Here is a 68,339-nt window from a genome sequence, read left to right on the forward strand (position 1 = left end):
CTGAGAGGCTCTACGCCCAGTGAGGCGCCCAGAAGCCAAGGTCCCCTGCAGCCTCGCTACCTGCGGCAGCTCTCAGAGGGGCTTCCCCTGCTGCCCTCCCTTGCACCCACCAGAGGTAGCCTGGGGCACTGGGGGTGGCTCTGCACTCAGGGCCCCGAGCGCCGCAGACAGCAACGCTAGCCCCTCCAAGACTGAAAGCCAGCCCCGTTGGTCTCCTTGCCTCGGACTCACTGCGGGCTGCGCCGTCCAGGCCCAGGCCCACCTCCTTCTCCCAGCATTTCCTAACGGGTCGGGCTCCCTGCGCAGCTGAGAGCTGGGCCGAACGCCTCGGGCTCGCAATGGCTTTGCGCTGGCAGCAGCCCTACAAGGCAAGTCCGCCCTCACATCGCCTGCATTTTCAGGGGAGGAGGCAGAACCCATGGAATGAGTGTCCAGGCCACTCTGGGTGACCCAGCCAGTCTCTGGGTGCCACGGTCTGATCCCAGAGCCCTGCTCTCAGCCTCGTTCCTACTGCTGTCCCAGGAGGGTTGGTTTCTTCCATCCTTGTGTCTTCCGGACCCTCTGCAAGCTTGGGGCAAATCCCCGGGTGTGGGGAGCTGCAGGCTCGCCTCCCTGCCAGGCCTCATCCTCGAGCTGAGCTTTTCCGTTCCCCTGTCTACGTCCTGCGGACGCTGTCCGCAGCTTGCTGGCCGGGCCCTGCCTGCTCCAGCCTCACGTCTTCCCTCCTCCACCCCACTGGCCTTTGTTTATGTGGCCTGTTCTCCCCTCCCCGACCGCCCTCCCCCACCGGCCTGCACCCTGATTGTGGGCCAGCCCCTGCGCTTCGGGGGCCTCTGGTCAAACACCATGTGGGAAGGCCTCCTAGACTTTCCACCAACGCGCTAGAAGCCTATTCTAGAACCTGGCACCACGTTCTGGGACCACTGGCTTGTGGGTCTGGCTCCCTTTAGAGAGAGAGCTCCCCTGGGCAGGGGCCCTGTGGGGCCAGCTTCACATCCACGGCCCCTGGCAGCACGGGGTATGCGGGCCCATTCTGGGGGTGCTGGTGGGTGGGTGAGAGGGGGCCGGAGAATGGGCTGGATGGAGGGAGAAATGTTTGCAATGGCCTACCTAAATCATATGTCATTCTCCTACTGTGGAAATGAAGGAAAACCGAGACCCATTATTATTCCCTTTAATCACAACGAACATCCGATTGGAAGAATCTCGGGGGGGGGCATAAAAGGAAAACTGAAGGGTGCCCCCTCCCATCCTTCCTAGTCCCCTCCCCTGGGCACCTGTGATAGGGATGAATCCTCCAGAGACTGTGCCCGCAGATTCTCACTTTCTCCCTACACACAGCTTTATTTTACAACAATTGTATTGTTCTCTTTCTCCATGTGCCATGGCGGCCGTCCCTCCACTCACGACGCCCCCAGCTACCTCATTCTTCTGGAGGCTGCAGAATGTTCCAGTATCCAGTGTACCATGATGGATTCTCCTCTTCCCCTCGGGATGGACATTTACGTTGTCTCCAATTATTTCATCCTTATAAATAATGCTGCTGTGGGACCTCCCTGGTGGTCCAGTGGTTAGGACTCCGTGCTTGCACTGCCGGGGCCCGGGTTTGCTCCCTGGTCGGGGAACTAAGATCCCACAGGCCTTGTGGAGCGCCAAAAAAAAAAAAAAAAAAAGTCGCTGTGAACTTCCTTGGGCAGCCTGCAGCCTTCTGCAGCTGTGTCCGAGGGAAAGATTCCCCGAAGGGAACGGCGGCAGGGTCTGTGAGTTCTAAATGGCACTGAGGTCCATCTTTCATTTGGGTTTTAGGGACTACTGTTTCTATTATTTAAATGGCATTCCTACCTTTGTAGTCCCTCCTCTTTGGTCCCCGGACAGCGTTAACATGAATTGATGTCTGGGATTAGAGCTATAGCCAGAAAACCCACGCCCCACTTCCTCTGCCCCAGACTGCGCCAGTCGGCCCCAATATCGAGTTTGCTCCAACTTCCCAAAGCGGGCCCACAGTGGGGAACGCCTGTCCCATTTGCTGGGAGCTGGAAGCTGGGTGCAGTGGGGTGCCCCTCCCTGCCGCCAGTTCCATGCCCCAAGGTCAGGCTCACACAGGAAGACAGCTGCGAGGAAGCCCTGGCTGCTGGCCAGCCTTGGAGAAGCCTTGTCCACGGTGCCTGCAAATGCGAGGCCCTGAGCTGTTTGCAGGGGGATTTAAAGGCCCCGAGGATGGAGGCAAGTGGGGACGCAGATGCAGGGGGCACCGAGGCTCCTCGGGGGGAGCCAGGGCTGGAGGGAGCGTGCCGGCAGCTGCAGCCGGAGCGCCTGGGCACAGACTTCGGCCCCTGGCGTTTCCCCTGTGTCAGCTTTTCTATTTTAGGCTGGTTGCTCCTCGTCAGGGAATTCTCAGCGAGCCGTGGGAAACCCAGAAAGGCGGGCGCTGGGTCTGCGCGGCTCCCGCGCGCCCTTCCGCGGCCCTGGGGTGCCCTCCAGCACGCAGGCGAGGGGCGCACCCGGGTTGGCAGGCTCGCTCGCCCACACGAAGGTCACCCTTTCCCTGGCCTCACCCTTTCCCTGGGTTACGTGTCCCGTCGAGAATGTTCCCAACTTGCGACCCAGTCGGGCTCCTGGATCTTATCCCACAGAAACAATTTGCAGACGTGAAACCCTGGCAACGGCCCAAGCGTGCAGCCCTGGGCTCACCGCGGCCGTGGGAAGGGGATGGAGAGCGCTGCGCGGGGTCACGTGGGAAAAGCCCGCGACAGGCGCTGAGCAGGAAGGGTGACTGCAGGACGGCTGTGATTACAGTTACGTGGAAACCGTATCTGCGCACGGAAAACGGCGGGCGTCTGGTGGCACGCGCGGGAGACTCAAGGCCGAGGGTGGGGTCAAGCCCCAGCTCTGCCATTCGCTTTGGCCTTGGGACCCTCTGCGCCTCCATTTTCCTGATCTGTGAACCTCAGAATAGCTTACCACCACGTTTGGGGTTTAAGGGGACCGTGTTTATAATCCTCAGGCCAGGAGGACTCAGAAAGGCACACATTAGGGGCTCAGGAAGGGCAGCTGCAGTGGGTTTTATAACAGGGACAAATGGAAATAGTTTGACAGGACCGGGGAAACACCTGTGGGAGACCAGCAGCCAACTTCACATCGCTTAAAAAGGGCCCCCATAAGCCGCTGCTGCACAGTCCCCACCGGCTCCCCCTCCCCCCACCCCCGCCAACCCGGAAAACACCTCTAAAGCCTTTGAAAAGTATCCCTTGGCTTTTTGGGGCCTCTGATTTCCACCTTGCCTGTCACAGGAGCTGTTTCTTTTCTCGCTACTGGGACCCTCTCTAACCAGGGGGAGTTCACCCAGGCCGAGGCGGGGAGGGGCATTTGCAGACCACTTGCAGACCGGAACAGGTGGGGCCTGGCTTTGGAAGTGGGAGCCGCGTTCCGCGGATTCCTGCCGGGCGCTCCGCCCAGCCTGGCTCCGGGCCAGACCGGTGCCCGCAGCGCCCAGCTCCACCTGGAGAGGGCCCACCCGGAGGCACCCAGGCCTGGAGCCAGCAGGAGGCTCGAGGCTGAGGGGTTTCGTGGTGGGGACTTTCCAACAAGTGAGGGTAGGTTTAAATCCAACTGCAAGTGAAATCGAACATTCCAGGATTCATTCATCTGGAGGGTCTGTCCCCTACTGTGTCCCCTCCCAGCAGGCATCTCAGCCCAGACGGGCCACCCCTGCTCCTACGAGCCCACAGGAGTGATGGAAGTGGAGGTGGCTTCAGGTGACTGTCCCCGCTTCCTTAAGACGGAGGGGCTGCCGGGGATGAGAGCTTTCAGTTCTGAAACAGGACAGTGCCAGGCAAACTGGATGGTCAGTCTCCCTGGGGAGAGCAACCTACAGGGCTGACCTCAGGGAGGGTGGCACCAGGAGGGGAGGCCATGCAGGGGTGCTTCCTAGCCAGTGGGAGGGGGAAGGGAGACAAGGAAGGATACATGGGGCTGGGGGCTACACTGGGCAAAGGCCATGGAAGGAGGGAAGCTGACACCAGGAGAAATCTTGTCCATGTCAAAAGCTGGTATTCTTGCTGTCTAATCTGCTCTTTCTGTACCCAGGAAAGTGAGGCCAGGGGAGGAAGAGAAGGAGGGTGGCACAGTTCGGACTAGAAGTGGCTTTCTGGGCACCAGCGTTGAGAGCTGCGGGCCGCTGGGCCCCAGGGGTCGAGGGGCAACTGCCTGTCCTGATGGACTGGTGGGAGGTGTGGGGAAAGGTAGAGCAGAGATCAGGGAGGGAAAAGGGGGACAGAGTCTCCCAAACCAGCCGCCCTGGCGTAGTTACCAGGGGAAAAGGAGTTTTAACACAAAACCCCACTGACCTTGGCTGGCAGGAGCCTTGGGGTCTCCGGGCAGCGTCAGCAGCTCCCTGGAATGTGGCCCAGCAGAGGTGGCCCGTCCAGTCAGGAAATCTGGTGGGCAGTGCCCGCAAGCCCTGGGTCCTGGGCGTCTTCCACGACCCTCCCTTATCAACTGCCATGGAATGCAGAGCTCTGGGCCTGGCCAGTAAAGGGCCAGTTTGCCCACCCAGCGTCCTGCCCACTGTGGGGAGCATCACAGCCTTCCTGCCACGTCTGCCGCGTCATCTGTTCCTCTGTCACCTCCTGGCAAGCCCTGATCGAGTGCTGTCCCTGATGAAATATTTATCACCAGGTGACAAAATACGGCTTTTCAAAAGCTTCAAGTCCTATAAGAAGGTGATGTTCTCCATTTCAGCCCCGCCACTTCCGCAGACCCTTACTGACGGCTCCCGTTGACATAGGTTGCTCCTTTGCTATTCATCCATCCATCCATCCACCCAACCATCCACCATGCAGGCATCTATCCATCCATCTGTCCATGTATCCATCCACCCACCATCCATCCATCCACCCGTCCATCCACCATGCAGGCATCTATCCATCCATCTGTCCATGTATCCATCCACCCACCATCCCTCCATCCACCCGTCCATCCGATAAGCACCACTGGGTGTGTATTGTGTAGTATGGTGGTTGCAAGTGCAGCCTCTGCCTTGCCAGCCCTGAATCCCATGGTTGCGCCTACTGCCTATGGGTCCTTGGGAAGCTTCTCAACCTCTCTTATTCTCAACCTCAGTTTCCTCACTGTGAGAAGGAATAAAGGCACTTACTTCACAGGCTTGCTGTGAAGGTGCAGGTGCAGGCACGTAACATGTAACAAACTTACTAAAGAATAAAGCACGCAGGTGCTTTCTCTCATCCTGGGCCACCTGCGGAGTGCTGTGACGAGGACCCCGACGCAGCTCAGCCAGGAGACGCTGAACAAGGAATTACGATGAAAGAAGAGTGTTTCTGCTGAGGAGGAGCTGGGAGCCGTGAAAATGTAGCCAGGAAGACTCACCAGGTTTGGGGCTCGGGGGAGGAAGCCCAAGTGGATGGACGTTAGCTGTCGGTGGGAAGGGTGCCCTGAGAGCAGGAGAGCCTGGTGGAGGGAGCTGGGGGAGTCGGGAGGTGCCCAGACATGCTCCGGTTGTCTGGTTGATGGGACAGCCTGGATGTGTTGTATTTATAGAAATCGTTCACGGAAACAGGTTCCTTTGCCAATTAGCTGCCGCTGGCCAAAGCACAGTGATAAATGTTCTAAAAAACAAATCTCCAAAATGTTTTCTCCTTCTCTAGTTTTTATTCTCCCTTCCATTTCCACTTGTGATTTTTCTGAGCCTGACCGCATTTGGGGAGGGTTGTAAAAGGATTTAAAACTTAAGACAATAAACAAATCACCTGCTTTTGTTAAATTGCTTTACTGGCTATGTTATTTGCTTTCAGGATTTTAGCTGTGACCGCAAAAACACTCAACAGATTTAGAAGATTTTCTCATTTTAACTGGAAGGCTCTATCTCCTGGGGGCGGGGGGGAAGGCAAGACCGATTTACCTGGGAGCCTGGTTTGAGTTGAGTTCCAGGGTCAGGAAGTACTTCCGATTTGGGGCTGGGATCCGGGGTGCACAGTCTGGGGGTGGCATTAGGCTACAGGGGGAGGCCAGTCTGGTAAACCCCGCCAGCAGAGACTGGGTTTGGACCCGAGGGCAATGGGAAGCCGGCTCTGAGTCGTAAACTGGGGAGTGACGGATCAGACCTGGGGTTTTATAAGTTCTTCTGACAGTGCTTCGGAGAGGTTTGGAAGAGGCCAGCTGGGAGGTGGGACTGGGGTAGGGATGGAGGGAGGGAAGAGGATGGCTCTAAGAGCTGTCTGAGAGGTGAGGGAGGGGTCTACGTAATGGGCTCTGTTTCCGGCCCAGGCAGCCTGGTGGATGCAGACACCCTTTTTCATCCGGAGCTGATTTTGTTACCTTTTGTAGTCAAGGCCTCATGCTCCAGGGCACCTGGCCTAAGATGACGAGGGCTGCAGGGCACAGAGCTCCACATCCGGCCAGGCGGGGCCAAACTGGGACTTTGCTTCCCCCCGCCCCCCCGCCCCCCCCCGCATCCTTCTTGGGAGGGGCACTCCAGCCGGCTTGTCAATCGTGGCTCCTGTATCTATGACAACTACACAACTCATTTTCCCTGGTCATTTCCATTTAAAATGCGCTGTCCTTTTGTTTGCACGGGTTCCTGTGTCATATTTGGTGTTCCCATTTTTAGTTGGGAAATAAGACACTGCATGTCATTCTACCCACGGGCCTGAATGGGGCTGCGGAGAACATCCACGACTCTAAGACCTATGTGGGTAGCAGAAGTAGGGCAGTGGGGTGAGAATGCGCAGGCTTTGGGGTCAGAACGCCGGCTCCGGGTTCTCCTTGTGTCCCTGAGCCCTCCTCTCCAGGCCTCCCCTTCCCCACTTGCAACTGGAGGTGGTAATACCTGTCTGGGCCATCACCCTGCAGACAGCAGAGCAGCCCGCACGCAGTGACTGTTCGCATCTCCGCGCTGGGGGCTCAGGAGGGAGCAGGTGCGCCCCGCGGGCTCTCCGCACGGAGGGATCGGGAAGACCCGGATAACCCGGCCGCCGGCCTTGCGGGAGAGCTGGTGGGCGCAGTGCGGGGGACGCAGCTCCCAGAGCCCGGGTTCTGAACCTTCTGGAGCTCAGGTTCTTCGTTTCAAACTTGGAAGGTAAGGGCCCCTGTACGGGGGTGTCCCGAGATTAATGGAGACGCCACGCGGAGACACCGCCGGGGCCGGTCGGACGCTCTGGACGCCGTAGCCGCCGCTCCCCAGCGTGCGCGACGACGGAGGGACGCGACCGCACAGGTGCCCCAGCCCAGGAGAAACGTTAGGGCCCCGCCGCCCCGCGAATCTCGGGGGCGGGGTGCTCTCTCCTCCCTGGGCGCTGCTGCAGGGCGAGCTCAGGATGTGGACAATCGAGGGGCACATGAGCATTTCCTCTATGTATCTTCTTCCTACTTCAGTTTCCAGAAAGTGCAGGAGAAGGGCTGGAACCGGCCACCTTTGGGGTTAACGCCTGTAAGCAGGAGGCACGGGCAGCACACTGTCCCTTTAAGGCGTTGAGCCATGCCGAGGCGTTCTGCTCCTCTCCGCTCGCCGTAGCTGCCCTCCGAGAGGCCGGCTTTGTGCGTTTGCCCCGCCCCAGCAGTCCCCGCCCCGCGCGCGCGCGCACGCGCACTGTTGCTCCCCGCACCGCCTAGTTGAGCTCCCGCCCAGGCGGCGGCCGACGCGAAGCCTTGAGCGCCCGCCCCCGTCCCCCAGCCGCCCGGCAGGTAAGTGGTGACTGCCCGGCCGGCAGGCACGCCACGGGGGTGCGGGACCGGGACAGACGCTAGCTCCCCCCGCGCCGCCCGCCGCCGCACGTGTTCCGGCGGGCCCGGCCCGGCGCCGGTTCAGCCCCGCCGGGCCTCCCGGCGCAGAAGCCCCGCGCCCGCCGCCTCGCCTCCGAGTGCCCGCTCTGCGCCCCTCCTCCCCGCCGAGCGACCGGGCCCCGGCGGCCCCCTCCCCTGACCTGAACCAGCCCCAAACGGACCCGCACGGACCGCCGAGCCCCGGGGACCCCCGGCTTCTCCCGCCCCCAGCGGTCAGGTGACAAGCCCCCGGACCCGGGACTGCGACTTCCTCCTGCAGCCGGCGTGCGTCCCCCGTTTGCCTCCAGAGAAAGAGCTCTGGGCCACCGAGCCATCCAGTGTCTGGATGTGGCGCGCTGTCCGCTCTTCTCTGCTGCAGAGGCGCCCTCACCCTAACCAGCTGCTCACCCCCAGCCGGGGGCAGCCAGGCCCCATCTCCCCCCGCGCGAGCCCGGGGCCCCAGGGGTGCGGGGCTGCCGGCATGAAGGGAGAGACCACCACGCTCTTGCTGTGGAGTCTCAGACCCCTTCTAGTCTGGCCTGCGAGAGCCATTTTGGGGGATGTGGAAGATGCTCCCTGGTAGCCCTCTCACCCCGTTTCTACCCGCCCAGGTCCGCTGTCGACATTGCCTCTGAGGTTGGCCCGGCCCCGTAGGAGGCGGAGAGGTAAGCCAGAACGCCCGCGTGTCTGAGAATCCAGGTGGGATGCGGAGAGCCGGGTTCCCTCGCTCTCAGTGGGCCTCGTTACCGCCAGTCTTCCCACACCCAGCGGCCCAGTCTCTGGGGTGGAGCCTAGTAATTTGCATTTTACTCCGAAGCTCTCCGGAGAAGTTCGGACGCTCAGCCTTGGGTGGTGTGGCTCACCTAGGTCCCAAGAGGGAGCAGGTAGCAAGTGATCTGGAGGCCGGCTGCAAACGTTGAGTCGAGAAGTTGTGTTTCTAAAAGTTTGCTGAATTTTTGTGTTGGTTTTTTGTGTGTTAATGTTTTGCTGGCAGGGGTTGAGCTGGGAGGGGCTGGGCACCTTTCTGTAAGACCACCTATTGTATGTATCCCCAGCTCCTCACCTGAGGGCAGCAAGTTTGCGGGAGTCACACCACACCTCCTGGCGGGTCTTGATTTTTACTGTAGAAGGAGCTGCTCAGGCCTCTGGGCTGCCCTTTCCACCCCACGTGGAGCCTCTTCAGTTCCCACTGGTGTTTAGGTTGGACGCGCCCCGGGCTTCCCTCCTCTCAGCCCTAGTTGTGGTCTGCCTTTCTCAGATGCTAGGTTCTGTGAAACAGACCATCCAGCTCTCGTCCTTGGCTCCTTTCCCCCCACTTGTCCGGCCCACCCAGGGGAAGGCAGCACCTGGGTTAATTGGCACGGCCTGCTTGCGCTAAAGCTAATCACCAGGTAGGCAGCGTTTCCGGAGCGCCAGCTTCGTGTCAGCACTTTGCCCCCCCCCCCCCCGCAGCTTTATTGACCTGCCCCTCCCCTACCTCACCCTACTGCTTGGGCTTCGAGTGCTGCAGGATCCGTTCCTGGGCCGGGATCCTTGCTGCAGGTAACCCGCTGTGGCCTCACGGGGTGCTCTGCACAGCTGTATTGCATTGTGATTTCGCTCCCCTCCTCTTGGATGAAGACTTGGGGATGTGTTCTTTTTGATGGCTTCTGTCCCGCCTTGGTGCGACAAGGAGCCCGTGCAAGCTTCCAGTTTTAAGCGCCGAGCTAGAATTTACAAGGTGTGCACGCATTGGATTAACGGTGGTGTCAGCTTCCGGGAGTCGGCTGGCCAGTGATGCTTGCAGGATGTCTTGGTGGCTCTCCTCTGGAAAGGCGCCTTCCCTCGTTTCAGAGTCACCTGGTGTGCTTCTGTGCCACGTGTCCAAGTCGCGGAGTCTAGTCCTGTGATAGAGGAAGCCAGTCTCTTACCATGCAGCATTTGAGGGGTTCCCGTCTTCATGCCGAAACCTAATTGAGCTGCAGTCTCTTTCCCTCCTCTGCAGTGAGTTTGCTTGCAGAGTGTCCTTGCGTACTTCAGGTTGCTTTTAGGAAGCCTAGCGCTGGCGACTCCAGCAGGCGGGGCTGGCTCCGGTCTGTGCTTTTCCGACTGTGTCTTGTCGTTGCTTCACCAGGGATGGAGAACCTCTCGGCTGTTAGCGTTTTGGAAGCAGCCTTGTGTCTGCCGCCTACACGTGGTGACCTTGGAGTCCCCGGGAGGTGTGGACCACTGGGGCCTGCTCTTGTGTTTTCAAACGTGGCTGTTAGCACTTTTGCATCACTTGGGATGCATTTAAGGATTTGGATGAGTTCCCAAACTTCTGCACCCCGTAGCTCAGTCTCCTGTAATTTGGCGTGTTGGCTTCCTGACAAGAAGTCTTTGGTTGATTTTTTTTTTTTTTTAATGTATCAAGGACTCTTTGAAGAGAATTACGTTTTGTCTGCCTGGACTGTGCTGCATTTCAGACATGCGGTAACAAGATAGGAAGCACCCCTGAAGGTGGGTCTTGGACTCTGATCACAGAAGGGATGAGAGCAGCAGAGTACCTGCAAAGGACTAGCGAGGAGCTACGTGCAGAGGACCCTTAGTTTGGAACGGCACCTGCTACAGGGCTCAGTGAGGTGGTCAGATTTTTAAAATTCTTTTTCCTGGAAATTAATTTTTGAAGTGTGGTTTGTCTGTTGGCCTCGGTCCCCCACTGCAGGTTTGGATTAGCAGACAGCCCTTGCCACTGTGCGTCCTCCACTCGGAGCTGTGAACTCTCTACCCGCGTCGCCCTGCCTGGTGGGCTGCAGAGCCATGGCAACCGAGGAGAAGAAGCCCGAGGCTGAGGCCGCCCGAGCACAGCCCACCCCGTCGTCGTCGGCCACGCAGAGCAAGGCACGTCCCTGCGGGCTCCTGGGCACGAAGGCTGGGAGACCCTCGGGAATATTTCACGCCCGGAACTGTTTCCCCTCCCCTCCCCACCCCCCACTTAAATATTGCCAGTTTTTACTCCAAACTACATTCCCAGCCAGTCCAGTGCTGATGTGGGCCGTGTCGGGGATTCCCAACCTGTCACCTGGGGAGGGGGCTTCACCAGCAGTACGCATCCTTGGTCTTGATCGTAAGAGGCTGTGTGGGACCTGGGAAATGCCTCTTGTTCAGCACCTCGCCCCTGGCCCGCACAGTTCCCTGCGGAGGGCGGGTGTGCAAACCCCTCCTGTAGACCGCAGGCGGGCCTCTCACCAAGGGCGCAGGCCTTCAGGTGTGCGTCGGGGAGCCTGACCTCGGGTGGGTGGGCTGCCGAAGCAGGGCTGGGGCTGCCAGAGGTTCCAGCTGCACTGGCGGGACTGCCTGGAGGGCGGCCTGGGTGACGGGGGCTTCAGGAGAGGCAGGGCTTGTGAGGGGACGCGCGGAGCCCGGGGTTAGGCGGGTGCACCCCGGTGGACGAGGGCTCTGGGAAGCGCCGTCACAGGGTAGGTGTGAGCGTGAAATTCGGCCTGGGCGCCAGCTCCACACTGGCGATCAGTGGGTTTGGACAGTGGTGGTTACTTTTCGCTGACTAGTACTCTCTCTTGAACAGCCCACACCTGTCAAACCAAACTACGCTCTGAAGTTCACCCTGGCCGGCCACACGAAAGCTGTGTCCTCCGTGAAGTTCAGCCCGAATGGGGAGTGGCTGGCGAGTTCGTGTAGGTGCCCCTGGGGCTTCCCTGCGTGTCCCCTCGATGTGCCCGTGCCGGTTGTGATTCTGAAGGGACGGGCCTGGGCCAGGGGGGAGGCCTGGGGGTGGGTGCCGAGGACCGCGGCTCCCTAGGGGAGGCTGTGTTGTGGGCAGCCCAGATTTTGGCCCCTGGATGACTGGAGACAGTTGCTTTTCATTCCTTTTTTTCAGCTGCAGATAAACTCATTAAGATTTGGGGAGCATACGATGGGAAATTTGAGAAAACCATCTCTGGTCACAAGCTGGTAGGTCTCAACCTGGGCCGAAGTTGCTGCTGGACGTGGGTTGGGGCCCATCTCCGGGCTTGTCAGGTTAAGATTGAACCTCCCTGCCCCCAATTTTTGGGATAGTTACTTGTCTCTTGGGGTTTTTTTAATTAGTTAATTGATTTTTGGCTGCATTGGGTCTTCACTGCTGTGAAGGGGCTTTCTCTAGTTGCGGCGAGCAGGGGCTACTCTTCGTTGTGGTGCGCGGGCTCATTGCAGTGGCTTGTCTTGTTGGGGAGCACGGGCTCTAGGCACACGGGCTTCAGTAGTTGTGGCGCACAGGCTCTAGAGCGCAGGCTCAGTAGTTGTGGCTCACGGGCTCAGCTGCTCCGCGGCATGTGGGATCTTCCCCGGACCAGGGCTCGAACCCGTGTCGCCTGCATTGGCAGGCGGATTCTCAGCCAGTGCACCACCAGGGAAGTCCGCCTCTTGTTTTTCAAGCAAATAGTTTTGACCAGATGAGTTTCTGCCCAGCTGTGAGGCCTGGCAGAGCCACGGAGACCAGGCTTCTGGGCCCGGCCTGCGGGTTCAGGCTGTTTGGTCAGCACGAACCAGAGGGCGTGGCCTGCTCAGTTATGTCCAGTTGGACGTTGAGGATTTGACTTTTGCTGGCTAATCCCGTTTTGCCGAGGTAGTGACTGTGACCGTGTGTTTCCTCCCCCAGGGAATATCTGACGTGGCGTGGTCCTCAGATTCTAACCTCCTTGTTTCTGCCTCAGATGACAAAACCCTGAAGATATGGGACGTGAGCTCGGTGAGCTGCATGGGCCCCTCCTTGGGAAGCGCGTGCGTTTGGGGAAGGGGCTCGGGGTGGGACTGCGTTTGGGGAGCAGCTGTGCTTGTCGTCAGAGGGGCTTTACAGCTGTGGCGGGTCAGCTGCTGATGGGTTTAGCCTGACGGCTGACATTTGAAGAAACAACCACTGGGAATGACTTAGTCTCACAACACTTCCTCTCAGGGAAAGTGTCTGAAAACCTTGAAGGGACACAGCAATTACGTCTTTTGCTGTAACTTCAACCCCCAGTCCAACCTCATCGTCTCGGGCTCTGTGAGTTTGGGGCCTCCCCAGGGGCGGGGGTGAACCGGGGGCCGTCCTGGGCTGCTCTGGGGGCTCGGGGGCCAGCGAGTCTGTCCCGTCCGAGCCCCCGGAGAACCACTGCCACCTGCCCCTCTGTCTCCAGTTTGACGAAAGTGTGAGGATATGGGACGTGAAGACGGGGAAGTGCCTCAAGACCCTGCCCGCGCACTCGGACCCCGTCTCAGCCGTGAGTGCCCCCCGCCCAGCCAGGTCGCGGCGCTCGCCCGACAGCAGGGCCACGAGTGGAGACTGGGCTCAGGGTTCCGTGCCCGTGGGAGGCGGGGCGGGGAGGCGGCCCTGCCCGGAGGCTTGCAGAGCAGGCGGGAGCGCGGGCAGCGTGGGTGTTGCGTGGAGCCACCTTTGGGTGGGTGGGCAGAGGGCCCTGGGGGCCGGGTGGCCCAGTCGTGGGTGAGGCGGTGGGAAGGTGGGGCCCCGCGAGCGTGCTGCACGCGCGGTCCAGGGCTGCTGCCAGCGCACAGGATGAACAGGCAGGGGTTAAACTACATGCGTGTCATAAACGGCTCCATTTACAAACGGCCAAAGTATTTCTTTGCCAGCGAAGGGCCCGAAGTGGTTTCTTAGCCAGGTTTGCCTTTTGGAAAGTGGAAGGGGTCACGTATAGATAGTTTGTTCTCTGTTAACGAGGACATGGTCTTCCTCAGGTTCTAGGCTTGTGGAGGTGAGTGACTTTAAGTGGCTTCAGCCTTGGAAGCCCTTTGTCCAGCGGGGCCGTGGGCAGATCCCTGACCCCCTGGGGGACGTGTAACGTGTGCTGGTCGAGGCTGCCTGGCGCGGTGCTGGCCCTGTGTCACGGCCGGTGCCTGCGGCTGCGGGGAAGGCGCCCCTGCCGTCTGGGCCCCGGGCCCTCCTGAGTCTGTGCCGTCGCTCCTCTGTCCTCTGTGCTGGGGGCCCCGTCTGAGCCGAGCTGGCTTCCAGACAGGCCGCAAATGGGCATGTGTGAAGTAACCAGGAGATAGTCGGAGTGAAGGCCATGAGTTGAAAGAGTTCTGTCTGTGTTGCAGTGGTCAGGGATGGGGCTCTGATCGCAAACGATGGTAGGATTTTTAAAGTCTTTGCTTCTTACAAAAGTAATGTGTGCTTATTTTTAAAAAAGGCAAGAGGCAACGTAGCGCGTAGCAAATCAGAGTCTTCTGAGCTCCCATCCTCAGAGGCAACTGCGCGCAGCTGGCAGCTACCGTCTGGGGGTTTCGGTTTTTTAAGTGCGTGTTTTCCAGCCCACCCCCCCTTGTCGGATGGCGGTGGTGCTACGGGACAGCGGCATCCTGCTCCAGCTTGCGCACCGCAGAAAGGTCTCGGACACCTTCCGGCTCTGTGCCTGCAGGTGCTCGATGCTCTCGTCGTCCCCCCGGGGACGCTGGCTTGTGACTTGCACTTTATGGAGAGAAGTGCAGCGCACGTCTGTTGAACAGCCTTGCACGCTTGTGCCACAGCATCTGCGGGCAGGTGTCGGGGGAGCACCGGGTCTGCGAGCGGTCAGCCTTTGCAAGGCCAGTTGGGGATCAGAGCCCTCAGGGTGCGTGGGCTTCCTGCAGTCTTCCGCCCCCTTGAGTCCAGCTGCTGTCCCCCTGCCTGGACTCCCCCATGTCAGTGCTTTCCTGAGGTCCCTGCTGTCCCCTTCGTCCATCCCGCCCCCTCTCCGCAGCTGCTGGCCTGTGCGTCTGCCTCACTTGCCCACTCTCTCCCTCCACGGCGCGCCTGCAGGTGTCACCTCCAGGGAGCTCAGCGGCTGTCCGTCTGAGTCGGGACTTGGCGTCCCCACTGGGGTCTGTCTGGCCCCCCCCTTCCTTCTGGGTAGCACTGACTTTCTGGCCGTCTTGCCCCTCACACCCGCGCGCTGGTCTGCCAGCGTGTGCCGGCGGTGCTGTCTGGACGTGGCTGGAATAGAGCGGAGCGCGGCCCTGGTGGGGCAGGCTTTGGGGCCCCGTGTCAGCTCGTCATCACCCAGCGAAGGGGCTTGGATCAGATCGTAATTTGCAGGTTCAGAGGGACGAGTGTGATGAGATCCGCTGCTGTGAGTTGTAGGGAAAGCGGCTTCGGGAGGCTGACGAGCACGTGGCTCAGGAGTGGGGGGAGTGGGCGCCGTCAGCACCGCCGGGGGAGCAGGACGAGGACGGTGACGGCGGCCCTTCACGGGCCACGCCATCCACGTGGAGGCCGCCAGCCACACACGGCAGCACCGCAGGCTGAGACATGCAGGAGTGGGCAATACGTAGGCTTCCAGCTTCTGAAGATCCAGTGCAAGGGAAAGAACGTAAAGTGTCTTGTTTATAACTTTTAGTGTCGGTTACGTGTTGAAGTAGTATTTCAGGTATATTGGGTTAAGTAAAAACCTGTCAGGTTTGTTTCACCTGTTAACTCCCCTGCTGCAGTGGCTAAGAAGTTTAAGTGGCACACGTGGCTCCGTCACGGGCCCCTCGACAGTCTGGACGGTGGTTCTCCAAGCGTGGTCCCAGGACCACCTCTGCTGGGAGTGTGCAAGATGTGCAGATTCTCGGGGCCGGCGCTGGGCTTTGACAAGCCCTCCAGGTGCTTCTGCTACACGTGGGCTTGTCCCCTGGGGACGCCTGGCACCGTCTGGAGATGTTGAGGTTTTCAACAACCAGGTGCTACTGGCATCTCGTGAGTCAAGGGCGGGGGAGCTGCTACACGGGACAGCGCATAGCAAAGGAGTGTGTGAACCGTGTGTCAGTGGTGTGAGGACCAGACGCTGGTCTGAACCGTGGCGGCAGGCGGGCAGCCCCAGCCCTGTCCCCGAGAAGTTGGCCCGGGGCGCGACCCCCCATGGGACAGGCATCACACGTAGCAGGAAAGAGGGCGTTCCAGCGGGGGGTGTGTGTTGTAAAAAGGCTTTTCCTGCCCAGGACTCAAATGAAAACGATGGGAATTGATGAAGAACTCTACTTCTGACGTTGTGATTCCTTCTGTATACACTGAGGTTCAGTTGGAAAAAAGAAAGAGGACAAAGGCAAAGGCAAACCACTTCTGAGGAAGGGACTGCTCACGTTGCCATTTCTTGATCAGACGGTGTACCTCGCCTGTCTCTGTAGTGGGCAGTTAGGCATCAGATACAATAACTGGTGTGGAAGTGTCACAGGTCGGCTTCTGGGCCCGGCACCCGATCTGGACATTGCACCTCTTCCCGGGCACAGAGTTTGGAGCAGCCTGGATCTTGTTCCTGCCCCGTCTGCAAAGCTCGAGTGTCGCAGGGGTTGGTGTCCGGGCCCTCGGAGCAGGAACCGGGCCGTCTTGTGATTCTGGGGGTGCTCAGCGTTACGCGGCTGGGAAAGCTCCGGAGTGTCTGAATAAGCGGGCATCCTTCTCCTGACTTCTCTGCCTTGTTCGATGGAAGTCGGGGAAGCCCTGGTCCCACTGCCCCCATGGCCATGCGGGTCCACAGACACGCTCTGGGCAGTGGGGCCTCCACGGAGCCAGCAGGTCTGGGTTGGTCGAGTTGGTGATTTAAATACTCAAGACGTGTTTCGGGGTTGGTTTTCTTTCTGTGGTTCAGTCTTCCGTCGTGAAACAAACTGACGGTTGCTTGAGACACCAGGTAAAAATGACCGTTTTATCCACGCTGCTTGTGGTCTGCGTTAGCATCCTTGGGAAATCAGAACTTAAAGCTCGCTCAGAATGCAGCAGGGTGCGTGTCCCTTTGTCGGGGGCCGGTGAACGGAAGGCCATCCAGGTGAGGCGCAGTCTGTGTTGATGCTCTGAAAGTAAGTTTCTTTTCCCCCCTCCCGCTCCTTCATCCTCAGGTTCATTTTAATCGTGATGGATCCTTGATAGTTTCAAGTAGCTACGATGGTCTCTGGTAAGTGAAAGAGCTTTACTTCGTTGAGTCAGCAAGCGTTTAACGGCTTCCCCTTGCACCGTTGTGCCTCCGGGCGTCCAGCGGAAGCGTCTGCCTCGAGGGGCTTGGGCAGGCGGGGTGGCGGTGAGCGTGGCCGGGAGAGGGGGCTCCTGTCAGCAGCGAGGCCCCAGCCGGAGACGCGGGGAGGCGCTGCTGTCCTGGACGTGGCTCCCCGTGGACCCTGAAGGGGGCGCGTCCCAAGCTCGTGGCGCTGGTGGGGAGGTGGAAGGAAGGTGTGCTGACGTGAACGTCCGAGAGTGTCCATCGGGGCTGTCAGGGTCCTGAACAGGTGGATGAAAACAGGTCCCGTCACGGAGGGTGAGGAGGAAGGGTGGCGGGGGCGAGACATCCAGTCTAAGCGGATCGCGCTCGTGGCCTTGGCGCTGGTAGTGTAAGTGCCCTGTGGATGCTTTAAGAGATGCGAGGGAAGACGCGGAGATAAGCGTTTGAAATTTAACGCGGCCCACGTGGGTATAAAGCGTCAGGAGGTATCTGGACTTGGAGGGTTGCGCGTCACAGCTCACCTGGTTACCGGGGAGGGGAACCTGGGGAGGGGGTGGGGCGGCAGCAGCCACCAGCCGGACCGATGGCCTGAGAAGGACTTCCCAGCTACGCGGGAGAAAGACAGGGTGGCTAGAAATTTGTCTACATTTAGTGAAAATAAAGTAGAGAAACTCGAGTAACATAAGTGATAACGTGTAAGAGTGCCGTGGAAGAAACGGAGCTCAGGGTGCTTGCTGGGCGCTTACCGTGGGGGGGCGGGCTGAGCACCCCCAGGAAAGGCTGTCAGGTTTGGGTTAAAAGCCTTTCTGACTCTTGTTGTTTTCAAGAAACACACCTAAGACAAAGTGATGAGTCAAGGCTCGGAAAAGAAGGGTGGGCACGTGGGGTAGGGCAGGTGGGAAGCAGAGACCGAGTGTCAGCCGGGGAGACGCTGACGGAAATGCAGCAGGTGGGGCTGACAGGAAGGCTGAGAAAGCTCCGGCACCAGGCCCCACGGCCGCCCGAGGCTGCCGTGGGGAAGCTAGGGGTACAGGGAGCCGAAGTGTTTGTGAGGGAGTCCAGCCTGCTGCTTCGACTGCGACAGCAGGGGGCTTGGGGTTAGCGGGGCCGAGCGATGCCACAGGCTGTGTATCTGCTACAGAAGTGCTGGTTTTCTTAAGCGTGTGGCACGTTCTCAGAATTGCTTGTGGACTGCCTCTGAAAGCTTTCTAAAGAAGTTAGGGGAAAGCAAAGCAGGCCAGAAAAGTAAGGGGAGGAAAGTTGTAAAGTTAGAAGGCGGAGAAAGGGGAAAGTGACGGAAATTTAAATAAGCTGTATCCTTCATAAGGCCCACAAAGTGGTCAGCCTTCATAAGCCTAAGTAAGGAAAAAGAGCAGAAACGTGCAAGACTAAACTAGAGAGGGGACGGGAATTCCCGGCGGTCCAGCGGTGAGGACTCCGCGCTTCCACTGCCGTGGCCCGGGCTCAGTCCCTGGTTGGGAAGCTGATATCCAAGGTGCGACCCATGACCAGAAAATAAAAAATATAAAGGGGGTGGAAAAGAGCAGTTTCGGGGGGATGAGGGACGAGCAGGAGGATGCCTGGCCCACCTCTGAGCAGGCTGTGTAGACGGGGATTAATTCCGACTCCCTAAATTGAGCAAGGGGGTCACCATGGCGGAGATTGGAAAAAGCGATTCAAGGGCTGAAAACTATATGGGCCCTATGATTCTACACTGGAATTGGGTTAAGTGACAGAAACTGCTAAGGCTGCTGGAACTGGACCGCAGGACAAGTTGGGGAGCCCCCGGTTCATTTCTGGGTCCAGCATGACCTAACTCCCCAGCTTGACTGCTAGTCCAAAAAAGACAACCACGGAGGACACTTCACTAGTGAATCTTGAGGTCACAATCCCAGGAAAATGTTACAAACTGAGTCCACAGTGTGTGGAAGAGTAGTATTTCCTGACCAAGTGGGTTTGTGAGTCATGAGACAATTGTAGTAATGTGCCAACCAATAGGAAATTGAAAATCTAATAATTATACCAAGAAATTGGAGGCAGAGATCCGTATAATTTTCTTACCTGATAAAATCCAGCAGCCATTCCTAATGAAAACTCCAGCAACATAGGCCAGTGTCACAGACTGTTTAACAGAAACTTAATAATCACGTTTATAGCAAGTGGTTAACGTGCCACATCCATTTCTGCTAGAATCGGGCAAAAGTCATGCCCATCTCCTTCAGCATTTGGTGCTATTTGGAATTTCTAGCTAACGCGGTAAGAAGATAAAGTCATCGTGTGAAAACTGGATAGAGACTTATCTCTCTGTAGGTGGAACATTTATATGGTTTTTTTTTTTTTTTGCGGTACCCGGGCCTCTCACTGTTGTGGCCTCTCCCGTTGCGGAGCACAGGCTCCGGCTGCGCAGGCTCAGCGGCCATGGCTCACGGGCCCAGCCGCTCCGCGGCATGTGGGATCTTCCCGGACCGGGGCACGAACCCACGTCCCCTGCATCGGCAGACGGACTCTCAACCACTGCGCCACCAGGGAAGCCCTGTATGTTTTTTAAAACTTAAAAATCACGTATTTGTACTTTACAAATAGGGACTCATTTAAGCCTCACAACAGTCCTGTGACTCGGGTACTGGATGGTCGCCATCCCCGATCCTCAGTTGGGAAGCTGAGGCAGGGATAAGCCCCTGCCCGCCATCCCCGAGCTGGTCAGCGAGAGAGCCAGGGTCCGGAGCACAGCTCGGGCTCTGGAACCCAGGCTCTGAGCCACCGAGCCTGCCGGTTACAGAACGTGGACGGGCACTTGGTGAGGTCACTGTTTGCAGATTGACAGTGTTTCGCTATCCTGGGAGCTACCAGTTAGTGGATGAGAGCAAGTTCCCCCGTAAGAGTCACAGAAGCATCGGGGTGCTTAGAATGCGATTAACAAGAGAGCGAGGCCTGTATTCAGGAAATGGTAAAATGTAACCAGAGGGACACAAAGCAAAGAGGGAGGGACGGGGGACCAGGCACGTCCTCATCCTGGCGGTGGGGAACGCCCGTCTCCTGGGCTGGTATGCTGTAAGCGGTTCGATTTAGAACCCCTCCAACTAGATAAAGTGAATTTAAAATTCTTAGAGAAGCGTAAACTGAGTTCTCTGCCAATAGAATTAAAACAAACAGCGAGTGGGGGAGTGATGTTTCTAGGTGTTAAAACCCGAGACACAGTTACTGCGGCCCCCAGGGCGGGATTGGCTCTGAAGGGCTGCAGGTGGGACAGTGAACGCTTGGGCGATAACCCCTGCGTTCCCGTTACCTGTAAAACCCGCGTGCCCTCGACCCAACGCCCGCCCCCATCGCTGGGCATCTGTGCTCCAGAAGTGTCCGCGCAAATACACCGCCATGGTTCCCAAAACAGGGTGTTGTGTTGGCAGAAATCACAGAAACACTGAGGTTGCAGCGACGGGATACCTGGCGCGTCCCGTTGGGGAATAGCGGCCCTTTGAGTGGGTTCTCTTGCTCCTGAACTAGGGGACGTCCAGAAAAGTGCCTACGATATCCTGTTTTTATAAAAAGCACTCTGCCCCAGGGACCGTGTGCTTGGCGGGTTTTCGCGTGGAGAGCCCTGCAGGGACGCAGGTCGGGCTGTTGGCCTCGCGGCCGTGGGTGTGCGGAGAGGGCCGGTCATCCCCCCCCTCCCCGGCTGTCCCAGCTGTCGCGATGAGCGCGCTGCTCCGTGGTGAAGGCAGCAAGAGCACACGCGTGCCGTCTGCACGTGCCGCGCCTGTTCTGGTCCCCAGGGCTCAAGGGAGTGGTTGTGAACGGTGACTGGAAAAGCGAGATAGGACTGGCTGTGGCTTGGTCCTGAAACATCCGCGTTGAGAGCCGTGGAAAGTAGGAAGCCGCTTCTAGTCACCTGCTGTGCTCGTTGCTTTGCAGTCGGATCTGGGACACCGCCTCGGGCCAGTGCCTGAAGACACTGATCGGTGAGTACCGCCGGCTCCTGCTTGCAGGGGGGCCGCGTCCCAGGGGACAGTCTGCCGGGTTGGCTGTGGCGGCTTCTCCCACGCTTCCTGCCCTCCATGTGTGGTTCTCTGGAAGCCTCCCTCTCTCCCCGCTGGACCTACTCCCTCTGGGAGGGCTCCCCCTCTCCTGAGCGGTTCCGGCTCCCATCGCTCCTTCCTGATTGGCTCTCCCTTCTGGCCTCGCGTGGCGCTGCCCGGTGGTGTCCTCTGAAGGACCCGCACGACCCTCGGACTCTGTCCGTGCTCAGCAGACCCTTGTCTTCCTCCCCGGCCTTGCGGACCCTCCGCTTGGGTCATTCCTTCAGCACATGGGGTTGAGCCCCTGCCCTCAGTGAGCCCTGTCTGCTGGGGGTGCGGAAATGGGGGGGAGGAAGTGGGCAAGGGGCCCCGAGGTCTCTGCACATGGGGCTGGGCTGTGCCTTGGGGAGGAGGGGAGGGCGGCACGGAGTGGAAGGACAGCGTGGTCTGGGCGGCAGCTGGTGCTGCTGGGCGTGGGGGGTGTGTGGCCAGAGGGTGGCCTCGGGCCTGGGAAGGCAACGCGAGAGATGGAGCCCTGGAGGGGTCCGGTCACGGACTCGGCGGGCAGGTCTTTGCAGTGTCGCGTTGAGCAGGCAGGGCCGCCAGGGCGGGGCGCCCACCTGAGCCTCCTGCGCCCGGCTGTCCTGGGAACAAGCGTGGCTGTGAGAGTGCGCTGGGACCACCGTGACAGGACACCGCGGGCTGCGCGGCTTCAATAGCAGAGACCCGTCCCCACTCCCTGGCGGCCAGATGTCCAGGGTCAGGGCTGGGCCGGGCCGCTTCTCCCGAGGCCGCTCCTTGGCCTTCTCAGCGTGCGCTCGCGTGGTCGTTCGCTGCGTGGGCTCCTGCTGTCCCCACCTCCTGCTCTGACAGGGACGCCGGTCAGACTGGCTTGGGCGCCCCCCCGCCCCCGCCTTATTTTAACTTAGCCCGCCTCCAGGATGCTGTCTCCCAGGTGCCGGGCTAGGGCTTCAGCAGGAGAACCGGGGAGGGACACAGCGGCCTCTGTGGTTTTCTTGCTCTGCGAGGGGGGCCACCCTTCTGACGCGCGACCTTCCCCCGACCGCGGCATCTCTCTGTGTCTGTCGCGCTGTCTTCCCCCCCGAGGCCTGGGTGGCCACCTCCGCCCGGCGGGAAGTGTCCTCGTGCCCAGACGGCCGAGCGCGGGCAGTCCCTGCAGCCGCCCCGCAGCTGGGTGGGAAGCCGAGGCCAGAGAGGTTGACGGCCGGCAGCAGCGAGCGGTCTGGGGCCGGGCCGGGAGGGGCGGTGGGGAGCCGAGTCCCGTCCCATTTCTAACCTCGGGTCTAGGGCGTTAGAACCTCGGGTGTTGATGGGCAGCCCCGCGGTGCTTCGCCGTCGGAGCCTGGTTAGACCTCTGGGCACTGCCTCCTGTCGTCTGAGCTGGGGCGGGGGGGGGGCCTTCCGTGTGGCCCGGCGACCGGGTGGCCCTCGCCTGCTTCTCGTGGCATTTTCGGTGTCGGGGACCAGCTGGAGGGAGCAGAGGCCCCCGGTGCGCGGGGGGCAGGCCTGGGCCTCCCGAGGTGGTGATGCGCGTGCTGCTCCGCGCCTGGTGCTCGGGACACGTGGCCGCGCTGGCCCCCCCCAGGGCGCACGCCCAGGGCTCTCCTCGCTCAGGCAGGGACACCCTCCCCCCAAGGAGGCGTGGGACCATCACAGAGCCCCAGCGCCTCCTGGGCGTGTGCTCCCGTGCCAGCGGCTGAGAGGGTGGCAGGGCCTCTGACCCGCCTTCCCAGGGCCACCCTGGGGCGTGCGCTCTGACCCCAAGTGTTGGGAGCAAGGGTGCGCTGTGACGTCGCCAGGGTTGTTTCCGGGGAGAAATTACACGCCTTCCGCTATAACCATGCAACCGGAGAGCGCCTGCCTGAGCCACTGTGTTCTCAGGGGGATAGTTTCTCGGTTTAGCTGGGTGTTTGCAAACTCCCTCCTGTGAGGCAGGCGATCCCGAGGCCGACTGGCCGCAGGGCCTTCGCTCCCGAAGCCCTAGTGTCATGGGGTCACTGGGAGAACCGGCTCTCACGCTGGCACGAGCAGTGGGTGAGGGAGGTGGCCGGCCCTGGGGGACGCCCGCGAGGGGCGGTGTCGGCGCAGGTGGCGGTGAGGGAGCCCCCCCTTCCCGGAGAGCCAGTGCCCCGCTGGCAGCCGTCTCTGTGCTCCATGCAGACGATGACAACCCTCCCGTGTCGTTTGTGAAGTTTTCTCCGAATGGCAAGTACATCCTGGCCGCGACCTTGGACAAGTAAGTGCTTCCATCCCCGGCGTGGCGTGCGGCCAGGCCCGTCGCCCCCCAGGGCCGGATTCCCAGCGTGAAAGACGATTCATCCCGCTGGGGCTGGGCTCCGGACGTGGGTGCCACGCTGGAAAGGCCTGTCTGTGTGGGGGCTGGATCTCAGGTTGTTGGCTCCGTGGTCACCGTGGCCCATCCTGTCTGAGGTGGTGGCGGGCATGGTGGCCTCGAGGTGCGGGGCCCCGTTCTGCCCGGGCACCCTGCTTCTCCCCCGACACGCTTCTGGGCAGATGTCACTGGCCACCGGCCGCCCTCCCGGGAGGTGGTTGGCGCTCGGCCTCCTGTGCACCGTGGGCTGCCCTCAAGTGGGCTTGCCGGGTCGGCCCCCATGGGAGGAGGAAGGACTGCCCTGGATGGGGCTTCTCCTGTCCCTTTCTGGCAGCAGCGAGGACCCCTTACTGGCTTAGGGACACTGAGTAGCTTCCTTTAGAAAAGCGTCCTTGACCCACAAATGCTGGAGGCCCCACACTCTGCTCGGGTGTCCTCACGGTCCCTGGACGCCGTGCGCGCGGGGCACCTGCACCCGGAGGGGGTGGGGCGGCCGTGGCGGAGCGCACTGACCCGCCCCCTCTGCCTTGCAGCACGCTGAAGCTCTGGGACTACAGCAAAGGCAAGGTGAGCGGCGGGCGGGGCTCGCAGAGGGCTCGTGTGGGGTCCTGGGCTGTGGCCGGAGGGGCCCAGGAAGCGGCTCTGCACGTTGCTTTGGTGCACGTTGCCTGAAGACTCGGGTTAAAGCTGGACCTGGGCGGGTTGTGCGGGGGTGGGGGGCCCCGGTGCTCTTCAGAGCCGTCCAGTCGCTGTAAGATGCCTGGACGGGGGCAGCACCTGGGCTGCAGGGCGGTCGTGACTGAGCTGACGTCCCCTGGCCGTTTCAGTGCCTGAAGACGTACACGGGCCACAAGAATGAGAAGTACTGCATATTTGCTAATTTCTCCGTCACTGGAGGGAAGGTAAGTCGTCTCCCGGCTCAGGAGCTGCTCCCGGCCCCTTCCTGAGACGGGCCTTGTACTCTCACCCACAAAACAAACAGGAATTTCCTGTTTTTTAACCAAAATGAAGTCACGCCACACAAAGTGCTGATGACTCTCACTTGTTTTGGGGTGTCCTGTCCTGGCTGCTTGGGGCCCGCAGGCTCCGTTGTCACGCCGAGGCCTCCTGGGAGTCGGTCCCTGGTGGGTTCTGGTCCCTTGCAGGCGGGCGGCCCTCGCCCAGCCCCCAGGCTCAGACTGAGGAGCTGATGGTGACGAGCAGCCCAGCCACGACTGATGGCAAATGTCAAACGTGGCGACGGAGTTGAGGAAACAGCTTCTGTCCCAGAGGCGCCTCGAGACGCGTGGCGGGCCATGCGTCAGCCTCTGCACGGGAGGAGGGCAGGGGCTCGGGGCCCACACGGGGGCGGGTGTGCCGTGGGGTGCAGGGTACTGTCCGTGCACATGTGCGCCCTGACCCTGCTCTCTCCCCCTTCGTCTGTGACCAGTGGATTGTGTCGGGCTCGGAGGACAACCTGGTCTACATCTGGAACCTGCAGACCAAGGAGATTGTACAGAAGCTTCAGGGCCACACAGGTGAGCTCGGCATCTGTGCCGCCGCCCTCCTGCGCCTGGTGCCCCGGGAAGCCCGACCCAGCGCACGTGGGCACCTTGGGCTGCCTCCGCTGCCTCCTCTCCTCGCCCGTGGGTGACTGGGGGACGCTGCCCGTTCGGGGGCTGCTTGCGGCGGGGGGTGTGGGGGTGGTCTGGTCCTGGCTCCCGCAGCCTGAGGCCACAGCCTTTAACCTCTTCTTCCTGTCGGCCGGGCTGCCCGGCCCCATAGCACATGCGGGCGCTGTGGCCTGTCCTGCGTGGAGGTGGCGTGGGGAGCGGGGATGCCTGCCGTCACCCCGGTTGCCCTCCGGGCCGCTGCTCTTCCCCCGTGCTCAGTGGAGAGTGGTGTTGAGCCCGTTGAGAATCAGATCAGAGTGACACCCTCCTCCCTAAGAAGGCAGCTCCGCCTGGGAGCAGGGCCTGACCCCGGAGGCCAGCACTGGCCTTCGGCCTCCATCGTTGGCCTGTTGCTTCTCCTCTGCTGTGCGGGCAGGACGCTCAGAGGCTTGTTTGAAGCCACTCAGGCCACAGGGAAAATTCTGGGGTTCATTTTATTTAAAAGCTACAAGCGCATTAACCTGACCAACCCCAAGTGGCAGCTCGCGGGATCTGCTGTCCCCGCCCTGGTGGACTCGCAGAGTTGGCCCCTCGGGGCGTCCTGGGGCCCAGCGCTGGTGGAGGGGGGCAGCCCCGGGCTCTGGTCCAGGTGCAGAGGGCGCAGTGTTGACACCGTGAGACCAACAGCGGCCCCCCAGCTGTGCCCCCGGCCCGTGCGGCGCCCCAGCCTCCGGGCTGGGTTCTGGGCTGGGAGCCCCTGCCGTCTTCCTGCTCGGGCCCTGGGCTCTGTTTGCCGAGTGCACCGCGCGCAGGGCCCTGTGGGGAGGGGCCCGGTCCAAGGAAGGAACTGTTGTCGGCTGTCGTTTCCAGACGTTGTCATCTCGACGGCCTGTCACCCGACCGAGAACATCATCGCTTCGGCCGCCCTGGAGAACGACAAGACGATCAAGCTCTGGAAGAGTGACTGCTAGGCCCGCCGCGCGGGGGCTGTCGGGAAGCCCACCCGGACTGGCGGGGGCGCGGCTCCCGGAGGGGCTCCTGGGGTCCGGGCCTGGGGGGCCGGAGGGGCTGGGCCTGAGCCGCCTCTGAAGACGACTTGCCTGGGGCGTGTCTCCCACTGGAGGGTTCTAGAAGTTGCTGGTGAAGTTTCTCGCCAATTCCTCTCACCGTTGGGGAAGAGTTCCTAGTCTGTGTTGTGTTCAAAGAGAGTCAACAGAAATTTTTAATTTTTTATTACAAAAAGGTGAAGTTCAATTTACCACGAGTTGTGTGTTTTTCCAGTAACTGTTCTGTACCGTTTATGCGATGTTATTACCCAGTGCCAGCGCTGTGACCACGGCTGTGTTGCTGCCACGGCTTCTGGCCGCCAGCCTGGCCCGCCCGAACTCGGGGGTTGCCCCTGTCAGTGCTCAGCAGATGCCCTGGAGACACTGTCCCGCCTGTAGCAGTAGCCACGTGTCTCGAGTCTTTCTGGGAAGCGCAGAGCGGCGTGCACTGACGTCCGGGTAAAAGCCTTCTGTGTTTTGGGGTGGTTGCCCCTGTGCTGTTGGCGTGGCGACCACACTCAGGGCTTCCGTTTGTCCCACGGGTGGTCACACTACAGGCAGCGCCTCGGGCTGTAATGAAGGTGGGGTCGTGTGCGCGTGTGGCAGCCGAGTTCTCAGCAAAGCTTTCCTCCATGCGGCTCTTTTAGGAAAAGTCTCAGTTGGCAGGAGGTTGAAAGGATTTTTCTCACGAGACAGGTCCCCCGAGTGATGTGCCCACTCCTTCCTTGTCCACGCGGGGTCCGGGGCCGCAGAGGGCGAGTCAGCAGTCCCCGCGGGCTAACGGCGCGTAGATGTGGGGCCGCGGGAAGGAGGCGGGGGGCCTAGTTGGGATGGTGCTGGGGACCCTGCGATGTTGTCCTGTGGAAACTGGCGGACGCTGGCGAGGGCGGGGGTGTGGGCGCCCCGGGTCTGGGGCGCACAGGCTGGTGCCCGCCCCCGCCGCCAACCGCGGGACCCACGGGCTTGGGAGCCGGCCCCTCGCAGGGAGCTGGGTGTCATCCGCCCTCCTCGCGCACCCAGCGGCTCTGCTTGCTGGGTCAGGGGCCTCTTTCCTGCCGGCGGGAGTGGGGTGTGGGGCGCACCGGACTGCAGGGCAGTGTCGTCGCAGAGCCGCTGCCGTCCACAGGGACCCCTCCCTGCAGCCAGGCCACCCTGGGGTTCCGATCCCGCCTGTGGCCCCGAGACCTTTGCTGGGGAGGTGCGTCCCCTGCCTGATGCCGGGCGGCGGGGCTAGTCCTTGGGCTCCAGGTGTCCCTGCAGATGGGGGAGCGGCAGCCCACCCCGCAGCGGCCGCTGTGGCCCAGAGAGGACAGTCGCACCGGCGTCTGGAAACGAGCATCCCGCCGTTCCCCCCCCACCACGTGGGAAGAAGCCGTGCGGACGCTGGCTGTCGTAGGAGCGAGTTGCTCCGGCGAAAGGACCCCCGTGTCGGCAGCGTCCGCACGGGGGACGCTGAGGCCCCGCGTCGGTGGCGGAGGCCTGGCCTCAGGATTTCCGAGACCTTGAGGTTCTTTGGGTTTTGTTGGTTCCGGTGTCGGACTCCCCCCGGGGGGAGGGGCATGCGTGCAGAGTGCCGTGTCCTTGAATATAGTTTATTTTTTCTACATTTGAATTCTCTGTTGTAGATTTATGTAAAAATACATTCTCTTTTTGAAAATAAAGAATTTCCTGTCTTGTAACTGTGTCCCCGCGAGAACTGTTTACCTTTCTTTCCGTGTAGCGGCCTGTGGAGTGGAGGCGGGCCCCAAGGCGGTGCTTCCTGCTGCGCAGGCTCTGCAGTACCACGTGCGCTAGCGGAAGGTTCTTGGTCTTTAAAAAATGCTATTTTCTTACTATGATGATTATGTATTTGTGCTAATTATCAACAGAAAAAAAAAAAGCAAAGATAATAAATCACCCAGATGCCTCTTCCCACTAACATTTTGGGGAATATCTTCTATATATTAAAAACAAAAACTTTATTGTGGAACATTTCGAACGTATATAAAAGTGGAGAAAATCGCTGTGTTCTATCATCCAGTTTCAAAAACTTTTAACCTCTTGTTTCAGGCATCCCTCCCTGGTTATTTGAGTATAAATCCCAAATGTTTTATAATTTAAGCAGTGAATTCATGGTATCTCTAAAAGATAATTCTCCAAAAGCATTACCCCAGTACCGTTTTCACACCTAAAATATGAATTCTTTAACCTAGTGTCCAGGTTTCCCTAGTCGTCTTAATATCTTAAAGTGTACGTGCCTACGTATGTACACACAGGTACATACACATACGTACGTGTACACCCGCGCACACGCACACAAGCTTGGTGTGAACCGGGGGCCCCAGCAAAGCCCCCGCCTGTGTTTCCTTCTTGAACCTCCGGGTTCCCCCGTTTCTCCCTCGGCATCTCTGTGGAGAATGGGTCACTCGTCCCCTCGGTGTCCAGGTCCGGGTTTGCTGCCGGCACCTCCGAGGGGCTGCCGACCACCTTCCCGTCTCCCCGTTTCCTGAGAGCCGGAGTGGACCGACCACCACCCCTCTGTTTAAATCGTCGGTCACGTTGCTTGTATTTACTTTGACCATCATTTAACTGGGTCCTTAAATGAGCCCTGCATTTGAAACTCACAGCAGTTCGTGCTCTGGACATAAAGGGGGAACCTGGTGCAGGGCATCTTCCGCCTCGCCTTCCCTGACCGCTCCCGCCTGCTCTGCTCACCCCACAGAGGTCGTCTGCTTTGGATCTGTCCGCTAAGGCTCTGGAATGGTCCAGGATGTGAGCTCCTGGGGCTGGGGTCCTCTCCCACCTGGATCAGTGTCCCACGGAGGACGGCTGCTCAATTCCTACTTGTGCCCCGAATGTCTGTGATGCTGAAGAGATGCACATGGAAACTTCGAAGCCACCAAGGCCTCAGACCTCAGCCACCTGCGGGACCTGGTCTGACCACCAGGTCACCTGCCTAACCTCCCCCGCCCCGTTCCTGCTTCCACGCTGAAACACACTGACAGGAAGTGGAAGCCACCTGGGTGTCCTGATGTCCGCTCCCCGGCCCTGCCCCCCACCCTGTGGCTGGGGATGAGGTGAAGGCACACCTGCCCCAGGTGCAATGATACCCATACAAGAAAGCTGTGATCCACTTTGTATTATGAAAAATGCCAAGCATCTCATTAAAGACCTAAATGTAAGGCCAGACACTATAAAACACTCAGAGGAAAACACAGGCAGAACACTCCATGACATAAATCACAGCAATATCCTTTTTGATCCACTTCCTAGAGAAATGGAAATAACAAACAAATGGGACCTAATGAAACTTAAAAGCTTTTGCACAGCAAAGGAAACCATAAACAAGATGAAAAGAAAACCCTCAGAATGGGAGAAAATATTTGCAAATGAAGCAACTGACAAAGGATTAATCTCCAAAATATACAAGCAGCTCAATATCAAAAAAACAAACAACCCAATCCAAAAATGGGCAGAAGACCTAAATAGACATTTCTCCAAAGAAGATATACAGACTGCCAACAAACACATGAAAGGATGCTCAACATCACTAATCATTAGAGAAATGCAAATCAAAACTACAATGAGATATCATCTCACACCGGTCAGAATGGCCATCATCAAAAAATCTACAAACAATAAATGCTGGAGAGGGTGTGGAGAAAAGGGAACCCTCTTGCACTGTTGGTGGGAATGTAAATTGATACAGCCACTATGGAAAACAGTACGGAGGTTCCTTAAAAAACTAAAAATAGAACTACCCTACGACCCAGCAATCCCACTACTGGGCATATACCCTGAGAAAACCATAATTCAAAAAGAGACATGTACCTCAATGTTCATTGCAGCTCTATTTACAATAGCCAGGACATGGAAGCAACCTAAGTGTCCATCGACAGAGGAATGGGTAAAGAAGATGTGGCACATATATACAATAGAATATTACTCAGCTATAAAAAGAAATGAAATCGAGTTATTTGTAGTGAGGTGGATGGACCCAGAGTCTGTCATACAGAGTAAAGTAAGTCAGAAAGAGAAAAACAAATACCATATGCTAACACATATATATTGAATTAAAAAAAAAAAAGGTTCTGAAGAACCTAGGGATAGGACAAGAATAAAGACGCAGACGTAGAGAATGGACTTGAGGACACGGGGAGGGGGAAGGGTAAGCTGGGACGAAGTGAGAGTGGCACTGACATCTATACACTACCAAATGTAAAATAGACAGCTAGTGGGAAGCAGCCACATAGCACAGGGAGATCAGCTCAGTGCTCTGTGACCACCTAGAGGGGTGAGATAGGGAGGGAGGAGATATGGGGATATATGTATATGTATAGCTGATTCACTTTGTTATACAGCAGAAAGTAACACACCATTGAAAAGCAATTATACTCCAATAAAGATGTTTAAAAAAAAAAAATGCCAAGCATCTCAAAGAGCCGAGCAAGTAGCGTCGCATAGGTGTTTGTCCACGCGGCACACACACGTATCACACAGCCGTGTATCACAGATCCCTGTGTCGCACGCCCCGCTTATGCACCCGCGCGCGTCACGCCCACACGTCAGTGTGGACAAGTGCAGCACACATCGTATAGCGATGCACCCCCGCGGACCACACGCCCTTGTGTCCGCACAGTAAAAAACAGTGGTTAGATGCCACAACGTAAGTGGCAATGCCTTAACCGTATGCGTGTTGTTAGACCCGAAGGTCTCTTCCATCCTTGTCAAGGGGAGTGCTAACCTTCTCTCCTTTCATACAACACGCTTCCAGCTTCCGCGCGCTCCCTATTTAAGAACCCGCCTGCGCACCGCCTTTTGCTTACGGCGACTTCGCTTTCGCGCCTCAGACACGCTGGTGAAAGCGATCGCATCCAACAGATAGCCGAGAATAAGTTCTTTTTAAGTCGCTATATTATTTTAGCGCGATGAAGAAACTTCTTTTTCGTGTTCTAATATATTCATAAAACAAGCCAATCAGAGGCTGAGAGGAACACCCGGAAGTCCAAGCGTCCCTCAGGAAAATAGATTCCCCCGGAAACAAAACAGGGTTGGCGCGCACTTCCTACAGCGACACGCCTCACGGAAATGGCTCGGAACTTTCTGCGGAAATGGAAGTGGTTGGTAGCGAATCAGAGGACGAGGAAGGAAGAGCCGCTCCACGGACATCCGGACGCGGCCCTGCGCTTGGAACTGTGGGTGCGGTGGGAGCCGGGGCGTGGTCTGCGCATGCTCCCAGCCTACGCCACTCGTCTTCCGCGCATGCTCTGAGCCCGCTCCGCGCCATTTTTGAGCCGACGGTTCGAACCCCGGGGCGGGACGGAGTCTGCGCGGAGCCGGCTTTTGCTCTTCCCGTCCGTCCTTTCCCTAGAGTTTTAGGATTTAAATCCGATGCTTCGGGTGCTGGCCGTCCCCGCAGTGTAGACGGTGGGGCCATGCGGCCCCGGCCGAGGCGGTGACGCGGTGCCTCCCCACGGCTGCGGGCGCGTGGTTCCCCGGCCGGACGCGCGTGTGCGCTGGGCTCCGTGCGACCGGGGGCGACCTTCCGATGAACCGCGCGGGCTGAGAAAGGCGTGTGCATGTGTGCATAAGCATATGTGCATACGTGTGCAGACACGTCTGCGTGTCCACAGCGTCCGTGCACGCCCAGGCGTCCCTGAGCGCGCCCGTCCACACCGTGTATGCGCGCACAGACAGCACAGAAGGGCAGTGGACAGAAGGGGGGGGCGGTAGGTCCAGCCAAGGGACGCTGAGCCGGCTGGGGTGGACACGGCCTGCAGGAGGCTAGCAGTGTCCCCCGTCCAGTTCTCCTTTGAGAAGTTCCCAATCAGCCGGTTAGTTACAGGTAGAGAGCTAACCAAGTGCGCACGGGAGAGCTCTGCCCAGTTTGCAGAGCATCGTGGGAGAGAAGGGAGAGAAGAGCCGAGGGCGTGACCAAGGGACAGGCAGGCAGCCACCAGGGACGGGGTCAGCTGGGAGTGGGTGTGCGTGTGCTCTGGGCAAGGCCCTGTCCTGCCCTGTGTCGGCGCTCGCAGGTGCAGCGCGGGGCCTGGGTGTCACCCCGGAGCTGGTCAGTACAGTGGGCAGCTGCAAGGGGCATCAGTCCTGTCTCAGTCACTGCTCTGTCCATCTGCCCACACCGTCCTAGCGGCCGGGCTTCCTTAGTCTCAGACCTGCGGGGCTGTAACTCTTCACTAAGGACGAGCCGCTGCAGGCCGTGCTCAACACCCACTGTGTGCCAAGGCCCCAGCGGCCCTGCGCTAACGTCCTCCCGTTTCACGCCCCTCCCCCACGAGGTTGGTGCCATGAGCACCCACACTTGATAGCTGAGGACACAAGCCAGAGTGGTTGGGTGACGTGGACATCACACCTCCAGTGGGGCAGCAGAGGGGTTAAAGCCGGGCTGCGGGGTGAGGGTCTGTGAGTCTGCTTGTGCCAAACTGTCCTGCTCCACTGCTGGGACTTCTGCGCACAGACCTCTGCCTTGGGCCTCCTGGGACCCTCTGGTCTGGGCACATGGGAGGGTCCATCCAGAGTGGCCCGGGGCCCCAGTGATGTCACCTCCTGCCCATCGCAGGCCACATGGGGCCTTGCCCTTCCCTTGAGTCTGTAAGCTCCTGGTCCCCGTTGGCTTGGAACAAAGGGGCAGCTGGCTCCTCAGGAACCCCAGACCAGGCCTCTCAAGCTTTAGGCTGACTCCAAACCACCTAGTGTTAAAATGTAGATTCCTGGGCAGAGTCTGAACCTGGGGGGGGGGGGTGTCTAGCGGCAGGCCTGGGAATCTGCATTCACGAAGCCCTTTGGGCCCCCACCTCCCGTCCCCCTCTTGACGGCCTGTCTTTGCTCTGGGTGGAGAGTGGGTGACTCCACTTCTTCCAGGCGACTTCAAGATGATGACACAGACTGGGGAAGAACTTGCAGAATAAGGTGGAGGCTGCCTGTGAGGGAAGGTGGCCAGAGGGTCTTCGCAGTGTTGAGAGGACCAGTCGGGAAGGACCCACGAGGAGCAGCTCCCTCCCGGGACTGGCGCAGACGTGGGTTCCTGGGCTGCATTTACTGAGGCTGCTTTTCTGGGCGCCTGCTGGTACCTCCCGGTCATCATCGGACCCGAGTTCACCGGGAACGGAACTCACTAGACCATCCCCAGGGGTGGTTCCTAAAGGCCCCCGCGTGGGATTAGGGGCTACACCCAGGAAGTCCCAGAAATAAGAGAAGGCGAGATCACCCACCTGATCTGCCTGTTTTGCAGAAGCTGAGGGAGAGGAGGGCCTTGCTGAGCACCCCCCTGCCCGTTGTTTCCTGGGTGGTTGGGGGGAGGACCCAGACCCAGATGGTGGAAGTGTGGGGTCCCCTCCAGCCCTGGCGAAGCCCCAGGCCTGTGTGAGCCTTTTCCCTGCAAGTGTCCTGGTGAAGATGCTAGATTAAATACCGACGCCTGGTTAGATTGGAATCTCAGGTAAACAGCACTGAAAGTGTGAGTATGCCTCAAATATGTTATGGGGCGGTGCTTATACTAAAACGTATTCATTATTGCTCTGAAATTGTCTTGGATTTTCATTTGCTAAATTTGGCAACCCCAGGAACAGGGGAGGGGGCGCTCTTGTCATCTGCCTGGGAAGCAGCCCCTCCCAAAGTGTGCTCTAGGGACCACTGTGCAAACAAGGGAAGGGCTTCCCTGGTGGCGCAGTGGTTGAGAGTCCGCCTGCTCAATGCAGGGGACACGGGTTCGTGCCCCGGTCTGGGAGGATCCCACATGTCGCGGAGCGCCTGGGTCCGTGAGCCGTGGCCGCGGAGCCTGCGCGTGTGGAGCCTGTGTTCCGCAACGGGAGAGGCCACAGCAGTGAGAAGCCCTCATACCCAAAAGAAAAAAAAGGAAAGGTGTCCTATGGAAAAAAGGGGAGGAGCTTGTTTGGGGAATTCTGTGTTGAACCAAGTTGCAGAGTCCTTCTCCACCCCCACCTCCCTTAAAAAAAATTATTTTATTTATTTATTTTTGGCTGTGTTGGGTCTTCATTGCTGTGCGCGGGCTTTCTCTAGTTGCAGCGAGCGGGGGCTGCTCTTCATTGCAGTGCAGGGGCTTCTCATTGCGGTGGCTCCTCTTGTTGCAGAGCATGGGCTCTAGGCACGCGGGCTTCAGTAGTTGTGGCATGCGGGCTCAGTAGTTGTGGCTCGCAGGCTCTAGAGCACACGCTCAGTAGTTGTGGCGCACGGGCTTAGCTGCTCCGCGGCATGTGGGATCTTCCCGGACCAGGGCTCGAACCCAAGTCTCCTGCATTGGCAGGCAGATTCCCAACCACTGTGCCACCAGGGAAGCCTCCCCCACCCCCTTTTTAAAGGAAAGCCTGCTAGGGGGCCATGGAGCTTGTGAAAATGAGGGCTGGAGGGGGCGTGGTCATTTAGTCATCCATCTTGGCTCATGGGCTGGTGGCATGCAGGTCTGTGCAGGAGGGAGAAGAGAGGGCCCAGGGGAGGGAAGAAAGCAGAGGAGGAGGGGGAGGAGGAAGGCCAAAGACAGAGGGGAGGAGGCAGAAGGGCCTCAGCGGTACTTGGGTCCATCCAGACCAGCCAGGGTCCACGCCAGGGCACCCCGTGGTGGTGGCCACTGGATTTGCCAGAACAGAGCTTGGATGGTTGGCTCTGCACATCCAGCCCCATTCCAGTCCCTCAGTCCACTTCTAGCCCTGGGGAAGCACTCCACAGTGGGCACTGAGTCGACGAGTTCAGGCAGTGATCCAGGTTGTAATAATCCTGCTTCTGCTCTGATTATAATACTCTTATTTCCAGGTACAGGTGACTTTGGAGAGCTTGAGTTTTCCAGCTCTCTGGCGAAGTCTGCACCTGATCTGGAGAAATGTCAGGGTCAGGACTCAGGCAGCTGGAGGAAGTTTGGGCCCCCAAATGTGGCCAGTTCCCTTTCCCAGAAACCCACCTGTGGGATGGCCCAGCTCTGCCGGCTTTCACAACTCGGGCTTCTTGGCAGCTGCAAGGAAGGGCAGAGCCATAGATGGAAACGCTCGTCCCACCCCCAGCACCATCCTGTAGAACTAGGGATCTGGTGGGATGAGAGCTAACTCTTGACTCAAGGATTTGTCTTCACACATCTTACTGTCAGCATCCGTGGGCTGCGTGGGGTGAGGGTGGGTGGCTATGGGGGAGCCTGGCCCCTGCCCCACTCACCTCCAGCTCACAGACCTCTGCCTGCTGACCGGAGGCCCCTAAGCCCTTTCCAGCTTCCTGGGAGGTCCTCGGCTGGGCGGGGGGAGAGCAGTGACATTCCCAGGAACTGCGACAGGCCCTGAGGACTCGTCGCCTTTTGGAACGGGAGACCTTGGTGACCCAGCAACCTTCTGGGGCCGTCACGAGCCTTTCGGAGTGACTGCTGGGGCTCAGAGCATCAGCTTCAAGGCCATTGCTAGCGGCCACCACCTAGACTGGGGGCCTTTGGAATCGGGGAGGCCCCAGCCTGGGGGTGCCCCTGTCCACTGGCTCCTGTCTTGCTGGCCTTGGAGTGGCCGGTGGGTTGCCCCCTGGGTGGTGGGTTTCTGCCCCTTGCCTGTTCTTTGCTCTCTGTAGGAAGGGACACCCCAAGGCTGGGCATCCACCCCAGGAGGTCGCTCCTGTGGGAGCAGCGCTGGGTGGGTGGGGAGCTCGGGCTTTCTCCTCCACCAGGGGGCGGGGTTGCACCTCTCCTGAGAGGTCTATGCCGCCTGATGGAGCTGGAGCGTCCTTCCTGGGGGAAGGGCCTGCATCTCACCTTCTCTAAGCCTCAGCTCAGCCCCTGGAGCAGAGCCTACTTTCTTGTTCAGAGTCCGGCTCTCTGTGGCCCTGGGCAGGTCACCTCACGGCCGAGCCTCAGTTTCCTCCCCTACGGGACTGGAGCTCAGGGCCTGGCTCACAGGGAGGGCTCAGTAGAGGGTGGCTGCTACTGTCCTATTTTCCAGGTAGAGAAACCGAGGCTCAGGGCATTTCCAGGATGCCTAAAGGTGGTACCCCCAGGTACGGCAGGCAGTGGGGTCTGGAGCCCAGGCTCTTGGGCCCCCAGAGGCACCAGAGGTACTGGGAGGTACCGGGAGGTGCTGCGGGCTGGTGGCCGTGCGGGAGACGTCAGATTTGTACGGTTCCTGACATGCGCCCGACACACAAAATCTCTATCCACGTGTAGTCTGGACACTTTTCCTGGAGTTAATTCTTTAAAAAGTCCATTTTTTTCCTCATTATACATGGTATGCCTACTCATTGCACGTGCATTTAAAACCACACAGGAGCAAAATAACCCTGCATCTTACCAACCACCCATCTCGATCGGCACACTTTTTACTGGTTTCCTGTTTCCTATAAATTCCTGTGTTGTAAAATAGGTTTACAATGACTTGAGGGCTACCCTAGGCAGGACCAGCAGTAATCTTTTTTCTTTTCTTTTCTTTTTTTTCCAATTTCAAAGCCTCACAATTTTTCCTGGCGGTGGAGGACTCATCTAGAGGTCTGCTGTGCAGAGGAGGGAGGGAAGGTCCAGATAAGGGGACTAACTTTCCAGATTTTTCTCTGTGTGTCAATGGGCCCAGATGGTTTAAGGCAGGATTTTCTTTGCGGTGCTGAGCCTCTGCCCCTCTCGTCCTGAGTCTTCCTGAGGATGAGGTGTGTCGCTGTGCCGAAGTACAGAGTTAGTGCTGTTGCTTTTCGTCCCCAAGAGCTGTTATGAAATTGATGCTGTGTCTTGCAGTTGATGGCGGGAGGGAGAAAGTGTGATCTTTGAAACCTGCTTTTTCCCTCTGCAGTGCCTGGAGCCTCCGGGCAGGCAGGGTGGCGATGTCCCCCAACCGTCCCTCCGAGGGATGCCCCCAGGTCGCTTGGCCAAGCCCACAGGGCGGGCGATGACGGTCCAGGGGGTGAGGCCTCTCCTCGGGGGCTGCTATTAATAAAGTGACCGCTGACCCCGGATGTGTGGAAGGAGGAGAGGACCGAGCGTTCCCAAGGCTGGCGTTTGGCCGGAGGCCTTTCTCGCGTGACCGGCCGGCCTCCCGGGCGCTCTGGTTCTGCCCTGGCCCCCACGGCCCCGATGGACAGGAAGCTCCTCGGGGACCAAGCACGGGGACTGCCCTTCCTCCAGGATATAAATGTCCCAGGACCGGCTCCCTGCAAGCGTCCTGAGGACCCGAGGGAGGGAGCCTCAGGCCTGGGGGGCCAGGCAGGACCCAGACACAGGTCACCCGCCCTCCAGGAGCTGGCTCGCAGCTGCTCCAGAACTTTCTCAGGCTGCCCCGCTGCCCGGCCCCACTTACAGGCCCCAGAGGCAGCCTGGCAGAGGGTCCTGGTTTATTTCTCTTCTCATTCGATCATCTGTGGGACAGAAGAGGGGACTGTGTCCACGTGCCAGGAGTCCTTCCCCTCGCTGGGGAGACAGGGAAGACGTGATGGGGGCAGTAAATGGCATTTGTGTGTCTCATGTCCTCTGCCTCCGTGTGCCGTCCTCCTGGGCCCGGGCCCGGGCCCTTGGGTTTCAGGAAGCAGAGACAAACGTTTAAACGAGCCATTGCCGGAACAACTTGGCCGACAAGAGTCTGTGCGGGCACACGTCCTGCACCTCGTCTGGGCCCAGCTGCGCCGGGTGCTCTGTCTCGGTTTCCTCATTGGTCCACGCACAGCTCTGCTGCCCCCGCCCCATGGGTGAGATGCTCACTCCGGGCCCCGCAGCTGGAAGGAGTGGCGCTGGCAGCCATCCCACTATGGCCCCTGGCTGGGCATCTGGGCTCTTCCCAAAAGGCTGCAGGGACGTCGCCCCTGGGGCCTGGGTTCTGGTCCCTCCGTTTGGAATCTGGAAAAGCTCTTGCTGGACGGAGAAGCAAGTGCTCCCGGCACTGTTAAAAGGACCCAAATAGCCTGGTGTGGATAATCATCAGTGATTCTCATCGCTCTGCCCCCCAGCAGGCCCCGTTCTGCCCCCTGGACAGCGCGTGGGGGTCACGGAGCCCTGGAGCCCTGGAGCCCTGGGACGGAACACAGTCCTCCTAGTTCTTGGCCCTGGGGGGTCAAGTTTGGCAGGGGTGCTGGAGGACTCAAAATGATGAGTCATTGACACACCCTGCGCTTGGGGCACCAAAACTCACCCTTAAGAGAGAGACTGGAAGGAATTTAGCTTAAGAAAGGCTGCCAGACAGAGCACGGCTGACCCGGGAGGAAGTGGCAGGCGCGGGCGGCCTGCCCCTCTCCCCCTCAGGCCCATCAAAGCCGCCCCACCCTCTGAGTGCAGGCTGCAACCAGGTGCTACCCGGAGGATTTCCACCCCTGGGACCTGGGCATTGCTTTCTCCAGGTGACAGAGGAGAAAGCTGAGGTTCAGAGAGGACCCCCAGCCAGAAGAGAACAGAGAGGGATTTGAAGGCAGCTGCGGGTAACTGCAAAGCCCGGACTGGCCCCTGCTGTCTACCAAGGCGACCGAGACTTCCAGCCCCACACGGGGGTCTGGTCCCACCCCCTGGCCAAACACTGTGGGATGTCTGCTAGAGTTCTCCCCCAGGGCCGGTGTGCACAGCGCCTAAAGGCTCCGAGAAGTCCTGTGGGAAAGAATTCTGCTCCCCGTTGCGCGCCCAGCACTTCCCAAAGCCCCGTCCCCACGGAGCAGTGCCAATAGCACCCTGTCGTGGATCTAGGGCTCCACAGACATGCATTGGGAAGAGTGCTGCCCTGTAGGGAAGGAGGATGGCTGTGAGCTCTGGGAAGGAGTGGGCCGGTGGGGGTGGGCCAGTCTCTCCTGCCTGCATAGTCCTTCCCGGGGCGGGGCGGGGCGGGGCGGGGGCAGGCCGGTGAGGATAGGACCACCCAACCGGTTGCCCCTGGAACGCCCGGCGCCCCTCTGTAGGAGCCTCAGGGCCCTGGGGTGAGACCTTCCCCTCTCTGCACCCCTCTTCTCAACGGTGAATGGAGATGGAAACGGTGCCCACCTTTCAGGGGAGACACAGGGGAAGACCTCGCCCAGCAGTGGTTGTAGACGCTCTTCATTCAGGGGACCATTGCTTGTGGAAGGTCAGTCCCAGCAAGAAGACATCCCCCAAAGGCACACGACCCTACCTTCTTGCAGCTTCAGGCCTGGCAGGGAGCCGGCAGTGAACACATGGCTCCTGGATTAGGTTCCTGAGGGTTCCAGGGGCTGAGGGAACTAGTCGGGGGGTGGACAGGGAAGGATGAGACCTGGAGTCGGAGTCAGGGTTTACCCAGGAAAGAAGGAGAGGGCTTTGGGGTGAAGACACCGCCAGTGTAAAGGCCCTGGGGCAGGAAGGAGCAGCACCCTCCAGGGCCGAAAGGAAGGAGAGATGCACAGGAACACCCGCAGAGGAGTCTGGGAGGCTGCAGAGGCAGCAGGGGGAGGGGCCAGGCAACAGGATTGGATTCCCCAGGGCAAAAGTGGGCAGCGTGGAGGAGGTGGCCCAGTGAGTCACTGCGGTCGTCCGGGTGGGACGTGGGGCTGGTCTGCCCTGGGAGCGGTGGGCTCTGCCTCAATGCTCCTCCCAGTGTCAAACAGCCGCTGCCCTGCCCGTCCATCTTGTCCAGGGTGCCAGGGTGCCGCAGTTAGGGAGGCTGGCGGGCGCTCTGCCCATGCGTCCCCTCGGGGAGATGGTCAGCGCAGGGCCCCCTCCCAGCAGCCTGCTCCTCCCAGCCAGCCCCACCGGCCCCAGATGCGGGAGATGCTGCTTTGGAGAGGGCTGAGAAGCGCGTGTCGGAAACTTGGGGATGCGGTTCTGGATACGCAGTCTGGATGGCGGGGGCCCAGGCCTGGACCATCGCTGTGCCGGCCTTGGAGGGGCTGCCCTGGGGGTGACTGAGCATAAGGCATAAGGCTGCCCTGGTGAGGGAGTGGGGAGTCACTGCTGCAGCCCCCACCCTACTCCCAGCGTCTCCCTGTACCGCAATGGTGGGGGCGACAGCAGTGTCCACTCCCGGGCCCGGCTCCGTGCCAGCTCGGGCCTCCCCAGGACCACGAGGTGGGCGGTGGTCTCCCATTTACGGATGAAGGAAGCAAGCACGGGGTGGGATCACGGCAGAGCGGGGGTGGGTGTCATCTTTTGGGTCACGTGCCCTAACCTGGACTTTCTGTGGGCAGCGCAGGCTCAGCCCCAGAGGCAGGCGTGACTGAGAAGGTCCCACAGAGGGCGGGGCCGGGGGGTAGAGGTCGGGGGGAGGCCTGGACTCTGCTGGCCCGGCGCAGCCCATTGAAGCATCCTGCCCTGACCTGACGACCCTGCTGTTGCCCCGGCGGCCTCTGCTATTTCTGGCCCCTCTGAGCCTTGGCCCGATCACGTCCCCAGCTCCCTGCAGGCTCCACACTCGGCCCGCTGCCCACACAGGGGACAAGAGCCGCGTTGGACCCCTGAGCTCTCTGCAAAGACAGGGAGGTGGTTACTGTGTACCTCCCGCTAGGCAGGCCAGATGTCAGGGTGTGGCCAGGGCCTAAAGCAAAGGCAGGAAGGCCCGGGGCTGCTCTCTGGGGCTCTCTGCGAGGATGCAGCAGGGTCGTCTTCGGCTCGGACTCCGGGGTCCCGCCTACCGGGCTGCATCCCCGCTGTGTCCTTGGTGGCGTGGGCAGGGGCAAAGGAAGCTGTTTGCCTGAGGCTCCTGCAGCTGCTGTGACAAAGCACTCCAGACTGGGGGGATGAGAACCACAGAAACACGTGCTCTCCCAGAGCTGGAGGCCCGAAGTCTGAAATCCAGGTGTGGCAGGGCCGCGCTCCCTCCAGGGGCTCCAGGGGAGGGTCCTTCCTGCCTCTTCCAGCTGCTGGGGGCCCAGGCGTCCCTGGCTCACGTTCACGGGGTCCAGGGGACGTATCTCTGTGGGGCCAGCCTTCACCCCACTATACTCTCCAAGCCTCCGTCTCCACATCTGGAAATGGGTGCATCGTGAAGACCAGATGGGGCTGAGCGGAGCGAGCTGCTGCTGTTTCTGTGCCCAGCCTGGACCTCCTCCTTTACCCGCAGACGGCTCAGTCCCCTCCAGTGAAGCCACCCCTCCTCGGGCATCAGGACCTGGGTTTTGGCCCTGCTCTGTCACCAGTCCCTTTGAGACCTTGGGGAAGTGGCTCCTGCATCTTTGAAATGGGAAGATTCCTGCTGGGGGTAGAGGGATGGAGTCCTAGGCCTTTTAGACTCTGAGAGAAGCCTGTTCCCGCTCCATAAAAATGCTGCTATGTTCACGGTTCCAGGGGCTCAGAGCCCTCCAGAACCTCCAGAACATTTCGTGCTATCCATTAGGCCCAGAATAAAACATGGAGGCTGGCGAAACTGTAGGCAGCTGGGAGGCAGAACGGTGCACTGGCCCTAGCTGAGGCTGGGTTTCCACCTTCAGGCCTGAGGGCGGGGGCCAGGCTGCAGCTCTGCCCAGGGCCCCTCGGCCCTGAAGGTGTGGCCGTGGGCCTTTTCCTCACCAAACAGGCTGGCAGCTCCCCCAGCCCGCAGCCCGCCTCGGCCAGCAGTGAGTCCCACGGTACTGCCCCAGGCTCCCCACAGCCCTGGCTCACGGACCAGCTGGCTGGCTAGCTGACGTGCTGTGTCCACTCACCCCTCCCTGCCCGATTCTCTTGTTTATTTAGCCTGGAGTAACCCCTGCGTTGCCTCTGCTCAACTGGGAGCCAGCACCCTCCACACTTGGCCCGTGACCTTGGGATTCTGGGCCCAGGGCTCCTCTTCCCTTCCGGGCCGGTGTCCAGGGTGGGCCTGGGGGACCGGAACACGCGGCCCTGTGCTGACCACATCAGGCAGCAAAGTGTGGACTGAGCGTGGCCGGGGCCTCCTCCCCCACGTCTCCTCCTTTGTAAAAGGGGGTGACCCCGTCTGCTGCCAGGGGCCCCGAAGAGTGCACAGTAGGTGTGACCCTGAGTGCGGCAGGTATTTCTGTGGGAGCGAGGGCACGTCTTGGGGCTCGGGGACGTGAGTAAGCCCTCAGCTGGGGGCTCTCGGGAAGGTCTCACAGAAGGAGAGGTGAGTGGACGTCTGGCTCTGGTGGGCGTCACCTTCCAGAAGGAGGAGACTGATCAAAACACAGGGAAAATGAGGAAGGTTCACAGGACAGGAGGTGGACGGGGCTGAATTCGGCTGGGAGGTCAGGGAAGGCTTCTCCCGACCCAGCTTCCATCGGAAGGCGAGGACAGAGCTAGCCACAGGGTGATCTGGAGAAATGGAATCCTGGGCTGGCACGTGCAAAGGCCCTGAGGGGGCCGAGCTCGGCGACTGAAAACAGATGAGGCTGCAGGGGTGGAGCTCAGGAGGGCCTCAGGGCCTCCTTTGCTGCCGTCTTTGGGCTCAGCCCCCTCTGATCCCAGCCCCAAGCTCTGAAAGTCCTGGCCCCCATACTGGGCTCCCGATGTCTGCCGTGTGGCCCTGAATCCGTCAAGCCCTGGGCGCTCATCATTCCTTACACCTCACCTCACGTTCCCCCGCTCAGCTTCAGCATCTAAGGGTGAAGCTTAGATACACCCATGTGCCTGCCTTCCCTGCTGCCACCCCGCCACCCTCCCCTGGGCTCTGCCCTGGTCACCCCTGGGACATCCCCTCTTTGACTGCCGCCCCCGTCATGCCGCCTCCCTCCCAGGCTGTCCTGCTGCTGCCAAGGCTGCCGTCACACCCAGAACCCCGTCCCCACAACCCCCCTTGTTGTCACCCCATTCCTCCGCTCCCGTTACCCAGAGGCCCCTTAAGAGATGTGTTCCCCTTGCAGCCCCACCCCCTTTTACCCAGGAACTCCCCCCCCCAAGCGTGACTCCCCTCCTCCAAGGGTCACCTGTGCAGAGCCCCATCCTCTCTAACTGGACCGTCTTTACCCTTCCTTCTTCCACGTGGCCGCGGAGCCCTCCCTGCCGGGACCCCTGTGGGCTGTGCCTGTGCTTGGCCTCAGGTGCTGGTGGGTCCCGGTCTCCCCCCTCGGCTGTCTGCATTCCTTAGAGCGTCGTCCAGGCCATGGCTTCTAGTCCCTTCCATGGGCCGACGACCCCACACCCCTCTCCCTTCAGCTCCTGCGCCGGGGTGTCTGCGACACGTCCAACCAGGAGTCCTGGCCACCCCGTTGCCTGCCGCCCCCAGACCAGTTCCCTGCACCGTCCTGTCTCTGATGGCGGCCCCTCATTCACTGACGGGAGGAAACGGAGGAGGGAGAAAGCTGGTCTCCACGCTGGCTCTGGACTGAGCAAGTGAGGGGCGGGCTCCCGGCAGGCAGGGGGACTTGGCTTTGACCTCAGAAGCACCTGTCTGCTGAGGTGTCTCTCCCGGACGCATGCTGCCTGGGGGTCACAGGAGTCTCACGACCAGCCCGGGCGGTGTGGGGGGCGGTGGGGATGCCGCTGGAGGGCTGGGGCTCCAGCAGGGTCCCCCTGCCTTTCCAGCTGCGATGTGGGAGCAGCGGACAGACCGGCCGCCTGCCCATCAGGTCCGGCTCACGTGCCGGGGGTGATGCGCGAGATTCCAGTGCCAGGTTCTGAAGACGGACTCTATCAGTTCCCGCACTGCGAAGACGGCCGGTCACCTGGCGGTTTCAAAGGCCACTGCTGCTGACGTGGCCACAGCTCCCTCCAGTTTCACCCTCAGGGACCCTGGGGTGGGGGGAGTCAGGTGTCACCCCCTTCCCAGGTGAGCTCCGAGGCCCTGTGACCTGCTGAAGATCACGTGGTAGGTTCCAGGCCAGGTGCCTTTCTGTGGTCCGTTTCTGGGCTCTGAGGAGAGCTTTGGAAAAGAGGGAAGTTTTAGCATTTAGTTGTGGAAAAAACCCCTCAGATATTCAGTATACAAAAAATGAAACAGAAAGAATAGAAAAGTGAAAAAGAGAGAATCAGTTCTACCACCCAGAGGTCACAGCATTTGGTGCCTTTCGTGTGTGTGTGTGTGTGTGTGTGTGTGTGTGTGTGTGTGTGTGTGTGTGAAAATTGCCCTGTTTCCTTCCAGGACAATAAACGGGGAAACTGAGTACCTTTTCCTTCCATCTCATTAATTTTAGGTATTAACAGAACAATCACTGCCAATTCATGAGGGGTAAAGAGATGTCTTCTTTCTTTTAACTTTTGAATTTTGTGGAGTGAAACACTTTGAAGTGCTTATTGACTATAAGTGAATTGGTGTTCCTGTTCTTTGCCCGTTTTTTTTTTTGTGTTGTTGTTGTTTTTTGTGTGCAGTACGCGGGCCTCACTGTTGTGGCCTCTCCCGCTGCGGAGCACAGGCTCCGGACGTGCAGACTCAGCGGCCATGGCTCAAGGGCCCAGCCGCTCCGCGGCATGTGGGATCCTCCCGGACCGGGGCCCGAACCTGCGTCCCCTGCATCGGCAGGCGGACTGCCAACCGCTGCACCACCAGGGAAGCCCCCTTTGCCCATTTTTTACCTGATCGAACAACATCTTTGTTACGTGCTTGTAGGACCCTTTTCTAGACTAATAAGAGAAAATTTTCTCCAGCCGTATGTGCAGCAAGTGCTTCTCCAAGTTTGTCTCTTTTGCCCTTTGGCTCTGTCTGTAATTTGTCTTTGGAGTTTGAACGTTAACACTTTTCTGGGTCCGTTCAAGTTGCTCTTTCCTTGATGGTGGTCACGCTGGCGTGCGCTGGGTGGGGGGCCCTCGGGGAGGGGCAGCCCCTGGCCGGGCGCCGTCACTGTGAAGCTATGGCGGGAGGGGAGCGCTGTTCTCTGAGACTGGAGCCCGCGCTACTGGGGGCTACTGTTCCTGGAAACGCGTTTCGTGGTGGGACAGTTTGGGGTCATCCCTTTTGGCTCCCGTCAACCTAAACAGGACATTCTGTGCAGTAACAGAGATTACGCTTTGTTTGTTTGTTGGAAAATCAAAGATATGTGAACGGGTGTGGGTGTGCGTGCAAGCGTGTGTGGGGGAGCGCAGCGAGACTCACCCAATTAGCAGTTAAAAAAACGCCTTTTGACCATCCTTAAAATCCACTTCCTTTTCAGTGCAGAGCGCCGAAGGGGCCGGGCCCCTCCCCGAGCCCTCAGCCCTCCCGTCATGGGAGAGCCCTGCCAGCGGGGGGCGGGGGGGAGGGTGGGAGGCAGCAAGCAAAGGGAGGGTGGGCCGAGGGCAGCACATGGGTGTCCAAGGCACCCAGGCTTCCCCTCAGCATCCGGCGGCTCCCCTGATGTGGGCGAAGACAGGAGTCCTTGAGCCGTGTCCAGCACGGTCTGTCGTGTCAGGTAGAGGTCGCGTTTGCTCCGGAAAAAGGCTGCTTGGCCGACAGGCTTCCCAGCACCATGCCCTGGTTGGGGGCCACTGGCTGTGTCTCTCTTCAGACCCACTTTACAGATGGGGAAGCTGAGGCCTGGCGTTGGGGTCAAGATGTCCAAAGTCACAGAGCCGGTGGGAGCCTTGGTAGGCCTGGATCCCTGCCTCCCTGCCCCACACCCCGCCAGGGCTGTCTCTGCCCCATCACTTGACTGTGTTGGAAACAGACACCCTCTTGCCACTCAGGTGTGGTCAGGCTCGCAGCTCCAGGTTTTGCCCCCATGAGATGGGGAAGACGCCTCCAGCCTAGGGTCGTGATGGCAAGGGTCCCATCAGACGGTGAGAATACAGTCTCTGGCAGACGGTGCCCAGTCAATGCTGGTGATGACAGAAGAGAAAAGTGTAGAATTGGTTTCACGTTGTGATTGTTTTTACATTAATGGTTCCCATGAGGCTCCCAGCCTGGGGAGGAAGGGGTGATTTCACGCTCTCATGACGCGCCTGTTGGGGCAAGTACCCTGCCTCCCAAATAAACGTTCAGCCAACCGAGAAGTGGTCAGATGGCCAACCTCCCAAGGATGTCCTAGAGTGGGCCCACCTCACACGTCCCTGTAACCTCCCTGCGTGATGAGATTGGGGTCCTGGCACCAGGTCCCCGGACTCCTGGGGACAAGGGACCTCGGAATAGATCACTGGCCCTGGGGTCCTGAGGCCTGTTTTCCAGTCCTGGCTGTCCTTCTCCAGCTCAGCCTCAGTGTTCTCCTCTGTAAGATGGGTCTACGTCCCTCGCCATCAGTGAGAAGCAGGCAGACTCCGTTTCTGTGTCAGCCACACGGGCATCCTACAAACGCAGTGCACCTCGACACTTCCCTGCACTTCTCACCTGCCACATCCTGGTTCTCTCAGGCCCTGGGAAAGAGGCCAACTGATGCTCCTGGAACCGTCGCAGAGTGTCTGGGCTTTGGATCACTGGACCCAGGAGGAGTGCCCTGGAGGAGTGCCCTGGAGGAGGAGTGCCCAGGAGGAGTGGGTCAGGATTGACGGCTGGCCTGTCTCGGATGGGCGCGGGCTGGTTCTAATACCTGAGCGCCTGCCTCATTTCCACCAGCCCAGACAGCAGACGGGCAGCCCCGGGCCAGCCCAGAGGCTTTCCATCAGGAGGTTCTGGGCGGAGGCCACGGGAAGCCCAGTGTTGGGGCTCTGGTCCCCCTCACCGCCACACAAAGCCACACTTGTCCAGAGCCCAGGACCTGTCTGCACTGGCCAAGGGGCCACATGGGGACCACTCAGCACGGAGGCCCTGGAGCCTCTGGAGGGGTTAGACCCAGCCATGTGGACAGTGAGAGGGTGGCATGTGAGGCAGTGATGTCCCCTGGCCCAGCATTCTCAGACAGGAAAGAGGTCACCCCAAAGACTTACAGGGGGTCAGGCAGAGCTGGCCCTGGAGCCAGGAGTCCTGGCCCCCAGCTGGTGCTGGATACCGAGCCAGGAGGAAGTTAGAAGGGCCAGAGCCCAGGGCCCCCCAAACACACCTCAGGCTGGGCAGAGGCGGGCAGACAGAACCCCACTAGTCTCCAAAGCTTGAAGGCACTCAGAGTGTTTGATTTTCTCCCCATTTCTCCCCGCTCAGAGTCCAATTCATCAATAGAAGAATTCTCTGGTGTCGCACGTCTCCAAGCCCCACAGGCTGCTACAAGATTGATTAACACAAACATCAATTTCTCGGGCTGCACGCCTCCGAAAACACGGCACTTTTTCAGACTGAATTGCTACTGTGCGCCCGGTGTAAATAAAGGAGCGGGGGTAACGCAGAAGATTTGTTACTGTGCACGGGCTGCTGTTCCCTCTCCACCAGCGCTATTGGCGGGAGGTGGTTGGCAGGGAGAAGGAGAGAGAGAGGGAGAGGGAGAGGGAGAGAGGCGCTCAGGGGAGGGGAAAACCCAGGAGGTGCGATGGGGTCGAGGGATCGGGGAGGCAAGCGTCATTGGTTGGTTTCTGGTGGTCTGTGGAGGGGTGGCAGCGGAGGGGGGCACTGCTGGCCTTGCAGCGGCAGGCGGTGGGGTGGCCTGGACCCTGGCACTTGGGTCCTCTCTCCCTCCTTCTTTCCTGCATCCCTGCAGAGCAGGCCTTCAGGACAGGGGGTGCAGGACCCAAAGGCCTTGCCGGGCTCGGCTGGAGCATCAGAGGCCAGCAGGGTGAGAGCCCGAAGCAGGGAGACTGGAAACCAGGGACCAGGCACAGGGACGCTGGCCCTGCAGACAGTGGGGTTGAAGGCCCAGAGCCCGGGAAGCTGCTTCCCGCAGTCACCCCTTTGCTGCGACCAGGACCTGTTTGGTGCCCTCCCCGCCGTCTCCCACACGCTGGTCCCGCCCCTCGGCCTGGTCCTCTGCTGGCAGCAACTCAGCCCCCAGGGTGCCCCCAGGGTGCCCCCAGCCTCTGCGCTCCTTGTCTCTGCAGCAGAGGCACCACGGGACCCAGGATGCAAGTTGCAAATGTGGTAAAACGTGGTTTTAAATTTTAAATTTCCAGCAGCTGCATGAAAAAACATAAACTGGTGAAATTAGCTTCAGTAATGTTTTGTGTAACATAACGTACCCCGCAGACGGTCATGTCAACACGTAATGACTAGGAAACAGCGATCGGTGCATCTGCTGTTTGGGCTGAGTCTCTGCGGGCAGGGCTGCGTTTCGCGTCGCAGCATCTTTCTTCGGGCCGGCCTGTTGCACGTGCTCAGTGGCCAGCGTGGCCGGTGGGCCGTGGTGGACGGTGCGGCTCTGGACCACAGTGGCCTTGGCCTTCCAAGTGTGGGCGCCCCGTTTAGTCCTGGCGACCACAAGTCAGGGGGCTAGTGGGTCCTCCCTTCACAGATGAGGGGCCGGCCCGGTGCCCAGCACGGGGTTGGGGGGGTTGGGGGAGAGAGAGAACCCAAGTTCAAGGCCAGAATTCCAGCTTCGGTCAGCTCCAGGCAGGCCTCCCGCGCCCTGACCGCGGGGGCTCTGGGGCCTTTGAGGGACCGAGAGCAGGGCCAGCGGCCAGGTGTTGGGGATTACTATTATCTTCGTTGTTACCGTTATTATTATTCCCATTGGAATCCGGTTGGAATCCCTGACATGCCTCCCCGACCAGTGCCCTCTGGTAGAGCTCAAGCCCCTCCCCTTTGCCCTCCAGACCGCGAAAGCCGACACGCCCTCCGTCTCACTGCTGCTCCGTCCCCCTTCGCAAGGCTGACTTCAGCTGGGCCCTCAGGACCTGGCTTCCTAACAATCTGGTGACGTCTCTGAGGGCTTGCCAGGCGCTGGGCTCTGCAGGAGCCCTGGGAGCTTGAGATCTGGGGTCCTGTCTTGCTCCTGGAGGCCCTTTTCTGCTGACAGAGAGGGGCCCCTCGCGCCCCCGGCTTCCCCCAGGCCCTGCCTCCTTGGCCCCTGCGTGTCGGGAGCTGCGGGGCCCTGGGCCCAGCGGGAACCCACAAAGCTAGGAATCTCAAACAGTGTGAGAGGCAGTGTGGAGGTTGGGGGAGGGGCGCTTGCCACTGGGGACTCCATGCCTTCCCCACCCTCGGCCTCTCACTCACCAGATGTTTCCTGAGCACTGACCTGTGTCCAGGGGACACACGTGTCGGCCGTGCCCGAGGTGGCTGTCGGGACAGATGAGAGAGCACGTGGTGACGGGACTGAGGGAGGGCTGAGCTCGCACCGGTTCTGGGTCTGTGGAGCATCCCTGCAGGCTTCCAGGAGGAGGCGTCTCCTGAAGCTTGAGTGTGAGTTACGTGGGGCAGGGAACCGGGCCAGGGTGAGGGGCCTGGGCTGCAGGCGGGGGCTGGAGGCTGTGGGGCCGGTTACCCGAGGGTGGCGTGGCCTGGCCCAGGTGGGCTGGGGAAGCAGGAGGAGGGGGGCTTGGAGGGAGGCTCAGAGGCAGACGGGAGGGCCCGTGATGGGCAAGGTCAGGACTGAGCCTAGTGCTTCTTCTACCCCCCGCAGTGCTGTGTGTGGCATTGCCCCAGAAGCTTCCGCAGAAGCAGGCCAGCGGCGCCAGTGCACCCAGCCATCTCCCCCGTGGCTGTGTTCCCTCCTCCTGTGTCACCTGGAAGCCCCCCTGCCTCCCCACTCCGCTCTTCATTGAAGAGAAGGGCCAGGGACCAAGAGGATTCGAGCCCTTGGCTACCGCACTTGAGGGCCCAAGGCGGCTTCTGCCGTCCTGTTTTCCATTACAGTCTGAAGTCCACTGGTTCTCGAGGGTCCCCGACGGGTGGAGAGCCCAGAACCAGGGGTAATGCACCTTTTCTCTCAGCAGGAGAGCTTCTGGGGCCTTCCTGGAATCAGGGGGGCCATGGCCCAAGAACCTGAGGGTTCCCGTTACCCCCCTCGGCCCCGAGGATCTGCCTGGGCAGAAGTCTTCCTCTCGACTTGAACTTAACATGCAAGGAACGCACACACAGCGGTAAAGGCTGCCTGCGCGGGGAAGGAAGGCTCCCAGGGCCGCTGTCAGGCTTGGGCACTCCGGCCTCTCCTTTCCCAGCTCGGCGGTCCTCCGCCTCCTCTGCCTGCCTGCACCCATTTTCGGGACTTTCTGGGTCCTGGAGGCCTGAGCAGCGCCTGCAAGTCCCTAACGTCCCACAGTGAGAACAACGCAAGGTGACCCAGTGTGTACCTGCCCCCAGCCCCCCAAGAGCCCCCAGTTCTAAGCCTGCCTCCCTGATGCCCTCTGACACTGGTTACCCCTGGGGAATGGAAACTGGATGGGGTGCAACGTTTATTTATTCCTGTACTGATGGATTTTTGTCCAGTGAGCTGTGTTACTGTTTTTATTTGAAAGCTATTGAAAAAATTGAGGTTTAGCTCGTACACAGTCAAGGGCACAATTGGTAAGTCTCTGAGATTGTACATACTTTTCCTGTACAATTTTTTTTTCTTGCGGTACGCGGGCCTCTCACTGTTGTGGCCTCTCCCGTTGCGGAGCACAGGCTCCAGACGCGCAGGCGCAGCGGCCATGGCTCACGGGCCCAGCTGCTCCGCGGCATGTGGGATCTTCCCGGACCGGGGCACGAACCCGTGTCCCCTGCATCGGCAGGCAGACTCTCAACCACTGCGCCACCAGGGAAGCCCTCCTGTACAATTTTTGAAAGGTAACAAAACGTAGATTTTATTTATTTATTAATTTTTGGCTGCGTTGGGTCTTCGTTGCTGCACGCGGGCTTTCTCTAGCTGCGGTGCGTGGGGGCTACTCTTCGTTGCGGTGTGCCGGCTTCTTATGGCGGTGGCTTCTCTTGTTGCAGAGCACGGGCTCTAGGCGCATGGGCTTCCATAGTTGTGGCTCGAGGGCTTCCGTAGTTGTGGCTCCCGGGCTCTAGAGCACAGGCTCAGTAGTTGTGGCGCACGGGCTTAGTTGCTCCATGGCATGTGGGATCTTCCTGGACCAGGGCTCGAACCCGCATCCCCTGCATTGGCAGGCGGATTCTTAACCACTGTGCCACCAGGGAAGTCTGAAACGTAGATTTTAGAAGAGCCTCTCTGAATCTTCTCTGCTGTGCCGGGTAGGAAGGAGATAACACCCCCGACCAGCCTCCCTTTGCTGAGAACTTGACTCCCCCACCCCTCCGAGCTGTCCTCACCAGGAGTGAGTGTCTGGGGTAAACAGGTGCAGAAACAGGCTCAGAGGAGCCGGGAATCACGGGTGGGAGGAGACCAGACTCAGGCTCTGGACTCTCAATCCAGTGCTCTCCGTGCAGCCACACCCTGGGTCTCGGGTCTCTTCCCCAGGAGGCACCCCAGAGACTGAGGCCATCAGCCCCATTGCACAGAGTATGCAGAGCACTGTCAGCCAGCACACAGGCACACACACGTTCATTCTTTCATTCAGTCATTCAACAAACACCCGGAACCTGCGATGGTGGCAGGCACTGTGCCACCTCCTTTAGACGCAGTGGCTCTTTAATACCCAGCGATGTGGGGATTATTGTCCCCATGTTGTAAGAAGAGGAAACCAAAACTCAGAGAGGGTAAGAGACTTGCTCAAGGTCACACAGCCAGAGAGTGATGGGGAGGGAACTGAGCTCGGTCTCCTCCCCAAACCCCCGAATCCATTGCCTTAATCTTCCACCCTCTCCATGGCTTGGCCCCAACCAGCAAGACTTCTGCCACGCCCTCAGTGGCATCAGGGGATCTCCGGGGTGGGGACAGTCCCTCTGCAGGAGAAGGAGCTGCTGCCAGGGCTGGCAGGGTCTCGCTGTGAGGTGGGCTGTGGAGAGGACAGGCAGAGGGGCTCTGGGCTGCTGCGTCTCTGCTGTTGCGTCACGTCTGTGCTCAGAGGTCTGGCTTACCCCAAACCTCTGCTCCACGGAGGGGAAGCAGGCCCAGAGAGGGGGCGCATACTGCCCCAAGTCACACAGCAGCTAAGCTGAGCCTGGCCTGGCGCCCAGTAATCATGGCCTGGTAATCACAAGGGTGTGTGGGGGGCGAGTGTCACCCACTGCTCGTGAACTCTGAGTGGCATCAGGCGAGTGAGTCAGGCCCACTGCGGGCTCGGCACGTGGCTGGGCAGGCAGGCGAGCGGTAGGCGAGTGGCAGACGGGCAGCAAGGGGGCGGGCGGCGGGCACTTGTGTTAAGTGTGGCTAATTTGGTACAAGAACACGGATGCCACTTGCAATTTCTGCATCTTGGAGAAACAGGGAACATTATGAGGACTGTTCCAGGTGCAGCAAGAAGGGGGGCCCAAGGGGGCTGCTGTGCACGAGGTCTACAGAGTGTGCGGGGTGGGCAAAGGCACCCAGGCCCCCGCAGCCACTTCCCCTGCCAGGGCGCTGGGTTGCGTGCCTGCAGCCGGTGGGAAAGGCAAACTTGGCTCCAGCGTGCTGACAGGTCGGGGTGAAGGCCGAGGCCGAGGACTCTGTCCACCTGTGGCCACGCTGGGTTCACTTTGCACCCTGAGGCGGGTCCCCATGTGCTTGCTCTCTCTGTGTCTCTGAGTTTCCCTCTCTTCCCTTTGAGACAGGCTGGGACCTGGGACCCTTTGCTGCAGTGCTTGCACCTGGACACACCTCTCCCGGAGCAAGAAAATACAAAGAAACTATAAGGGACTAAAAATAACTGTGTGCATGCACAGTTGGGGCAAATTCTGGACAAGATACAAAGAGACCAAATAGCCCAACTGCCACTTCTGAAGAGCCGGGAGCAAAAGCAGGGGGTTGGGAGCAAAAGCAGGGCACTGAGCACGCCCCCTGCACACACCACCACCAAGGGGGTGGGCAGACCTCCTAAGCCACGCCTCCGTCCCGCCCCCTGGACACACCCTTACCCTCATCCCATATAGGGAACCAGATGCCCCACCACCACCGCCAGCTCAGCGAGTAAGGGAACCTGTTACTTGTGCGTGCTCCCCACTGCTGCAGCAGGGGCCCCAGTAAAGTCTTGCCTGAATTTCTTGTCTGGCCTCTGATCAGTTTCTATTGATTAAGGAGGCCAAGAACCCTGGTCGGTAACACCTGCCTTGCATGGGGAGAAACAGGAGGGTCGTGGAGGTGAGCGTGGTGTGAGACACTCGGCAGGGACACCACGGAACATCCTGGCCTGGGAGGGGCTTGGCTGGTGGGACAGAGACAGCCTCCAAGTTGGGTGTCTATGTCTGTGCCTATGCCTGGGTCCCAGCTGGCTGCAGGGTGAAGCTGCCAGTTCAAGACTTGGCATTTCTCCTTAAAAACATCCATGCCCTCGATTCCAAAGTACAAACACCCACCTAGGTTCTAGACTGGAAGGAAAGAAATATGGAGCCAGTGGGCAGGGTACGTCTGAGCTATCCTGGGGAACTAGATGGTCTCAGGAGATCTCCACGAACCAAACAGTCAAGACCTGCAGCTTCTGCTCTGACACAGGCCCCTGCTGGCCAGGTGACCATAAAGAATATGCAAAAAGAATAATAATTCTCCCTACTTTGAAAGGAATATTGCAAACTCGGGAGATAATGTTTAGGGACTGCTAGCCTACCGTCCCTGGTGTATAGTGAGGGCTTCTTGACTGCTAGCATCATATGTGTTTGGGCTGGTGGATAAGGAGCCACAGAGGTGAGAAGTCCCTCATCCTGGAGCATGAGTTAGTGGCCCTTGGGTACCAGCTGCTGCCAGAGCATCAGAAAGCCTGAGGCCCTGCTGCTGCACCAGGTGCGATGCCAGGGAAGGGCTGAGCTGGAACAGGGCATCGGAGAAGGCCTCATGAATCCTCACTCACTTTCTCTCTTTTGAACAGCATTTTTGGGATTGGCCCAGGGCAATGTGGAGTCTTAGCCAGGATACTGGATGTGGACTTCCAGAGTCCCAGACGGTAATCCTCTGCTTAGGTGTTACCCAACTCTCCTGATGACCCCATTCACCCAGGGCCACACAGCTAGTCTAGGGGAGTGGTTACGGACAAGGGAGATGACCAAGTGTTTTGGATTGAATGAAAATTAAAACACAACAGATCAACTTTGTGTGATGCAGCTAAAACAATGTTTACAGGAAAATTTATAGCTTAAATTTATTTAAGGAAAATTTAAATATTTATTTAGAAAATTTATTTATTTAGAAAATTTTCTTAAAGCAACACTTAGAGTTAAATGCTTATATTAAAAAAGAAAATCAGTGATCCAAGCTTCCACCTTAAACTAGAAAAGGAGGCAAATTCAAAGCAAACAGAAGGAAGGAAACAGTAATCAATGAGACAGAAAACAGAAAGGCAACAGGAAAAAATAGTGAATGAAACCAAAGTTGCCTCTACAAAAAGATTATACCTAATTGACAAATCTCTAGTTAGACGGACCAAGAGAAAAGATAGAAGGCACAAATTACCAATACCAAGAATGGAAAAGGGGACATCACTACAGATCCTATAGATATTAAAGAGGATAATGAAGAATGTTACAAGCAATTTTATACCCATAGAGTCTACAACTTGGATGAAGTAGACAAATTCCTTGAGAGACATAAGCTATCAAAGCTCACACAAGAAAAAACAGGCTCATATATGTGTTAAAGTCCCATTAATACTAAGGAGTTTGATGTTAAAAACTTCCAACAGTGACTTCCCTGGTGGTCCGGAAGGTAAGACTCCATGTTCCCAGTGCAGGGTGCCTGGGTTTAATCCCTGGTTGGGGAACTAGATTCCGCCTGCATGCCGCAACTAAGAGTCCACATGCTGCAACTAAGAAACCTGCATGCCGCAACGAATAACCTGCGTGCTGAAGATCCTGCATGCCGCAACTAAGACCCGGCACAGCCAAAATAAATAAATATTAAAAACAAAACAAACCTTCCAACAACGACGACAACCTCCAGACCTAGAGGAGTTTTCTGGCAAATTCTACCAAACACTTAAAAAAGAAATAATACCAATCATACACAATCTCTTCCAGAAAATAGAAAAGGAGGGAACAACTACCAACTTCTTTTTATGAAGTCAGCATTACCCTGATACCAAAACCTGACAAAGACATTACAAGAAAAGACAACTATAGACCAATATCCTTCATGAAATTGGACATAAAGCTTCTTAACAAAATATGATCAAATCCAATCCAGCAATATCCCGAAAGGGCAATCCATCATGACCAATGGGATTTATCCTAGGAATGCAAGTCTGGTTCAACATTCAAAAATGAATCAATAGAATTCACCATATCAACGGATTAAAGAAGAAAAACCATATTTCAACAGATGTAAAAAGAAACATTGATAAGCTCGACATCTACTCATGAAAAAAACTTTCAGCAAATCAGAAAGAGAAGGGAATTTCTTCAATCTCACAAAAGGTGTCTACAAAAACCCTATCCCTAACATCATAATTAATGGTGAAACGCTGAACGGTTTCCCTCTAAGATCAGGACCAAAGCGAGGGTATGCAGTGTCATTGCTCCTACTCAGTACTGTACTGGAATAAGTATTGCCAGTAGAATAAGGCAAGGAAAAAAATATATACACAGATTGGAAAGGAAGATATAAAACTTCTTCTGTTTGCATTCAACATGACCGGAGTTTCCCTATTTAGGAAGGGGGGGGGGTTTGTTTTTTTTAATTTAAAAAAAATTTCTTTTAATATATATTTTTAAATTTTATTTATTTATTTATTTATTTTTGGCTACGTTGGGTCTTTGCTGCTGTGAGCAGGCTTTCTCTAGATGTGGCGAGGGGGCGGCTACTCTTTGTAGTGGTGCGCAGGCTTCTCATTGCGGTGGCTTCTCTTGTTGCAGAGCAAGGGCTCTAGGTGCGTGGGCTTCAGTAGTTGTGGCGCACGGGCTCAGTAGTTGTGGCTTGCAGGCTCAGCAGTTGTGGCTCGTGGGCTCTAGAGCACAGGTTCCCTAGTTGTGGCGCACGGGCTTTGTTGCTCCACAGCATGTGGGATCTTCCCGGACCGGGGCTCAAACCCATGTCCCCTGCATTGGCAAGCGGATTCTTAACCACTGCGCCACCAGGGAAGCCCTGTTTTTCTTTTAGCTGGCTAAATCCATGTAATGGTCATAGGACCACTCAGTTTTTCTATTTCTATTATTTTCTATTTCTTCTTGAGTTGTTTTGTTTTGATGAATTATTTTATTAATTAATTTTAAGAAATTTGCCCATTTCGTCTAACTTCATGTATTTTTCAAATGTATAGGTACCTTGTTCATCTTAAACAGATGTTACACATCTGTTTGTGTCTTTGTAGAACCTAAGCATCGTTCTCTCAGAGTCTTTGTCAGACTGCTATACAGACTTAACTTCTCCTTTCTCCCATTTCTTCCCGTGTTTTTCAAACATTAGTTTGGAGGCTCATTTTGAGTCGGAGGACTTGGGGTTTTGCTTTCACACTCTCTTCCTCCCTGACCAGCCCTGACCAGCTTTGTGTTTGCCTACCAGCCCCTCGGCCCTAGTCCAGAACCAGGTCTCGAGGTGATGTTCACGGAGGGTTGTGACACGGGGGTCAAGCAGATCCAGTCCTGGAGGCAGGAGGCAGCTTGCCTGGGCTTCTCCCCTTGAGCTCTGGCATCAGCCTCCCTCTGCCTCCCTCACTCCCATCTCCACGGCACGCAGCCCCTCCACAGGGCAACCTTGTGTGGGAGCTGCGCTGCTCTGTTCTTGTCTCCTTCTACAGACCTGTGTCGGGCCCCACCTGGACCGAGGTGCCTGCTCCCTGCAGGGACTGCCAAGGGTCCGGACGCCCCACCCTGAGTTTGTGTCCCTCATTTCTGGAGAGGTTACCGCGTTTTTAGCCCACCGTGTGTGTTGGGTCACCTCCTTTGCGTGGCTTTTATTGCTGGAGCAGTAGGATGGGAGAAGGGTGCACCCGTGAGCTATTTTGGTGCACCCTTTGTTTTGGAGTGCGATCTGCTCCCTTTGTCTGTCTTGGCTTCTCCAAACCAGAGTAGATAGGGTGGTCTGGCCCTGGAAACTGAAGCCTTTTAGAATGTGTCCTGAGAAACACAGCCACTTTCCGCTGTGGTGAATCTGCCCCCTCCGACCCTGAGATGCAGACACGGCCGTGGGTTTTGAAGTCACGTTTTTCTTCCCTCTACACGTGTCTCTGCCTTTACGAATTTTGGCATGGGTGGCATGTCGAGACAGTGATAAGATCAGTGGCCTTCTTTCAGTTGCCCTCAGACTGAGGGCCTCCTGGTCAGCCTCCCTGACCGCAGCTTAAATATCACTCCTGAGAGAAGACCCCCAGCCAGGTGTCCCCCTTCAAGCTCCCCCTGCACCCCATCTTTGCCTTGGTGGCATTTGGCGGCCTTGCAGGGCAAAGGCCATCGTCCGGAAGGCTGGCCCTTGGCGCCAGAGCTGCTGGAGAGACCACTCCACCTCCATCAAATGGGGTTCTGGGTGTTTTGAGCCCAGACTCCCCCGGCCTGCTCACCATTGTCTGGTTCTGCCTCTGTCGGTGGGTAACGCCTGGAATAAGACCGAGTTGGTTCCCTTTCATCCACCGCTGGGCATCTGGCTGCACAAGTCTCGCTCTCCGAGGACCGCTGGCGGGCGTTCCCTGCTTCTCCAAAAGGAAGGCGAGGCATCTCCAACTCGGAGTGTGCGTGCCCCGGAGGTCCCTTTCAGGGGTCCAGGGTGACTTCCTGTTTGAAGATTTGCTAAGTTTATGGAATTTGAGAAACGCTCTGTTAATAAAGGCAGAAGTAACCTTTGACCCACCCTCCCCCCCTTACATCCTGTAACAGGAAGCCAGCGATTCTGCCCCACCTACCAGAGGGGCAAGAAAACATCCCTGGGAGGAAGGCCGTTGCCTTTTCACCCCATCCTCTATCTGGAAAGTTCTGTGCCCTCTTCCCTTGGGGGATGAGTAAGACAGCTGCGTGAGGCCTCAGGACTTTTAAAATAAGGTCCAGGGCACTGCAGAGACAGGGGGCTGGGGGTGCCCCTCTCTCAGGGGTGCCCATTAGGAGATGGGGAAGCTGGTGGATCGGCAGGGGGCGCCCAGGAATACCTGTCTGGAAGGAAGCCCAATTCTCTACCAGGGCGAGGCGGGGGAGAGGCCATCAATTTGAGAGTTTTATTTACTTTGACCTACTCAGGCAAGCAGACGCATTATTTAGGGACTAGAATAAAAAGCCGTTCACTTTACTTCAATTGACCGTTTAGTTCAATTTGTGTGTTACTGCAGGTAATCACTCCAGTAATGACGTGCTATAATCCCCACTGACTGGGAGCTGGCCCCGGCTCTGTATTGATGCCGTGCGCTGCCTATACTAATTACCCATGTGTTACCATGGTTATTTGCGTGGACGCCATGTTAACACGACACCCTGGAAACATAAAGCAATAGCGGATTTTGAATTAAATCTTTGTGTTCTCTTAGAGCTAAAAGTGCATTTCACATCAAAGAATCATGAATAAAATGAGATCATCTTGGCGGAGTTGCCAGGAAGGCGATTAACTGAACGCAGAAATGTGACTTTACCCTGCCCAAGAGTTAGCGCCTCCCGAACGTTGTTGGGTTGCTAGACGACCCCGCAAGATGACATCACTCGCACAGCCGTGCTGCCCTCAATGGCATCTCTCCATGTTTATAGCGCCTCCGTGGAGAGGGTGCGCGTCATAGAAACGACATTATTTTTCTCCCGGATGATGGGTATGAACGGTGGGCAGGATTCCGAGGGCCGTGCAAAAAAGAGAATTTGGGAGCACCCGTGTGACTCTGTCTCGGGGCGAAAGATGCTTTATTTCCAACAGGTTACAATAATGGGTCCGAATGAAAAGGTGTGTGTCACTGTAACATGTCTGAGAGCTGGGTCAGCTCTTCTGTCTGTGAACAGGCAACGAGACGTGTGTACAGGTGTCGTGGAGGCAAAGAAGTGGCGGGGCCCCCGAGCTGGGCAGTGCGCCCCACCGCTGGCCCTGTCGGCCCCGGTTCCCTGCTCTAGCCTAGACCCAACACCAGGAGGGAATAACCAGAGCGTGGACACGGCTGCCTTGCGTGGGGCTGAGCACCTCGTCGTGGGGGGCATCCAAGGGGACGCTGGGCAATGAGAGCAGAGAGGAAAAGGAGAGGTGGGAGGTCGAAGGGCATGTGGCTGGCCCGGCTGACCCCAGCAGTCTCCCCCAGTTGTCATGCGCTCTGGCTCTGCGGCCGTGTCTCGGTGCTCACAGCCGGGCTGGACACACGGTTGAGGCCTCTGGGAGCTGGAGGTCTGGGGTGGGCAGAGGTGAGCCGACCCCAGTGAGGAGTGAGCCTGACCTGCCCCCTCCCAGGGGAGGGGGGCGGGCGTCCTGGAGGGGCTTTAGAAGGTCGAGGCCTGAGCGCAGGTCTCCTGGGGAAGGATGGGGGCTGGACTTCACCTGAGGGCACTGGGGAGCAATGGGGGCTTCAGCAGAGGGAGGCCCACAGCTCAGGGGTAACGGTTGGGTGAGTCAAGGCACCAAAACGCACCTGGTCTCAGGGTTGGGGCAGGACAGGTCCAAAGCCACCCTCACTCTGGCCTGGTCATCAGCTTCCCTGCATGTGGGCTCACCTGCTACCGAGCTCACTCCCCTCCCCGCATCTCTTTGCAAAATCCTCCTCACTTCCGGCTTCAATCAACGAGTCCTTCCTCAGAAAGTCTCTTGTTCTCAGCCTTCCGGGCCGAAGCACTGGCCCCACCTGCCCTTCTCCTCCCTCTGGGCAGGGCCTTCTCCGTCTCCTGGGCTGGTCCCTCTGGCTCTTTCCCCCCTGGGAGCACCGGGACTCAGCCCCATCTAGGCCCCTCCCCCAGGACATCTCCCAGCCCTTTAAACGCCGTCCACGTGGGGATGGCTTCTGGGCACCAGTCCACCCTGAGATCCAGAACTGTGTTCATCCAGCCACCCACTCAACGCCTCAACGTGTCAACCTCTTACAACCTTTTTTTTTTCTTTTTAAAAATTAAAAAAATTTAAAAAACTGTTTTGGCCGTGCCACACAGCATGTGGGATTCTATTTCCCCAACCAGGGATCGAACCCACGCTCCCTGCATTTGAAGCGTGGAGTCTTAACCACTGGACCACCAGGGAAGTCCCGTATCTCTTACAACCTTGATTGTGAGATTACCTAGCAGCTCATAATTGGCGTGTCCAAGCCAGAAGCCCGCTCTTCCCCGTGTCCGCCCGCCCCTTAAATGACAGCATCATTGTCTGTCAGGCCCTACTGACCCTGCCGCGCCCTGGTGGACACCCTGAGACACTGCCCTCTGTGCACCCTCTGCCCAGCCATGCCCCTCCATCCCACCCCAGGGCCTTTGTACCTGCTGTTCCCCACAGGAGCCGCTCCCTCCCTCCCTCAGCTCAAGGGGCCCACCCCTCCCTGCCGTTCTCAGTCCCTGCCCCTGCTTGTTTGCTGTGTGACGTCCATCACACTCACCAGAAACCACATCCTTTATTTACTTAGGAGACATCCACCTCCCTCCTTAGGGTGGAAATTCTGCCCTGCTCACGTCGAAATAGGAGCTGGTGTGGTGGTGGCAGGTGAGATGCCCAGGATGGCCCAGAACACACTGCTTTCTAGGGCTTGAATCCCTCAGCACCCAGAACAGTGCAGACAGCCATCTGGGATCGAACAGCGGCTCACTTCTTCCTTTACTGAGTCAAGACCCTCAAACAAACAAAACAAACACCCAACTTCCACCCGCTGTCACCACGAGTTCATAAAACAAAGGACATCTAAACCCCCAGAGAGTGAAAGTCACATGAGGTCAGAATAGAGGACGGCCCGTCACACGTCCTGCTCTTGTTGGTCACTGATGGTAAAAGACGTTGGCACCACCAGAGCCCGGTCTGGGGACCCTGGCTTGCGAGGCTCTGGATCTAACTCAGCCTCCCAGAGGTCCTGGGAGTTGGGGTGACACCTGGGCCCTGGGCTGGCTGCTGTGGTGGTGGTCCTGATGCTGAGTGAGCCCACGGTCCTCGAGATGCCGCACAGCTGTGCACACGGTCCCAAGGCCTTCGGCAGCTAGAATGGGCGTCCCTCGTGGATTTGGAAACTAAGCCCTGACACTGCCCCCTGTTGCATCACCATGTTGCCCATGGGCACATCGAGATCGACACTCATGGGCCTGAACTGCTTTCCAGGGGTGAGAGCAAACCCGGAAGTGCTGACTCCCCACTTTCTTTGCCCTATTTATGCGCAGCTGGAGCGCTCTGGGGCCAGCTCTCTCCTAAAAACCTGTGTGGCCAAGTATTTAGCAAGGAAGAACTTGGCATGCGTGGGCTCACGCAGGGCCAAGATCCCCGGAACCCTTACTGTGAGTGAGACGTTCCAACTGGATGTTCCTCGGGCCTGGGCCTCTGACCCACAGAGCAGGGCCACCTGCATGGGGACCCCCCTCCCATCTCCGGGACTTCCCGGGTCTCTCCTCACTGCGTCTCGGGCAAGCTGTCCTGCTCACGGGCGACGTCCGTCCCTCCCCAGGCTCTGGCCCGTTGTCCTTCCTGCCACAAGCCAACCCAACCACGTGGGCCAACGGAGGCCTCCCTCGCTGGGAGCTGCCTGGGTTGGGCCGGGCGAGGTCCTTGGGTCCATGGCAACCACAGAAGCCTCGGAGGCAGAGTAGGAGTTGAGACTGGCTTGGTGGACAGGAAGTCTTGGGAGTTTTGGAGCAGAAGTGCGGGTGAGCACTGTTCTGCTTCAGGAAGAGAACTGGGGTGGGTTTGTGCTGGGTGGGCCGGGGGCCAGGGCCCATGGATGGCTGGAGGAGGGTGGGGTGAGGGGCGAGGCCCCAGCTACGTCATTAATGATCGTGGCTCCTTGCCATAGGGCATTTCTCCAGCCGGGCTCTGCACCCACTGCTTTACCGGCCTCGCCTCACAGAAAACATACCTTGGGGCACAGGTACCCATTTTACAGATGAGGAAACTGAGGCTCAGAGAGGGGACGCCACCAGGAGCTGGCCATTAGCAGAATCTGGGCTCCAGGGTCTAACTCAGGAGGTGGACCAGAGAATGGCCCCTGAGAGAGGGTGCCAGAGGTGACCATGGAGGTGCCCGAAGGGGGCGGGGGCATTCTCAGAGGGGTGCAGGTGACCCGGGCTGGGATGTGGTCACCATTCATAGTGCCCTGGATTGGTAAGAAGACTCTGAAAACAGGAGGAGAAGAAACATTCCCCATTCCTCCCTGCTTCCCTCCAGCACGGGGGGCTCACTCCTTCCTCTCCTCCGAGAGGTTCAGCCCCATCCCAGCCTCCTGCCTCCACTGGCTTCGCACCCAGAGACCACCTGGCCAGGAGATGGAGGAGGATCAATGTCACTGCCAGTGTGCACGGCAGCAGCGTCCCCCAGCTGCCCCTGCCCTCTGGGTCCTGAGACGGCCCCTGCTGGCCAGGTGAGGGTATGTCCCCTGGCAAAGGGGTGACTCGACTCTGTTAGTTGCTGTGGGCACCCAGCAGAAACTGTCAAAGGTGGGTTGTTCTGGACCAAACATACAGCCCACATGCTGTGGACGCTGCCAAAACCCTGTGTTCATCTACTGGACGGAGGCAGGGGTGTCCGAGGCCCACTTTATAAACTGCACCTGCCCTCTGCGTGGGGGATGATTAACAAGCCTACAGGGCTCTGAACCTGCACGCATGGGGCTGGGGAGGCTGATGCCCTTGCAGCCTGGCCTTGGACTTGCCCTCTGGGACGGCTGCCAGCTGTGTCTGCAGTGAGGCTTTCTGTCCTCTGACGCTTGTTGACACCTGCCGCACGCCAGGTATCCTGGGGCTGGCGCAATGTGGTGTCAAGAGCCCGTTTCAAACTTCACCTCCTGCAGGCTGCGGGCTCTTCCCAAGTAATTTCCCCTATTGGCGTCTCGTTTCGCTCATCTCTAAGTGGGGAGGCCATCTGACTCAAAGCTGCCATGAGGTTCTTGAAGCTCACGGGGGAGATGTAGGCAGAGCAGCTGGCTCAGCCGGGCTGTGGGAGCCCTCAGCGAGTGACGGCTCACTTCCCTCCCCTCCCCCACCCTTGCCTTCCCTTCCCCCTTGGGCCCCAGGGAACAGGTGGGTGCCTGGTCTCCAGCTCCACTGTCGGGTGCAGACTCACTGCGACCCCAAAGTTATCTAGTAGGTCAGCATTTCTGAGTACCTACTGCATGCAGTTTTCCAGGAGAAAGAAAGAATACAAAGGTGAGGTTCCAGGGACACTCCATCTTGGGGGAGGGGGTCAAACCATCCAAGCTTTCTTATAGAAGTGAGAACACATGCTGTGTGGGTGAGGGTCCCCAAAGGGATACAGAGGGATGTGGAATGTGAGTACTGGTAGACCAGGAAGGTTCCCTGGAGGTGGCAGGTGCCAATTTAACCCTTCATGCCTCATTGCTCCCATCAGGAAAATGGGACTAGAGTTCCATGCCTTTCTAAAAAAGACTGGGAAATAATAGGAATTATTATTCTATTATTCCACTCTAGGCACAGTGGTTAAGAATCCGCCTGCCAATGCGGGGGACGTGGGTTTAAGCCCTGGTCCAGGAAGATCCCACATGCCGCGGAGCAACTAAGCCCGTGCGCCACAACTACTGAGCCTGCGCTCTAGAGCCCGCGAGCCACAACTACCGAGCCCGTGTGACACAAGTACTGAAGCCCACACGCCTAGAGCCTGTGCTGTGAAACAAGAGAAGCCACTGCAATGAGAAGCCTGCACGCCACAACGAAGAGTAGCCCCCGCTCGCCGCAACTAGAGAAAAGCGTGCGCGCGGCAACGAAGACCCAACACCGCCAAAAATAAATAAATAAAATAAATGAATAAATAAATAAATTTATTAAAAAAACAAAAACAAACAAGGCAGTGGGAGGTGGGAGGTGTTTACCCTCACGGTCAGTGTGATGATTAAGGGCATGGGCTCTGGGACCTATTATCTGGGTTTGCATCCCGAACCCCCGGCTTGGGAGCTGTGTGACCTTGGGAAAGTCACTTTATCTCTCTGTGCCTCTGTGTTCTGGTCTGAAAAATGGGGCTGATGATAGCTTCTGCCTCCCGGGGTCGCTGTGAGGGTTTAGAGTGTCACAGACGTATGGCCCTTAGGGAGTCCAGGCCCCCAAGGAGGACCCGGGCCTGTCGGCCATCATCACTGAGTGTTTTGTTTTCTCTCTCTCTGCTCTCAGAGCGGGACTGACTGTCCCCAGGGAAGCCGCTCAGGTGTATTCCCGCTCAGGGAGTGACAAGGAGGTAGTGAGCCATCAGGACGGTGGCCCTTCTGAGCTATGCTTGGAGCAGGTGAACAAGGCTGGGCTGGGAATCCCCCCTGGGCCACACCAGGGTCAGCCTGGGGTCGCTGTGCCTTGCGCGTGCTTGCAAGGGGAGGGGGCACCTGGGGCGCCTGTTGTGAGGGAAGGAGGGCCGGGAGCCTCCCCAGCTTGGGCCCTGCCCTGGACTTTGGTGCTTGGATTCTTTTTTTTTTTTAAAGAAGATGTTGGGGGTGGGAGTTTATTAATTAATTTTTGCTGTGTTGGGCCTTCGTTTCTGTGCGAGGGCTTTCTCTAGTTGCGGCGAGTGAGGGCCACTCTTCATCGCAGTGCGCGGGCCTCTCACTATCGCGGCCTTTCGGAGCACAGGCTCTGGACGCGCAGGCTCAGTAGTTGCGGCTCACGGGCCCAGCCGCTCTGCGGCATATGGGATCCTCCCAGACCTGGGCACGAACCCGTGTCCCCTGCATCGGCAGGCGGACTCTCAACCGCTGCGCCACCAGGGAAGCGCTGGTGCTTGGATTCTGTGTAGGCCTGGAGGTGGGTGCAGACAGAGCAGGCAGGGGTGCTCTGCTGGGTTAGGCGCCCCCTGCCTGGGGGAGCTGTCCGCCCAGAGGGGCCGGCGCGGTTCAGAGCGGGGAGGTGACGGAGCGGGGCCCCAGCTCCTGGGAAAGAGCTCACAGGCACAGCTCAGGGTGTGAGTGAGCCCACCCCGGCCCGGGGGGAGGGTCTGCACCCCGGCGGTGTGTGCTCTTTTCGCTGCATGACCTTGGGCGGGGGGGCGTCACTCCAGCCTCCTCCTCTGAAAATGGGGTGAATGGCAGCCCGGGGTCACGGGGCGCTCTGGGGACAGGGAAGACACCCAGTAGGTGCTTCAGTGAAGCCGTCGGTTCTTACTGGGGGAGCCGGGGGGGCCGAGCTATTGGAGACGGGGAAACCGGGGCCGGCGCGTGGGTGTCGGAGTGGGCACCATGGCCCAGGCTGGATGGAGCGTCCCTTGGTCCCGGTGCGGTGAGGACACACCCCTGTGGGCTCCTCCGCACGCCCATGACAGATGTTCACGGCCTTCCTCCCCACCCCGCCCTCCGCTGGGGGCCCGCAGCTGCTTGTCACAGCTAGGACCCAAGGTCCCTGGCGCTGGGGACCTTGGTCTCTTCGGGGGTCCCCGGGCCCCACCATGAGGGCGTCAGCGTGGCTGGGCGGCCAGAGGTGGGAGCAGGGCGGCCTGCAGTCGGTGTGGACAGGTGGGCAGAGGGCGGCCGCACAGAGCCCACCCCCTCTCTCCCCGCTCCAAGCCACAGCCGTTCCCTAACTCCTGATTTTTCATTAAAACGGCAATGGGCTCTGAGCCGCCAAGGTCACGGGGCTGCCAGGGGAGCTGAATGCGGGCCGTTACGCTGGCCGCTAACGACCCCGCGGCCACGGCGGGCGCGATCAAGCACCAGGGACACTCCAATTTCTGCTTGTCCCGCAGTGATCGTATCAGGGCCTGAGTGATCTCTTCTCTGGAGGGCGGCGGAGAGGCACCCAGTGGCCGTCCAGCCCCACCGTCCCTCCCTCGGGAACAAAGGGACACACGGCTGGCCGGAGGGGCTGAAGAACGGCTACAGGGTCCTCCCCCCGCATCCCTCCCTCAGCTGAGTCGAGTTCGTGCCCAGTTCATCAGCTGCCGGGAAACGCCATTCATTCCATCCTCTTCCAGTGGGAGGGGCTGGGTGAGGGCGGGCACGGCCCCCGCGTGCCGCTCACGTGAGGAGGTGGTGGAGGTGGGAGGGGTGCAGAGGGGAAGCAGACGCCCCTCAGGACCCCAGGCCCCATTCGTAGAAGGCCTGAGACCCCAGGCGGCCTCCCAGCAACGCTGGCTTGTCAAGCGCAGGGGCGTGCGGGGGCGGGGGTCCGACGGCCCCGGGTGAGTACCAGCCCGAGCCTCACCCCCCCAGGGATTCTCATGATTGCCCAGACGTCAGCGCACAGTGGCCCCAGGGCTGTGTTCCAGGGCTGGTGGCCGTGAAGCCTGCTCTGAGCTGAGAAGCAACTTTTTAGAACTTGGTTAAGCAAAAACTAGAGACAGCCGAAGGTCCTTCGTCTGGGGAACAGATCGCCCGAGGCCATGCCTGCGCGGAGCGCTACGAGCAGCGAAAAGGCTGCAGCGCCAGGGCGTGGCTCCAAAGGCCACGTGCTTTCCGGTTCCACTCACATGGCCGCGCGACAGGCGCAGGAAGCAGTGGACCGCTGCCAGCAGCTGGAGTGGGGGTGGGCTGACAGCAAAGGGGCACAGGGGAGCTGGCGGGTGACGGCACGAGCTAGATCTCGATGCTCAGGTGACCGCACACGCTTGTCAGGACTCTCAGGAGTGTGCACGAAGAAGGGTGAGTTTTACTGTATGTGAATTATACCCGAACAAAACAATGAAAAGGATTCTTCCCCCTTGTACCAGACACAGTCGGCACCTGGGATGGGTCCAGGCCGCCACACTGCTCAGAAACCAGTGACAACCCGGAAAGAGCCTGTGCCATCGCCCTTTGGTCCCTTTGCCCCTTTCTGGGCCTGGAGCCGCCCTGCTCCTTGTGAGGCTGGGAAGGGCTTCTGGAGCAAGGGCGGCCAGGCTGCCATGGGGGGCAGGAATGGAGCCCCAGGCCCCACGACCCCCTACCTCCTGGTCCGGATCTCAAAGCCACTCAGCTCCTGGGCTTTCTCTCCAGTCAGATGGTTGGGAAGACAACAGGCTAATGAAGTACCAGGAGCTCTCTGGGGCAGGCGGGCTCCCATTTGCCCCTCCATCACGATAACTGAGACTATAGACGCTCGCGGGAGGGGTCGATCCCTTATTTCCCCCAAAGGAAGGCCGGCCCTCTCCCTGCCTCGGCCTCCCCCAGAGCCCTGGGCGGGTGGGCCACGGCCCCTTCATCTCTCCCTCTCGCCCTGACAGCCCCCCATGGGAATTCTGTGCTGCAGAAGATAGTTCCTGGGCGTGGGGCTCCCTCCCTCCCTCCCTGGAGTCATGAAGCTTCCCGGGGCCCAGAGAGCACACAGCTACTTACGTGAGCGTCCTGCGTCTTCAGTATTGTATTATGCCATCGGCCAGGTTAGCCTGGCCACCCGTAGCTGAGTTGCTTCCCCCTGGAAGGGGATGGGGAGCCCCCACTAGCCTCTCTTGAGGAAAGGGCGACTCTCACTTCCTCATGGCACATTGCGTGGCAACACACATTCGGTGAGCACCCACTGTGTGCTGGCTCCGTGCGGAGGGGGCCCAGGCTGGGGAGCGGTGAGGTGGACACACAGACACTCTCACGCTGTCAGGGGAGCATGAGGCCGAAGGAGGTAGCCTCTTTCCCGTGTCTGTGTGCTTGGGTCTGGGTGCGTCTGGGATGTTCCCATTTCACAGATGAGAAAACTGAGGCCTGCAGCGTGCAGGGAATTCACCCAAGCTGGGACTGGACGCAGTCTGTGCTGCTCAGGTTCTCCATCCACCCCCTGCCCAGGTCACTTCCCAGACCAGGTGTGTCAGCATCCCGGGCCAGGCCCTGGGGACCAGCGTGTTGTGATGCTCCCAGACGGTTTGGTGGGCAGCCTGGACACTGGGTTGACCTGTTCTCCCTCGTCAGACCCGTCCCTTTACTGTTTGATATAAAAATCATAGGAGATGTAACTCATCTCACACATAATTTCAGAAAAAAATCAATGTAATGTCCCGACTGTGACATAAGGGAGGAATAGCCGGGAAATCATTGATAATAAGATAATCTGTGTTTCAGTATGTGGACACCAGCCCGTCTCCTGTAGGAGCTGCAGGAAGTCCCCACGCCGGCCACGGCCGAGGATGCAGCAGACACAGGTGAGGTGTGTGGGCCTCCAGCACCTGCAGGTGTGTCTGTCTGTGACCTGATTATCCCAGATGGTAAATTCCAAACAGAACAAGGCACGTGGACTTCAACCTACAGGTGGACACTTTCCTGAAAAGTTCGACAATTGCTGAACACACACAAAGGAGGCTCAGGGCTCCCTCTGTACGCTTCTAGCTCGGGTCATGTGCCTGAACGTCTGGTGCGACCTTTAGAAGTTGTGTGTAGTTACCTAAGGGGAAAAGGTGTGTGTGCGGGGGATACGTTAGGAGTTTGGGATTAACACATACACACTGCTATATATAAAATTGATGATCAACAAGGACCTACTGTATAGCACAGGGAACTCTACTCAATATTCTGTAATAACCTATATGGGAAAAGAAACTGAAAAAGAATGGGTATATGTATAACTGAATCACTTTGCTCTGCACCTAAAACTAACACAACATTGTAAGTCAACTATACTCCAACATAAAATAAAAATTAAATTAAAAAGAAAGAAAGAAAAAAGAAATTGTGTGTGACTCGGAACAGTGTGGTCAGCGGAGCTGGTCTGTGCGATGGTGGGCCCTTGTTTACTGAATGTCAAGGGCGCCCCTCCCTCGCCACGGTCATTGAGACACCCCCAAAACAGCCTTTCCTGAATTTCCAAAATGCCCCTTGGAGGTGGGGCCGCTTAGCTTTTAACCATCATGATGGACCCCTGTGACAATAAACGCTCCGGAGACTGAACAGAGGACGTCTTCACTTGCTGGGGGGGCTTGGCGGGTCAACAGAATGACCAGCAGAGTGTCCACAGGTCCAGAGAGCAGGCATCAGCACGGTAGACCACAGAGAGGCCAGGGCTGGGACCAGGGTAAGGAGAGCAAGGCGCTCTTCCCAGGCTCTAGGAAGCTCGTCATCGAGAGAAATACTGCTTTAATGCAATACTCTTAAAAATCAAAATTAACGCAGAAAGGCCACAGTGAATCAAATGCCCAGTTCTTAAATACAGAGGGTCAGGGTCACTGCCTTTTCCTGTCACCTC

The 68,339-nt window shown here is 58.6% G+C and overlaps 1 protein-coding gene, 1 long non-coding RNA gene and 1 other non-coding gene across 5 annotated transcripts in view; 1 reads left to right on the forward strand and 2 right to left on the reverse strand.

Annotated features, from left to right (window-relative positions):
- The first annotated feature begins 7,470 nt into the window (after nt 1-7,470).
- On the forward strand, nt 7,471-25,895 carry WDR5 (WD repeat domain 5). Of its 3 annotated transcripts, XM_067742789.1 has the most exons (16): nt 7,471-7,698; nt 8,388-8,441; nt 10,169-10,254; nt 10,460-10,635; nt 11,321-11,429; nt 11,633-11,706; nt 12,392-12,481; nt 12,686-12,775; nt 12,909-12,992; nt 16,582-16,637; nt 20,589-20,635; nt 22,874-22,949; nt 23,579-23,612; nt 23,873-23,947; nt 24,475-24,562; nt 25,508-25,895. In XM_067742789.1, the coding sequence occupies exons 4-16, from the start codon at nt 10,555-10,557 to the stop codon at nt 25,606-25,608; spliced, it is 1,005 nt and encodes a 334-aa protein (XP_067598890.1). In that variant the 5' UTR covers nt 7,471-7,698; nt 8,388-8,441; nt 10,169-10,254; nt 10,460-10,554; the 3' UTR covers nt 25,609-25,895. The 3 variants fall into 3 exon arrangements, with proteins under 3 accessions (XP_067598890.1, XP_067598888.1, XP_067598889.1); XM_067742787.1 differs by lacking the exon at nt 10,169-10,254 and having other exon boundaries at nt 7,473-7,698; XM_067742788.1 differs by lacking the exons at nt 7,471-7,698; nt 10,169-10,254 and adding an exon at nt 7,802-8,014.
- Nucleotides 25,896-30,302: 4,407 nt separating this feature from the next.
- LOC137228460 (U6atac minor spliceosomal RNA) lies at nt 30,303-30,428 on the reverse strand. The gene has a single exon (XR_010945252.1). It is a non-coding gene; the product is annotated as a U6atac minor spliceosomal RNA (small nuclear RNA).
- A 36,735-nt stretch (nt 30,429-67,163) lies between these two features.
- Nucleotides 67,164-68,339, reverse strand: part of LOC137226953 (uncharacterized) — a 5,935-nt gene continuing 4,759 nt past the window's right edge. The window contains exon 3 of the long non-coding RNA XR_010944617.1: nt 67,164-67,420. This is a non-coding gene — a long non-coding RNA (uncharacterized lncRNA). The remainder of the gene's footprint in view (nt 67,421-68,339) is intronic.

The sequence above is a fragment of the Pseudorca crassidens genome, chromosome 7, assembly GCF_039906515.1.
Source record: "Pseudorca crassidens isolate mPseCra1 chromosome 7, mPseCra1.hap1, whole genome shotgun sequence".
NCBI classification, from domain to species: Eukaryota; Metazoa; Chordata; class Mammalia; order Artiodactyla; family Delphinidae; genus Pseudorca; species Pseudorca crassidens.

What these genes read in the sequence shown, in the direction of transcription:
- WDR5 (XM_067742789.1), top strand. Translation starts at nt 10,555, where the DNA reads ATGGCAACCGAGGAGAAGAAGCCCGAGGCTGAGGCCGCCCGAGCACAG. An exon ending in CGTCGGCCACGCAGAGCAAG is followed by an intron (nt 10,636 to 11,320) that starts GCACGTCCCTGC and finishes TCTCTTGAACAG; the next exon opens with CCCACACCTGTCAAACCAAA. An exon ending in CTGGCCGCGACCTTGGACAA is followed by an intron (nt 22,950 to 23,578) that starts GTAAGTGCTTCC and finishes TCTGCCTTGCAG; the next exon opens with CACGCTGAAGCTCTGGGACT.